The sequence below is a fragment of the Amblyomma maculatum genome, chromosome 3, assembly GCF_055883805.1.
Source record: "Amblyomma maculatum isolate TAMU_Amacu chromosome 3, ASM5588380v1, whole genome shotgun sequence".
NCBI classification, from domain to species: Eukaryota; Metazoa; Arthropoda; class Arachnida; order Ixodida; family Ixodidae; genus Amblyomma; species Amblyomma maculatum.
Genome location: NC_139346.1, coordinates 112232997 through 112305085, shown reverse-complemented (window position 1 = coordinate 112305085; position 72089 = coordinate 112232997). Strand labels below are relative to the sequence as shown.

The 72089-nt window shown below is 44.7% G+C and overlaps 2 protein-coding genes across 3 annotated transcripts; both read right to left on the bottom strand.

Moving 5' to 3' along the window:
- Window positions 1-38192: 38192 nt before the first annotated feature.
- On the bottom strand, window positions 38193-57670 carry LOC146195712 (uncharacterized). Its single transcript, XM_084596839.1, has 4 exons — window positions 57531-57670; window positions 50991-51107; window positions 49128-49285; window positions 38193-38743 (listed from the first exon to the last, which is right to left on the bottom strand). Exons 1-4 carry the CDS (start codon window positions 57668-57670, stop codon window positions 38193-38195), a joined length of 966 nt encoding a protein of 321 aa, XP_084452965.1.
- Window positions 57671-60791: 3121 nt separating this feature from the next.
- On the bottom strand, window positions 60792-63126 carry LOC146195711 (UDP-GalNAc:beta-1,3-N-acetylgalactosaminyltransferase 1-like). Of its 2 annotated transcripts, XM_084596265.1 has the most exons (3): window positions 62790-63126; window positions 61825-62671; window positions 60792-61015 (listed from the first exon to the last, which is right to left on the bottom strand). In XM_084596265.1, the coding sequence occupies exon 2, from the start codon at window positions 62493-62495 to the stop codon at window positions 61914-61916; it is 582 nt and encodes a 193-aa protein (XP_084452391.1). In that variant the 5' UTR covers window positions 62496-62671; window positions 62790-63126; the 3' UTR covers window positions 60792-61015; window positions 61825-61913. The 2 variants fall into 2 exon arrangements, with proteins under 2 accessions (XP_084452391.1, XP_084452390.1); XM_084596264.1 differs by having other exon boundaries at window positions 61825-63126.
- Between the last annotated feature and the right edge of the window lie 8963 nt (window positions 63127-72089).

Genomic DNA, 72089 nt, shown 5'->3' with positions numbered 1-72089 from the left:
ATGCGAGTTTTTAATGCAGCAGTTGATATTGACGCTCCTTCTTCACTGCTCATTTCCCTTTAGTGAGAAAGTTCTGCGCCTTTGCCCACCTCAAATCGTGTCTTTTCTAGTGAATGCTCCTCAACCTCAGCACTGAACGCACAGAGAAATATATTTTGAAAACACTACCTCTCTAAATATCCAGGAGCACTAACTGCCCTACAGTACTAAATGACAAGGTAGTACCAGCAATTTGAAGCCCTTAGCCACGGATGATCATCAGCAAAGTAAACTCATATCGTTGTAGGTATGGCCGGCTCATGCTAAAGGTGGGCTACGTGCAATGACCTTTTACAACAGATTCGGATCCCAGAAGGCCCCCGAAGGCGGGCCTTCTGGGATCCGACGTATTCCTCGACGCAAATCAGATGGCGACACTGAGGTATGCAGCGAGAGAGAGAAATCTCGCGCACTTTCGTAGTTCGAGCATGCAGTGACTATAATTCTTCTCTTAAAACAGCGAAATTCTGATTTCTACAGCATTAGGTAAGTAGCCGCGTATTCCTTGTGAAACGTTATGAGCTATGAAACTTCAGGTGGAGGAAACCATTATAGCTAAACGTTTTTTCAATGTCTGATGCTCTTTTTCTACTTCACTTTACTTACCATACAACCTCGCTCAGTTGCTCACCTTCTATTCAGGGTGTATCCGGTGATTCCCGTCGTCGTCTTCGTTGTTCCAAACTGAGCTGCGACCGTTCATTCGCGTCACCACTGCTATCACGCTCCGCATCTTGAGATTCGCTCCGACTCTGGACGAGAATGCGAATAGCGGCTTACGTTCCATTTAAATCTTGCACCTTGAGCTCATTACTACCAACTAAACAGCAAAATCATAACTGTAAAAGCCCCATGCGGTGACGTCAGATACACACTAAACTTCCATGCAGTCTCTATACTTCACCGAAACTCAGAAACGAAACCAGTAGCCTGGCCGACCTAATTTTATTGTCAAAGGAAGAAACGAGTTTTTCACTGCCCTGTTTCATTACTCCCTACCATGCACAACGTAAGACGAATAATAGCGAATTCCTTTCCCCGTGCCAAATGACACCAAATTCATCCCACTACTGACCCCATGACTTTTTAGCCAAAATATATTGTTGCAGAGATGACGAGGAAAAAATATCTACAAAAATCATATCCCCACATAAAGAATATAATAATTTAACGACCTTGGATTAGGATGTGTTAAAGGGTTTAGAATTTCGATCTTTGTTTACTGTAGATGCCTTGGCACATGCGTAGACATTAGTTGATTTTAGGCTTTAAAAAATGTCTTAACTACCTGCTTGCTCTCATACAGTACCTGTACTTACATTTGTCAGTTATTACAAGCATGTGTTGTTTTTCATTCGAAACAATGATACACACCAAGTCGATAACTTTTAGCAAAACAAATGCCATCTATGTAGCAAAAAATATATCACCCATGCATTGAGCGTGTTGAAGACGGGAGGTCGTAACAAATAATTTCTTTTGACGCTGCAGAAAACTTCAAGCGAGCCATTCTTGCCGATTAGCATAACTGATGTAGACCTAAAAAGCCAGAAACTTACGCCCTGGAGTTGAACACCGATATTTAATACGACACAAAGGTAAAGTACTGCAGCGTTCAAGCATTGCACTCTTTTAAACCTTCGGCATGAGCTGCATGAGCCCCTAACTTCTTGCCTCCACCTCATTGCATGCCTTCTTGTTATCTCAAGTCCTTGACCTTTGGCGACCATCGGTTATCTTCTCTTCGTATTTATGTGCCAATCACGTCCATTTTTTCTCTTTTATCTCTACTATCTTGTCACTAGCTTATCTTCGTTCCCTTGCCCATTCTGCTCTCTTTGTGTGCTTGAGCGTTACCACCTGTAACATTCCTTTCCGTAACTCGCTGTGGTGTTTTCAATTCAAGCTGAACGCTGCTTTTTAGCCTTCACGTTTCTGACCTATAAATGAGTATACTGGCAATTGCTGTCGTTTTCCCTTACCAAATAACATAAAACTGCAATCTCTTTTCTGGGATACCTGCCAAATGCACTCCACCTGATTTTATTTCCTCTACTTGTATTATTTTGACTCTTGTGGTGCGACTCTACGGTGGATACCTGCCCTACGGAGGCATGTTCAGGTATTACTTCTAGCACCTTGATACCTACCCTAAGCTGGTGTTTTGTTCACAGGCTTAACAAGCATTAAACATTGCCTTAGTTTTTCTGCCTAATGCAGTTTAGCCTTACCCCCTGTTTTACCTGTCTAGATCATTATTTCATGCTTAAAAGCTCTTACTCAAATTACTCAGGATGTGAATGTGATTAGCACATATCAGAAAGCCAAATTAAAAGGGAGGAAATATCCTTGATACTGCATTATGGAACATATTACGGAGAATCGTTGATTCATCAGGCTCGAAAGAACAAAGTTGACGTACCGCTCAAACTACCAGGTACTTTACGCTATCCTGAGCGCTCACTACCTTTTTTCAACATATCAAAAGCAGTATTGAATGCTTGGTGCTATAAGTCTAAAACGCTACCTTGGGTGTCATTTTGGTGACTTTCCCGCGTTACTAAATTGTTGGTAGCAGAACATCGGTATAAATTAAGATGATAGTTACGGCACTAAATTCTGCTCCATCATGAAGCTCTGCACAACTGAGGAAATATCACCATGGGAAACGGTGCCTAGTGGCGGCAGCACAGTATGGAGCGGAAATGCCCCTTTATATTTTTTTTCACCTCACCCACAAGGTCGCGATGAGTAATCGTGTGCCATATTGCTCCTCGCATACAAGCGGTTGCTGTATCTTGCTTAACTGCCCCGTTCACTCAAGAACAGAAAGCTCCTTCTGGCCTTACATCTGCATGAAACTGCTCGCAGAGTGGCAATTCATTTGTAACATAACAAGGGACCTAAATCGAGCTTACCAGATTTAGCCTGCACATAGTGCACTAAATTACCGCTATAAAGTCGTCACCTAATTGGTTTAAAACAGTACCACAAAACTCCGACTGATAGAGACACACAGATATTGTGCGGATATACATTATACATATTACGCATGCCAAACAAGCCGCTCTCCTCAATGAATGAGCTACATTTATTTACAGATTCTCTTCTCACTATCATTTATTTACCCCATGCACGGATCAATTTACCAAGTCCGGAGGTTCAGACATTTTTACCACATGAATGTGCGAAGTAGCTCACCACTGAATCTCCAGAGGACCTTGCATCCTCTCCCTCTTCTTCTGCAATGGCACCTGAAACACAGCGTTATATTTACGATTACTCTCAACATAACGTGTACTTATTCAATTATCACTGTATCTACAGCGTCTGCCTATTTATTCTAGAACGCCGAACCAGAGCCGCACAAAGCAGGATCTCTCTCTCTTTCATCAGTTACCTAAATTTTCCGTCTCACAGTTTTACGCTTCCTACAAAACAACCGGTCTTGTGCTGCTAGCAGTGCCGCCTCACACACCTTCACCACCTCTACACAGTGGTTATCCTTCCGTTTGCCGTTTCTTTCGAGTAAGTCATGCATATTAGGTGCGTAATTACCTTTTTCTGGATATTCACCTGTAGATGTGCAACCAAAGCATGGGGATTGCATTCCAACCAACATATTTTCATCTATAGAGAGGACACTCTGGGGGGGTACAACGTGTTTTCTCTGAATTAATCTTCTTACAAAGGATCTGTTTTACAAAACGCGATACGCTGCGCATGAACTTTCAACTTTGTAGGTAGCCATTTTTCACGATGTAAGGAAAGTAGGAAAGGGGTGCCAGCCCGCTGTGCCTGTCTCGTTTATGGCTATCACGCAAATATTGTTTAACCTTGTGCTTTTCTGATAGCGACGTCGTTGCTCTGCTTATTTTCGCGATATCCTTGTCCAAATCGTATTCTTCTTTTAACAGGCAATATTTAATGCCTGTGCTGCAAATTTCTGCGGATCAAAAAACTTCATTGCACAAGAACTATAGTCAGGATAGGCTTCGCCATCATACCACTGGATCCGCATGCGTTTAAGTGTTCAATAAGCGTGTCAACACCCTGATGAAGCCACTCTCTCCATAAGCACACAACAGCACACTGCCAGCAGTTGCAGCGATTGTTGAATCTGGGCCCAGCAAGATAATTCACATCAAAAAGAACTGTTTTGGACGACTCGGTGAGAACAAAGAGAAAAACAAAACGAACGCAACTGGTATGCAGAATGTATCGTCTCGAACCAACACATAGACTAACACAGCGGTCCGGATCGATCATTGCGACAAGCTAAAGTCCTTTATTGTGTACTCATGCCAAAACGCACGCAGACATGCTTATTGCCTTTCGTCCCCATCGAAGGGCGTACCGTGAAAACTGGGGTAGGAAGCGGCAACAAATAAGTGCCTACATGCAGGTAGGCCATGGATAGTCGATGCTTCTAGAGGTATGTGAACTCTACTGCGTGAAAGGCATCATTCCTCAGAAAATGGGGCATGGGCCTTGTAGGTGTTAGCATTCAGGGCAAAGAAACATCGTAGGCTTGACTCTAGCAGGTGGTTGCTGACAGGTTACATGGCAGTGCCCATCTGGCCTTTGGCTACTGCAACTTCATTAAAGGGCCACTGTCCCGAGTATGGAATTTTAAGCAAAGGAGCACAATGCTTCGATCAGGTACCAGAGATGGTCTGTGGAAAATGCTACAGCGACACGCGCGCCGCAAAGCAGCAAAAATATAAATCAAAGCTCTCTCATCCTCTCCTTCAGGAAACCAGCTTGCCCGTTCTCTACGCTGGACCATCGAGCCGCGAGGTTAACGTCAGAATCGCAACGACATCAATTGGTCCGTCTCGCTGACTGACGGGTGAAAGTTGGGCGTACACCACTAATTGTGTCCTCCGCTCACTGCGCGCTTTTTCCTCGCCACGGGCGGACTAAATGCAGCAAATCAGCGAGTTAGATATTAAACCAGTAGAAAAGTGGGTATAAGCCCACAATGATAAACAAGAGAAGCCTCAACCAGGAGCCATTAGAGTTTATTAATCCCTTAACTGGCAAGACTAGATAGAGCGATGCTATAATTTTTTCCTTGGTTTGTATTCGTCTTTATTAGTCTAAATGGGAAAAAATGGGAATGCGTTTGAAGAAGGATTTCAAAAAATACAGAACGTCAACAATTTTGTTGATCTGCGACGATAGGCAGCACAAAGCTAGCAAACTGACATGCGTCAGTCATGTCCTACTTGAAGTGGAATTGAAGGAAATAGTTCTTGCCGCTTTTCAGGCATAAAAAGACGTCACATTTGGTGCACTAATACCTCTGTCACACGAGCAAATTTAATGTCATTCGTATCGAATGATATTAGCATCTAATGTCATTATTCCCCTGCTATACGAGAAACTTTATTGTCATTAGGTTCGAATGAGATTCTTCATCGAATGAGTTTGGAGAACTCATTCGCATTCGACTGCGAACCGAATGTGTACTCTTGACACCAGATACGCAGCAGAAGCAAGCAACGCAACAACACATTCTGCGAAAAGTGAAATTAAAAATTATATTTCTAGAGTTTTGTTTTAAAACCTGTTAATTTAGGTATAAAATTATTCGCACTGCAGGCTCTCGCGGAACGGCATTACTCTCGGTCACAGCAGGGGTCCAGTCATAGCAGCGACTTACGATCATTTTGGGCTCTTTGTTCCTTGGTGGCCGCACCACCCCGTATTTACCTCAGAACTATTTAAAGTTGTGACTGAGCTTCTCACAGTTTGGACGTCAATTACATGCTCTACGTGTCGCCGTGCGTCTCTGCACTGTGTATCCGCGCTCGGCTGTATTCAGCCATATTGTTTGTTTACTGTTATCGAATTTGTGGGTGACTCGATACTTGGCTTGGATTTTTATGGCTAAAGTTCTACAGCCCAGCCAAAAGTAATGTTTTTCGCTCGAATTATCGTAACGAAGTGTTTTTATCAGCTTTAAAATGTTAAACAGTGATTTCAAGCGTCTTTTATGCGCACTGATGTTCCTTAAGTGCAGTATTTTTTTATAAGTGATCGTAATTGCCATCATTTGCGAATGACATTTTATTTTACCGTGTAGCACCGAAAGAAACCGAATGACATTCGATGCATCGAATGACATTCGAATTGAATGACATTAAATTTGCTCGTGTGACAGAGGTATAAGCCTGACACACCATTATGGCAGACAGCACAGCGCCCCCTGACCTGCTGCGTTGACTACGACTTCCATAAAACAGCGTTGTTTCCATGGCTATAAGAAGGTAATTACGTTACTTGTCGGCAAAATAAAACAAAAATATGAACTGATGAAAACCTAACGTTCCGCGGTGCTCATTTCACCTTTATATGAACACAGGTACTCAAATTCCCGCCATAAACCCTTCTTGCAAAACAAAAAAGTGACCTACAGTTCTAAACAGTCCTAAACAGTTTTTCTTGCGTACCTTTGCATATCTTGTATCTCTTTCAAGCCAATTGTGGCTGTAAAAACAAACAGCCGACTGCACATCATTGACAGTAAATTTTTACCTTATTCTGGCAGCTCAACAATTTTGTAGGCTATCTATTTTGTCCTGCACTGCCGCTTCTGTTGCAAAATAGGTTATACTATTCTGCAAGGGCCAAATTTAGAGACGCCTCTACAAAGAAATAAAATTGTCGCCACGCTTAACTTCGAATATCGGCTCCTGCTGAGACCAGAACTCTGCCTACGTGGCGCGCGCGCGAAGACGACGACGACTGCACTTGGGGGTTGAACATGGGGATTACGCACCATGTATTTACAACTCATACAACTTTATTTCAGAGCCTACTTCATAAAAAGGTTAAATTTAGATGAACACGTTCTAAATTTTAGGGAGAGGCGTTTTGTGGCTGCCTATAATGGGTCAACAATATTGTTGATCTGCTGGTTAAAGGGTTAATTATAACACGTCATACCCTTAAAGGCGGAGCAGCCGTGCCACGCCTCCCCAATTTTCGAGCACCTTCAAGTATTTCATCCCGGTTATGACACCAACTTTTTGGTGCTCAGCTGTACCAAGCCATATTCATGGCAAGTCTCAACTTGTCACCGGCGGGTTCGAGCGACTGCTATGAACCACCGACGAATTTGAACAGCAGTACGAAAACGTAACAGAATGAACACAGAAGTCCTAAGTGGTTCCTGAACGTCAACTAATTAGTTTTTGGCAATTTTTCATTGACCCGAGACTTATTCTACCATGTTACCACCTGACCAGACGATGTTCCATCAAACCCTGGATTACAGTAAGAAAACACATTGCGCGTAATAAGACTGGATAGCTTGCACGTTCGCGATCGACGTCAGAATTTCTATAAATATCCCAAGTTCGGCAGGTAACCTGTGTTTAAATGGATAGCGGAGCTAAGTCGAGCTTGGCATATGTCAATAAAGTGCCGCGTTAAAATGACACTGAGACCACACATGAAAGCGCATCTAAGGGGCCGGTTTACAAAAGAAAGAAACAGGCACGACTCCATCACCAGCAATTGTGGAAACTGTGAGGGAAGCCCAACCTCCGCCTCCAAGAGTATGGTGCGGCTGCAGTAATGGCTCCCGTTTACCGGGTAGTTTTGTCAATCCTCATTCACGTACACACCCATTTCTACTCCTTTAATCACTAACCCCTTCGTTTGCAGCTCTAATCTCGCACACACGGTCCCATTAGCCTTCAGTCATATAAGCAACCACATTATACCCAAGACCACCCAATGTAGTTATAGAGCTCCTCTTTTGAACATCCTTGCGTATCCCAGGGTTAGCTCGTTTGTCAGCACCCAAACGTTCCGGAAAGATTGATTCCCATCTCATCTTCCTATATCGAAGGTGGTGCACACGATCGCAGTTTTCTTTTAACTAGGCCTCGCATGTGACCCAGTGATTTAACCAGCCAGCTATCCCCTGCAAGAGGCAACTGATGTTTTTTGGCCACATTACCTACCACGTATTTTCTGAGCAATGACACTTTCAACGCTATCTTGTTCAAATGCATGTGCTGACACCACATTCGGGGAGAAAATATCAAAGGCTGCGATAAAGCAACGTTCTGTTCAGAATGCTGGATAATACTTTCGGTCATGACGTAAAGCGTAAAGTTCAAAGATTTTTAAATCACTTTTTTTTAACTGTTAATTACACCTTTTCTTGCCAGAAAGCCATCAGCATATGTTACAAACGGGCCACAGCAATAATCTTTTCTGAGAAGAACGATTTAACTGAACTGCCCTCAGCGCCCAAAAAGGGTGCACTGGATTCATGCGCTTTCTTTGCGGCGATATGTGGTGGAAAAAACCCACTACTGCAGCGCGTAAATTCTGGCGCACAATTGCAGGTATACGCTTCCGTTAACCGGTGCTTTTTTATTTACACATTGCGTCTCATGTACCCTTAATAGTAAAACAACAGTTATTGTCTTGCTAAACATGAAGCAAAAGTGTGAATGAATTTTCTTCACCTATGGAAAGAGTGTTTTCGAAATGCCTTCTGCAGAATTGTGGGATCAACATGATGTTCTCAGAAACTCTTCGAAAGACTGTTGCGTTCAACACAATGTTTTCAGAAACTCTTAGAAGGACTGTTTTGTTAAGTACCGCCAGGAAGAGGGTAACAGTGATATCGGCTGATATGGGATACAGTGAGCCCTGCTTCTTCTTTCTTTATATTTTACTTTCACAGTTGGCATTCTCTCCTGAATTTCATAAGTCTTTTCCCAGGTTCCCAGCTAGGTGCCTTCCTATTATATTTGCGTATTTTCGTTTTACTTTCCTGTCTTCTTTTTCTTTCCCCTCTTTTTTTTTTTGCATGGGATCGGGGGTCTCTTCTTCGTTGCATGCGTTATAATTCATTTCGCGGGTCACATGCATCAGTTTTTAAAATAACTTTTTCAGTCCGTTAGCCTTTCCACATTCTGAAAAATTTTATCTTGCTTTTTTTTTCTATGTGCGTCTATTGTTTTGCGGGAACAGACCGCAATATGGATGTATGTCTTTTGTAGCTGTCTACGTGTTGGCCTGCGAGATCCCTTTATGCGTCTCGATTTACTTGTTTAGTTTTCCTGCTATATTTACTATTTTTTCTATTCTTTGTTTCTATTTCACCTCATTCTCACGCATATTTCCATCCTTTTTCTGCATAGTTATTATTCACATTCCCACTATCGCTGCAGCGTGGCTGGCAGTACTGATTCTTCATTGCTACCTTTATATTCTCAAAGTTCCCCAAAACTTTTGCTTGTTTTTTGTTCTTTGTGACGTCTACTCCTGCCTTTGATAAATGTTTGTCTCTCAAATTTCTTTCCTGCTTCTATTCCCCTCTCTGTCACTATTTCTTGCCGTCTCCTTATATGTTATGTGGCAGCGCATTCTCGTTGCCTTAATGCTTAGTAGCACGAACGTTTGCTTGTTATGTTTTCCTTGACTACTTGATTGTTTTCATGCGGTATTTTTCTTGTGATTTTGCTGTCGTCTTCTTTGGTTTCTAAATTCAACTTCTACTTGGAACCCTCTGTGCCTTAACTGCTGCTGCTTATCCTTTTACTATGCCCGACGTCCCAATGACGTGGACATTTTATTATTCCTTGACTTGGTATCTTCATCCTTCTTCTGGATTCCAGGTGCTCATTCCATTGATTTGATTTGATGATGAGTGTTAGCTTGGTTTCCTTTATATCGTGTTCGTTTTAAATGCAGCAGAGCATTGATGGCTTGGATCCTCTTTCTCTTTCATTGAGATTTCTCTTTTTTTTTCCCGTGAGCGGACCAATATTATGCTAAAAAATGGGGTGACTCGAATCGCAGAACGGCACCCTCCTGGACGCCCAAGCTTTGCATGAGAGGTATCCTCTGAGGAGAAACAAAATATAATGCCAGCCTCAATTCATAAGATTATTTCCCGCTGCCATCGGAGCAGTTTGTAGTTCAGTCGATTACTAAACGTTTTACCAAAGACGATAAAGACAAAACTCTTAAATTAAATTTAATGTGCAAATCGTTTTTGTTTTTACATTTTCTGCACGGAAGGTTTATGGTTGAAACTGGACACACTGGCAAAACCTTGTCTTCGTTCTCGGCAGTGCTTGAAAAGCTGCGCGCCACACTTCAGCTCATCATCATCATCAGCCTGATTATACCCACTGCAGAGCGAAGGCCTCTCCTATATTTCTCCACTTAACCCGGTTGTGTGCTAGTTGCATCCACTTGACCCCTGAGAAGTTCTTAATCTCATCCGCCCACCTAACTTTCTGCCGCCCCCTGCTACGCTTTCCTTCCCTTGGAATCTAGTTTGTTACCCTCAGCGACCATCGGTTATACTCTCTTCGCACTACATGTCCTTCAGCTTGTAGAGCGGGGGACTACAAACTTCAGCTCAACGAAATCAAATAATGCCTGAGCCACGGCCTGCATCCAAAATATTACCAAGAGATGGCCAATCAATGGTTGCAGCGCTATATACATTTCCGCTGAAATGCAAGCTCTCAGCTTGCGTAAGTCGTGCACACACGTAATAAGAGTTTGAACGTGTCCACCGAGGAAGGCTGAACCTTACTGAAGCAAGTTCGACGCGGGTAACTGTATGTGGCATATGCGATGCTACAAGTCCTTTTTTCAAGGTACATCCGCAGGTGAAAGTAACTAACGCACCATGATTTTAGCTTCAATTCAAGTTTGTGTGGGACATTCTGAGAAATCAAATACACTGATGACAAGCTTTGGCCCCTAAAGTACTGGAGTCGAGTAGAACTTACGCATCGTAAAAACACAATCCCATTGTTCTACCCACGCCCACATCGATTCATTAGAGTTCTTTAATAGCGAGTAGAGCTACCGCAAACCGCCAGAAGCTCATACCCAAATGGCTTCAACTGGCGAGGGGTACGTATACCTAGCCCCTCGGAGTCATCCAATGCCATAGTCATCCAATGCCCAACCTTACCTGCAGAGATCACTAGTGCTTGGTAGCGCTATGCTAAAATTCTCCAAATCTTCGCAATTCTACGAATAAGTGCAATCGAATATTTCCGGCACAGTACTGAATTCAGCGTCTTACCATTTCTTTGACTACAATTTTTATGAGGAAAAGCGGCGGCCCTGTCAAGCTTTTTCCAGGGCATCCAATTCTAGCTAAAACGATGTATAGAGGAAAATAGAACATACCGACGGGCTGCTTCAGCGACAGCAAACCTTGCCTATAGTCCCTCAAGCTGAATTAGTTTTCTTGGAATATGCTACTACTTTATTTAGCTATTATCTTCACCCCTCACAGTGCGCTTTGACATTATATTGTTTGATTTGTTCATAGGCTAAGTATTTTTGCCAGGTTAATCTGCAATCGTTTATGCCTCACTAGAACTGATTCGCGGGGCTAGATTCATGAGAAAATTTAAAGGGGTACAATTTAGTCGGCTTACGTGCTGAAATGCGAAAGCATTGGAATTTCCGCACCTAGTTCCATTATGCTCAATATCGTTGCTTGGTTGCAGTTTCTAATTGTGCAATTCCGACAAAATCAAATATTTAAAGTGAGGAGAACAACTTTAGGGTGTTGCCCACTGAAATTTGGAAGCACCACTGAATTCTTCATACTCGAATTAAATATCAATATTGGTGACATTATGACCAGACCCAATTCAAATTCGGATTTGGTCCCTTCCATTTTAGAGGATGGCACTGAACTAGACATACTCAAATTAGGTTAGGCATTAATTTTAATCCAATTGCAACAAGGTCAGATCTTGAGGCTCCAGGGGCCTGCATTGTGGGCATACACCATCCAAATTGGGAGGTTACTATCGATTTAGCTATATTCTAATTACATTGGGTATCACATTTGTACTTTGCATACAACGGATGATAACACTTCGTGCGGACACTTGCCGACCCGATCTGCCTACGCCACCCATGAGCCAAGAAAGGCTGTCACCTTAAAATGCAGTAATAATTTCAATACCTTGCTTTTTCATCACCCTGAAATGGTACAACCATAAACTTACTCTTTTCCACCATCGCAATAAACAAAATCATAAGAGGGACTAGCGTTCCTAGGCCCATGATGTTTTCTCCTGAAAAAAAAAAAAGATTAAGAAACGAAACCATTATAAAACATTCCTTTTTCTCAATCTCCAGCGTTTTATTATGCATCTCTACTGCTCGCAAATAAAGAAAGAAGGTGGAAGTGGTCGCTTAACGAAATGAGAAGTTTAAATCCATGACCTTAATCGGGACGGGCAGAAAAAGCTTACTATAGCAACGTTCCATTCAAACCCGTAGTGTAAAGTATGTTCCGATTTTGTACAAACGCTTAGCACCTGAGTATCTGGTCTCCAATACAATAATTCAGTATACATCATTGCACTTTTACCTTTCAGCATTTTCCTGAAAAGTGTCAAATCTAGGCTGCACCATGATATTTCAAAGTACAAAGGAAATTACACGCTTATTATTGCGAAATAAACGTATCCAAGAAACAAACTGCAATAAAAGACAATTCACATGATCTTGCTCCAAACCGCTTGCCGCCAAATGTTCCCACTAGCGCAAATCCTATTTCGATAAAAATGTTTCAGACGCGTGCTGATCGAAGTGAACCAAACTGACCCGTGAAAGCATTCTTTATCTGGTAGCGCTCCGCATAGCTTGTACCTTTTAGAGAGTGGTTGACTGACTGCGTAAGATATCTCGAGATTGACTGGAGATATGAAAAAAAAAAAAAACGATCACAACGATAAATTAATATTAGTCCGCCACCAATGAAACAAGAATGTGGCAGCACTTCTTCCGAAATTTGCCGTGTTTGTTTGGGCTACTTGGTACCTGTGTCTTCCATTTAGTACTGCTAGCGAAATGGCATACACGGGCAGGAAATAACAGCATAATCTCTCGTCCCGTCATTCTACGTCTTGTCTACATCTGCTAATTCAAAAAGAATTATGAATTTCACATGCTGCAGTTAAGACGAATACCTAATTGATATGTCACGTACATTATAGCTATGTTTAATGCTGTTGGGGGAGTAACAACAGAAGAAAGGAAAGCTGTCCCGTCAGCGCTTGCGGCAGATGTTGGTTGTCTCTTGCTTGTGTTTCTGAGCCTCAGCTGTGCCCTTGATTGGACGAAATAAGTAAAATAATTTCTCATCTCGCAAATGCTTTTTTTTAGAAACGATTTATTGCGTCAAAAATAATTCTTAGTTAAAGCATTCCCGCCATAAACGATCGTTGGTTAACTATTTTAAGATAATTTTTGAGACCTACTTCCAATGTAAATTTCCCATCGAAAACATCCTAATTGCTTTTTTACAGACTGATATAATTAAAAATACATGCTTTTTTTTGTTTCAGTGCGAATTGTTTTAACTTAGGCTTAAAGCTTACCATGAAACAGCGCGAATAACGCCAGTGTTTATACAGATCAGGAAATTTGAAGGGTTTTTCAGTTGTTAAGGTTCCTTTGGCTCACTTGCAAAAAAATAAAGCTGATTAATTTTGTCCTTGTTCAAATATGCACGTGCGTGGGGTCTCCGCGACGGTAGGCGAGACGGTAGGGCATAAAAGTCCTTTATTACCGGTTGAATGTGTGTCGATTCGCTCTTTACTTTACCCTACCTAAGAAGCGCTCTAACTCCCCTTTCCCCCTTTTTAGGAGCCATGAAGAAGAGGAGAAAATATTGCTACCTTCACCATACTCAGTACAAGACACAAAGTCTGCAATAAATTGAAGAGAGAACTGATTGCGAACATAAGCCTACTTTTACAGATGGCATTAGTGCGATTTCGTAGTCCATTATATTGGATATATTTTTTAAACTGCTGGTTTCAACGATACGGGCGGGCAATGGGCCAGTTCGAACTGGTCGCATATAAAGATAGGCCTGTTATTGTTACCAGAGAAAACAAAATTTCGGTAATACAGAAGTAACGGCGCAAACTAAAAACGTTTTATTCGTAGCTGAGCAAGCTTACTGAACATAGATTGTTTGGGTTACGAACGGTCGCTTAACCTTTTCTTTTTCTTTGTTAGCAAAACGCGATTTCCCGTGTCTCGCACAGCTCCACACTTGCCTGTAGTGAAGGTAAGAAATCTCATGGAAAGTGAGCTTCAGTATTTTTGCAGTTGCTTTCGAAGCGTAACAGAAAGTTCTACTCACCAGCGCCTGCGCGGAGGATTACCTGCGACTGGGGGCTTGATACAAAGGCAGCGCAGCTTTTGAGATGTGCCCTAGACCCTCGCCAATATGTGTCAGCATCAACTCCCTTAAATCTGAGAGCAGCCGCCAAAGTTCCAGAGGAAAACAAGAATATGCACAACGGCCTGCTGCGGCTTCCACTTAACAGAGGCCATCTGAACAAGCGGGAGTCGTGACCACTCGTAATAGCCACATTAATAAGCTGGAAAACGTGCCCGTTACCGCCCCTAGTATGTAGCAGCGTTAGCAGGCAGCCCCTACTTCCTACCTTCATCGTTCCTGGAACGCTTCCTCACGCTTGCTCTTATTTCCAGCAACCGCTGAACGAGCTGCATGTTCTTATGCCTAGTTGATATTGTATTCTTGTTTCTCGTACATTTGTAGCAGGCGGCTGGAGCTCAATCAATTCATCAAAGATTTCCACAGCAGATGGTCCAGTAGCAGAAGAATCCGTGTTACATCCAGTGATTTTCGCAACCTACGGCAAGGTGCACACCCTTCTTCCTAATTTTGAGGCACCCTGTGTTTTTTATTCTTTCCTTTCCAATCATGAGTGCCAATTTTCCTCGGCGCCTAACTAAAACAAGTTTAAATAGTTGCTTTTATGTTGTTAATTTCCTCAGCTTAGTCACTTTAGCCACCCTTGTTTTCCCAATGCATGCAAATGAAATAGCTACGATTGCAATGCACAATACGGGTGTAGTCGTGTCAGTGAAGCCGGTTAAATAATTAATTCGGCACCCCCACTCCCCCCATGTGTTCGGCTTATGTGCCGTATGTTATAAGTCATTTGAACAGTCTGTTCGCTATTTATTTGCAGTAAATGCTGCCGCAGCAGTTCTGATCACGTTGAAGTGAAGGTTCTTGTTACATGTTAGGCGTGTCTGTAAACCATAATGAACGCCAGTGAACACCTGCTAATTATAGCAACCACTATTTTTACAATAAAATGTATGCTAATGTGCATTCGAATTTGAGTACCTTATGGAAACTGATTGGTGCGAAACACTTGTTTTTTTTAATACAAGTGGGCAAAGCTAGCGGCATTGCGGTCCTCCTAACATGAAGGAAAGTGTAAATAAGCTTTTTTTTTTTTTTACGGTTACAAGTATCGGGCTGATATTTGAATGCGGTCGTACAACCAGTAGTATATATGAGAAAAAAACGTCTTACTAGTTTTGGTGCTGATTTATATATGTTACTTTGCCATGTGTCCAAGCAGTCAATGAAACTGAATGGCGCTTACCACGTCTGGCAATCCAATAAAAATATTATTTGTCACGTCTCGATAGAGCACCAGGAGGGCCTAAAGATAATACAGTTTTGATAGTCGACTAGAACGAGCCTTGCGCTCAAGCTTCCTTCTTTTCCAGTTTCGCGCTTGTGGTCACAGTCGTCATCTTTTTCGTCGTCATCTATGCGGCATTTGCCCTCCTCTTCAGGAAGCATCGTCTCGATGAAAACAAAAACATAGAATGTAAAGATCACTCCGAGTGGTACGGCTTCATTCGTACAACGGGGACGACGTCGGCTTGGTGCTGGCGTCGCTTTGATGTCGACACCCCGTCTGGTACCACTTCATAAGTGACGTCGGTTAAACGTCGCTGAACATAGGGCCCGAAGTATCGCCGCAATAGTTTTTCGGAGAGTCCACGGCGGCGAATAGGCATCCAGACCCACACTTTGTCGCCAGGTTCGTACATTACATGTCGTTGTCTATGATTGTAGCGTCGTGTATCATGCTCCTGCTGATTTTTGATCCGCACATGCGCTAGTTGGCGCGCTTCCTCTGCACGCTGAGCGAATTCCTCGGCGACCTCATCGCGATAATCGGTGTCGGCATTCGCGAGCAACATTGCATCTAGCATGGTTGTTACTAGTGAAAGAGGCTGAATGGTGTCATGCGAGTGGTGTCTTGGCGTGCAGTATTGTAGGCGAACGTGACGTAGGGAAGTACTTCTTCCTAATTCTTGTGGTTCACGTCGACGTACATACAAAGCATGTCCGCGATGGTCTTATTGGGGCGTTCCGTCAACCCATTGGTTTGAGGATGATAAGCTGTAGTTTTACGGTGACTGGTACCACTGAGGCGAAGAACGTTCTCTAAACGTTCGGCCGTAAATGCAGTTCCTCGGTCGGTTATAATGAGTGCCGGAGCGCGATGTCTCAGTACAATGTTCTTAACGAAGAACCTAGGTGCTTCCGCGGCGGTACCCCTTGGCAGAGCCTCGGTCTCCGCGTGGCGGGTCAGATAATCAGTGGCGACTATTATCCATTTATTCCCAGCTGTAGACGTTAGAATGGTACCCAAGAGATCCATGCCAATTTGATAAAAGGTGTCGTTGGAACTTGAAGAAGGCGTAGTAGGCCGACTGCCTTTACAGGGGTGATTTACGGCGCTGGCAGTCTATGCATGTGCCTACATAATGTTTCATTGTCGCAGGCAGTTTTGGCCAGTAGTATCCGTGCGATACCCTAGCCAACGTGCGGGTGTAGCCTAGGTGGCCGACGGTTGGCTCGTTGTGGCACGCTTGCAAACCTTCAGTAAGAAAAGCCGATGGGACGACAAGTAGATGACTGGTTCCCCCAGGACGGAAGTTATTGTAAAGTGCGTTGTTGCAAATAAAGAATGAAGAGATTATTCGGGCGAAATCTTAGGCACAGTCTTAGTTCTCTTCTCCCAGAAATCAATAACAGGGAGCAATTCCTGGTCCTCTCGCTGCTGTTGGGAAAGCGTTTCATCATCTATGACACCTAAAAACGCCGTGTCTTCATCGGTCAGAGTGTACGGTTGGACCGGCGCTCGCGAAAAGCAATCTGCATCCGTGTGCTTCTTTCCAGATTTGTAAATAACTGCCATGTCGAACTATTGTAATCGAAGACTCCAACGCGCGAGTCTCCCTGAAGGGTCCTTTAAGTTCGTCAGCCAACTGACAGAGTGATGGTCTCTAACAACTTGAAAGAGGCGAGCGTACAAATAAGGACGGAACTTCATTAACCTCCATACCACTGCAAGACATTCTTTTTGGATTGCCGAGTAGCTCGCTTTTCTTTAGATAGGGGCCTGCTGACGTAAGCAATTACTTTTTCCACGCCATCCTGGCGCTGCACCAACACAGCACCTAAGCCCACGTTGCTGGCATCCATATGAAGCAGTGTAGGGGCGTCGTCATCAAAGTGCGCCAGGACAGGTGGTGTCTGTAGGCGCCTCCGCAGCTCATTGAAAGCTTGTTGGTGTTCTTCACCCCAGCGAAAGACAGCGTTGTCACGCGTCAGTAAAGTTAGTGGCCAGGCAATTCGTGTGAAGCCAGCAATAAACCGATGGTATTAGGCGCAAAGACCCAGGAAGCGCCGCAATGGCTTTTTGTCCGTAGGTGTTGGGAACTTGGAGAATGCGGGGAGCTTTTCAGGATCAGGCCGGACACCTTCTTGGCTAACAACGTGACCTAAGATCTGCAGCTCCTCGTAACCGAAGTGGCACTTCTCTGGTTTTAGTGTGAGACCCGCAGATCGCATTGCCAGAAACACAGCTAGCAAACGGCGTAGATGCTCTTCAAAATGTGACCAAAAACAATCACGTCGTCAAGATACCCCAGGCATATTTGCTACTTAAGTTCCGAAAGCACAGTGTCCATTGTCCTTTCAAATATTGCTGATGCCGAGCATAAACCGAACGGAAGGACCTTAAACTCATACAATCCGTCGGGAGTGACGAATGCTGTCTTCTTCCGATCCCTCTCATCTACTTCGATTTGCCAATATCCACTTTTTAAGTCCGCTGATGAGAAGTAACGTGCATTTCGTAGGCGATCAAGGGAATGGTCGATGCGAAAGAGAGGGTACACGTCTTTTTTGGTCACTTGGTTGAGCTTGCAATAGTCTATGCAAAATCGTAAGCTGCCGTCCTTCTTTTTAATAAGTACCGTGGGGGAAGCCCAGGGACTCTGCGACGTCATCCCGAAGCATTTCGACCACCTGGCGCTGAATGGCTTCACGTTCTTTCGGAGCAACACGGTAAGGATTTTGTCGAATCGGGCGAATCGAGTCATCCGTGATAATTCGATGTTTTGTCAAAGGCGTTTGGCCGATCTGCGATTCTGAAGCAAACCAGTCTTGAAATCGATCTATCAGATCCAAAAGGTGGTCCCGTTCTGAAGAAGACAAAATTGGGCTCACATTGACGATGGTTACGGGCGTCTTGCGCTCTGACTCTTCCTGTTGCAGTAAGCAGTAGTGCTGCGCATCTGGGAGGCTGTCGAAAAAGACCACAGTTGTTCATTTATGAATTTGCTGACTCTCGTCGCTGAAGTCTGTCAGCAGCACTTCGGTATGCCCATTGGTCACGTTGACCAGCCCTCGAGCTATAGAAACACCTCGGCTGAGTACCAGGGTAACTACCCGTTCGGCGACGCTATCGCCTGTATACGAAACGTCGCATTTCACTTCAACAAGAGAGCATGATCTCGGAGGTAATGTCACCGTCTCATTGGCGACGCGTAAGCACATCAGTGGTACTTCCGCATAACTAAGGTCTTCATCGTTAATGGTGAAGGCAACAACGCTGTCACAAATGCTGATTACAGCCCCATGAAGACGCAGAAAGTTCATGCCCAAGAAGAGGTCTTTGCAGCAGTCAGGGAGAATAACGAAGCTGCCAACAAACACCGCGTTTCTTATTCCTATCCGGGGCAGTGCACTTCCCGGTCGGTATCAGTAGCTGACGCCCAGCACTTCTTATTACTGGCAAAGTAAAAACCATTTGGTTTTTACTTTGGGCAATGTGTCGGCCCGTTTCTGGCTAATAATTGAAAAATCCGCACCGGTATCCACCAAAGCATGTACCTGTAGCCCATCAATGGAAACGGCGAGGTCAGCGCTAACAACTTTATCTAGATTGCTTGTCTCTTTCGGCATTTGCGGCGGAAGTGCGGTAAGGTCGGCGCTCTCTGTTTCATCGTCATGGCTGATCATCTGGTGTGGCATTTTCGACGGTAATGTAAGCGGCATTTTTGGCGGTAGTGCGGCAATGACAAAGTTAACGGCGGCGTCAGAAGCACGGGTTGTCGGCAATTGCGGCGGTGGGGAGGGTTTTGACACTTTTCGACTGGTTGCAACCTCCCCTCGCGAGGTTGCGGTTGTTAGTTTCCCCGACGAGGGCTAGGGTACCGCCGTCCGCTAACGTCAGCAGTGCTGCGACGCATCGGCGAAGAATAACACTGTGGCGATGGAGAGGAGCGGTGGAAGCCTGGGGATTCGGTTTCCCTACTGATCGGAGGGTCGTCCTCGATCTGGGCAGAGTCAGTGTCGAAGCGGCGGCGAGCAGAAGCAGGCGGAAAGGCCTGCCCCTCTTCGCGGTAGCGACAGCACCGATACACGTGGCCAGGTTGTCCGCAGTTGAAACAGAGTGGTCGGCTCTCATAACGGCGCCATCTGTCAGTTCGGCGTGGTTGAGAGAGCCTGGAAGGCGCCCACTGAGGCTTTTGAAAGAACCGCGTCTCCTGACGGCTCGGTGAGCTCGGTGGGTGTAGTCTGGAGGCGGGCGACGAAAGACCGCGTCATAGCTCTCGGATTGCGGCTCGTGGTAAGGTGCAGGAATGTCTGCCGTGTAGCTAACCGGTTGAGGAGCGTGGTATGGTTCGGAAATGGCTGCTGCGTTGTCGACTGTATGAGACTCGTTGCATGGTGCAGACGATGATAGGGCGTACCGAATTTCATTCCACACAGCTTCCATGAGGACCTCTAATTACTAAGCCTTCGTAGCAGTAATTCGCTGCAGCTCCTCAAAGACAATTTCTCTAATGATGTCTCGAAGAGTAGCCTTATTTGTTGCAGGCAGCTCCACCGCAGCCGTCGGGACACAGTTGACAGATCGGTTGTACTGGCTGCACCGGTATTGGAGGGCTCGCTCTCTAGCCGCAGCATCCTTACCGAACTCACTCACGGTTTTAGGTGGGTTGCGTACCAAGCCGGCAAATACCTGCTCTTTGACACCATGCATGAGATGCCGTAGCTTTCTTAGCTCACTCATATCAGGGTCGGTGCGGCGAAAAAGGCAAGCCATGTCTTCCACAAACATAACCACGCTCTCATTCGGATTCTGTACGCGCACTTCAAACAGACGCAACGCATTGTCTCGTCGATCAGTTCTTGAAAAAGTGTTTACCAGCTGGCGGCGGAAATCATTCCATGTGGATAAGCTGGCCTCGTGGTTTTCAAACCACTTTCTAGCATTATTCTGAAGGGCAAAATAAACATTGGAAAGCTTCTGGTCTGCACTCCATTGATTGATCTTGGCCACTCGCTCAAACTGGTCGAGCCAGTCCTCCACATCTTCAAACGCTTCTCCGCGAAAGCACCCTGGCACCTTGGTGTTCTGAAGAGTCACCGGCGTAGGGTTGTAATGCGCCATGGCTTGGGAGACCTGACGAACTTGGGCGTTTGAAGAGTCGTTCGGCAGATGGCTGTACTCCGGGGCTAGGCCTAGAAGGCGGCAGCTAGCGCGATGGACAGGCGTGTCGATGTCTGGGATCTGATTCGCTGTGGACTGCCGGAAGGAGTCTCATGACAACCCGAGCGCGCTCCACCAGTGTCTCATTTCGATAGAACGCCAAGGAGGGCCTAAAGATAAGAGGTTTTAATAGTCGACTAGAACGAGTTCTGCGCTCAAGCTTCCTTCTCTTCCAGCCTCGCGCATGTGGCCAGAGTCATCTTTTGCGCCGCCTTCTACGCGGCAATAGTAAATCAATAGAATAGTAGAGAACGCCATAAAATAGATTTCATATATTTTGGTTTTTGAACGCATGCAATTCCATTTTAGTAATTAAACGTCAGACAAAGCACGTATGTACAAATTTCTACAGTGGTGTAATTAAAGACGAAATGGCTGTCTTATATTAGAAAATAAAGCATGAAACAGCAGCGAAGCAAATTTTTCAAATTATTGCGATAATGTCAGAGATCCTTAGCATGTTTGGTACGATGGAGGTGCAGTTGCTGTATGCCCCTAACCGATATTGCTTAAGTCGCTACAGAGTGTTACAGACCCTCGTTTATGTGCCCACGCCATGCCAATCAGTGTGGTAATAAGCGGCACTAGTCGGGGCTATAAAATCATCGGCTCAACAGGAGCGAGTATGGCGGTGTTTTGCCAATATCTGGATGAGAACGTTCTAACAGCGCCGCATTAAGCGCCACCAAGTAGCTATCATGTGTTATTTTATCCTCCTCGGGCTTTCACTTTAACGAATAAAAAAAGAACAATCTCGGGCTACTGTGTTGTAGGCACTTGAGGTAGACATTTGCGTTGCACTCGACGAGATTGCTATTTTCACCTGAGCTTTGAAACCATATTTATCATGTTCACTAATAATTATTGGCTGATTGCGGGGAAAGTAGAGAAATTCCAGCCCGTATTTTAGACGTACTTTAGACGGTCGCAAACATTCACTTGATTGCAATTCAGAAAAACGCGTGGGTTTTGTTCGAATATTTATCGACTTGGCTGCAGGACATCTTGTACGCCAGGTCAAAATTGACAAGAACAGAGGAATAGAGGAAGCTCTCTATCGGTGATCATAATGATATTATTTTTACAGATGTTATATTGTCGCTTGTTCGTATATACTCGACCACCTGAACACAAATTCAATATTATTGAATGTCGCCTCAGTTCAAATTTATACTTTCGGAGAAGTCAAATTACAGCATGAAAAAATAAACCGATAATCGCCCCAAAAAATAACAGCCAAAAGGCCTTTAATTTTTCGCTTTCTTCCTTGAGATCGTGGAACATGCAGTTCTTTCGTCAATCATCTTTGCAGCTGAAAAGTCTGCAATATCTACGGCAGAAAACTTCGTGCCATTGCTTTGCGGGCACAGAGATATCGTGGTCTGTTCAAAGTTATAAAAACAAGGCCATAAACTAACCTGTGTGAAAACATTGACAAGGAACTTTTTTTACATATATAAGCAGCACTATCCTCAGCCCCACAATGATCACAGACTTATGTCCGCTTTCAGATATTTACCATCGCCAGCATCAAATATGAAACAAACACAATATTCGAGGACACCGTTTAATTGTGGTTCAACTCTCGGATATTGTAACATGCTTTTCCGAACATATGGATACATAAACAGCCTACGTTCTCGATGTGTTTCCCAATCTGGCTTCAGAAATTTGTCCTCCAGCCACAACCAGCATTTAAGATTGCCATTGAAAACTAGCTGGACGCATTTACGAAATTATAGATCAAAACACTGCATTCAAGAATGCTTTGAAGAACTCTTTTTTTTTTGTTTTTGAACAAAATAAAATTTACCCAAAATCTCTGGGAATATAGTATCTTTTTATGCTGACAGAAACATAACAATAGCATCTCAAGCATGTGTCGTACCACCTTTCGACACTTATAAGTCACCAAAAACACCCAAAGCAACATTTCCATGTGGCCTTGATGGCATTTGTTGCAAGAGAGGCATTTCGAATCCGAAGAAATGTGGCGCCGCTTTTTCCACGTCGCTGCCCGCGTGTGTTTCAATCGGGAGCTCCCCTGGAAAATAATGAAAGGCTATGGACAGATTCACTTGGTGCTGTTGATATTTTTTTCTGACAGGAATGGTTTCTCACTGCACTGACCTTTTCCATTGACTGAGAGAAAACTTAGAAATTCGGATTATGTTTACCGACCATCATATAATGGTTTATATTGGGCAATGAAGCGTCGCACGAATTGTTACCAAACGTAGGTGATTAAATAATAAGAATTAGATTTATTCCAAAAATTTATACAGAAAGATACTTAGAACAAATCACATGCTGAGCAATTAAAGGAGCTTGAATTTGTCTGTGGCCCTTCAAGTCTGCCGCATTTTTAATATCGGGCTTTTTTTATCTTAAGGCCAAACTCAAGCATTCATACGACATTTTCATGAAGTTGAACCTCAGTTGCACACACGTCCAACAAATGCAACTTACAAACGAAGTGCGAGTCAGTAGCGCAATACATTAAAAGAAATATTGTAGAGCAGACCACTTGAGAGAAAAAACAACACAGCGATAGCTGCTGTCAAAAAGGGGGGGGGGGGAGGGCGGGGGGGACTTGCGGTCTTGTTGAATGCTGCTGAGGTTTAGAATGTTTGTCTGGCATAAAGCGTTACCCGAAATAATCATTTAAAATTCATAGAAAAGTTCATCTCCTGCCGTAATAATTACCAACTCAAAAGTGGACCGCTTTCAAATTATAAAAATACCCCCACTAAAAAATGCCGTATCAACCGTAATTTTATAGGCGACACATTTAACCCTTTTTGTTGACTCACTCTTAACTGACGCCTGGCCCCTCAGCCTGTTACTGTGTTTTCACGGTGTTGGTGAGTGGGCTAGCTGAATAGAGTTGGTACAGCTGGTAATCCGCGGTCACAGTTTAAAACACGTCCTACGAGGGCGGGGCCGATCTACTTCTGCAACACAGTGACAATATTTTTATGCGAAATTTTAAGACTTTTTCAATAATGACTTTTTAAATCACCGAGCTTATAAACCCTGCGTCTCGTGCTTGTTAGTTCACGCGATATAAACGGCTCAAATATCAGGAATAAATTGCAAGGCAGGATACTACGTCTTGGTGTTATTATTAATAAAGCTCTTCAATCCTTTTGCAGGAACTTTATTGATCAAGAATATCAATAGAAAGTAATCAATGGCCATCTAACAAATGGCTACCTCTCCCACCCATTCCGCAAGTTTAGCTTGTGCGTTCTAATCTCCATTTCAATGTTGCTACAAACAAAACGAGATGTCGCCACTAGCGTCACTGCCGACCGCCACATACGATACGAATATCCTACTTCTGATCAAATGAACCAAGTACTCAAAGCAAACTTGTTATAATAAAATACTACCGACTAAATGCAATTTCTTGCGCAAGATTTGAACTCTGAGGATCAATGGCATGGCTGGGATATATTTGTACGACACGCGTATAATGGCGCAACGCCCTGCGTTGGCGAGTAAAATTCATTGAAATGTCATCGTTTAACGAATATTTAAAGACATATGTGGATACTACTTCTCATGGCGTGAATTACGTAACGCACCAACAAATCTCGAATACATTGTTTTAGATTGAAATACGAAGTTGGCAGCGGCTTAACATTTTTAAACCTAGTCTCGTGAGCGGAAGCTATATTGAGCATGGCACACTTGGTTTGCCTTTGTAAATAACATAACCACTGTAAATAGCATAATCACTGAACCATTTGGGTCCTCGGTGTCGGTGAGCAGAGGTAAGACCATTTTTGTTTGTTTCAAAAGTCGATACAGCGTTGCCTTGTCGAAAGCCTTCACCTCAGTATTGGCCATTATCGATGAAGCGAGTTAATTAAAATTCTAAGCGAGTTTCTGTAAGGCAGCTTTTCAATATGAAAGGTTTTACACCATATTACTTCCTCCGAGGCTGGAAATTTTCTCCCTAAAGAACTTTTCTTTCTCTTTCAAATTCTCCGCATTTAGGAATTGCTGCAAATGTTCGCTAAAAAATTGCGTACATTGCAAGTTACTTGGCCTGCCTGCGTTCACTGTTAGCAATCACCATGTAGACAAGAGGGCGGCCACGCGGTTAATAATATTCTATATGAGTGTGATATGGTTTGCTTGCCGCTACTGAAATTACAGCAACAAAAAAACAATCGCTCTAGAAACCCACCCTAAACAGTGTGAGATATATCTCTATACATGTCAGAATTACTTTCAGGCTATTCTGAAATGTTATGCCGACATGATGTTATTTAACATTCGCCAATCGTGTCACCGCTATATGAAACTGAAGCATTTTTAAAGCAGTGCCCCGCCATACAATTGACGAATCCTTCAAACTCTCGTTTCAACCGTACAGACGGAAAATTATAAATCATTGATGATGGCCCATTTCCACGAGCGCCTCATCCTTAAAGTCATAATGCAGGTCTGTTGCTGAGCGACTTTTTTATTATTTTGTGGCTTTCGGGAAATAATGCATGCAGTCGTTTAATGAGGCTTCCGCGCGAAATATTATTCCATCAATGCGACACGAATATCAAAGAGCATTCACTGCCCTTAGGACTAACAAGCTGGAGAATGCAAACAAGAGTCCATATTCAGCCTTGTTGCTATGACGTGAACGCACTCGGCTGAGTAATTTTCTCTACGTCGTCGCCTCTTTTCGCGATGTCCTGTGATGTTTTATATGAATATTGTATTTGGTTTTCAGTTTCTTCAAAGATAGCGCTGTCAACTAAGCCTAAAGAAAAGAGTATTACAGGCTAATCTCTCTTGCAGTCACGGGGTGTGATAGGGACCATTTCAATCGTAAGCTTGGAGCTTCCAAACCCTAAAGTTTTCAAACCAGAGCAACGAAAGTATTTGGATGTACAGTCCATTTTCGCGCCTCTTCTCTATCAAGTGTCTAGGAACCATTATTACGCACGCGACAGCCACCTATCGAAACTGAGCTGCTGTCCTGTGGGCCGACAACTTCTGCCCATAAATCTAGAGGGCGCTTCTTCGGTCATACAAGATATGCAGGGCAATGTGTTTCCGATTTGTCCGTGAAACTGTTCAGGGCTCCGCAGTCATAATGAAAAAGTAAAAGCCGTACAAAATAAAATCCGAGGTACTCGTAACGGAACGTGAACTTGAGGTTGTGACGCAATAGCGTCAGGGAGTCCCTTCAGCCCCCTGAGATCAGCTTTGCGTGTCACTTCTAAGATACGAACATTGTTTATGTTTTTAGTTTAGTTTATTTTCGTCTATTTCATTTACATTTATATGCTACTAGCTGTGCGTTATTTCATAGTTGCATACAACGGCCTTTAACAGCCGCATTGAAAAAATGTTCTTCACTGATCTCAATCTAATCACAAAGCCATTGCACCTAAAATCACTACTACAAACTGTAGGTGAATGTCTTCTGGAGACGACTGTAGCTCGTGGTTCTGGGGATTGTGGTTTCACGTCAAACTTGTGGAGCATTGTTAACGATATCCACATTGCTGCAAGCATCCTCGAGTGCCATGGGGCTGATTATCGACTAGTGGCGCCACATAGCAAAAAGTTAAGCGAAAAATTATTTGATAATAAGTCCTATGCTGTTTTTTTCTTGATTGCTGAATCAAAACAGTCCAATATTGCAAAAGACAATCAGCATTGTTTAGAGCGTTAGAGCACAATGTTACTAATTAACTGAGACCTAACTGAAACTATCCCAGCCTACTCGTCAGTAGGATAAGGCCGCCGCTGCTGGCCTTGGTAACGTTTTATTTGGCATCGTTCCGTGCGAAATCAAACCCGAGCGATGGCAAGTACGGTATAAGTCTACAGTACTTAGCAATCAAAACTTTGGTATATGCTGATCACTTGGATATGGTTCACGTCGATGTGTAGAACGTTGGCGATTCAGTGAGATTGAAGCAAAGATTTTGTAACGTGGTAATTATAGCCGTAATCATGATACGTCTATTGCGATATGGCCCGGCTAAAGGGGGGTGATCCTTGAAGTTTACGAGAATAACAAGTTTTCACAGACTCCTTATTTTAGGATTCCCTTGGTTTGGATTGGTTTATGGGGTTTCCCGTCCCCAAGTGGCTCAGGTTATGATAGAAGCCATCGGGTAGCGGCTCGGGAAATTTAAACCACCTGGAATGCTTTACAGTGCGCTGACATCGCACAGCACCAGGGTGCCTTACTTTCCGCCTTCATCGAAAAGAGGCCACCACAGCCGGGGTTCGACCGCGCATCCTTGAACAGAGCAGTCCAGAACCTTAATCACTGCACCACCGCGCCGGGCCTAGATTCCCTTCGGTGAGTACCATATTAGCTTGCCATACTGGAATCCATGTGCCAGGAAAATACCAGAACAATCGAATAAATGAGAAGGTGTCGATTTGTTGACACCAATAACGCAGGCGGCATTTGTAGAGTGTTTTTATTTGTCAAGTTCTGCTACGCGCTGCAGGTTTTGTTTTGCCATTGTGGTAATGCGAGCAAGGTAAACAGAAACTTTGAAATGTTTTTGTGGCAATCTACTTATGAGTAAACAACCGACGACAACCTGTTCCGGCTTTAAAATGGTGGAGGCCTAGCATATATCTAACCATTTTTATTCGCTAGACCACCCGGTTCCTACCTTCGCACATTTCTGCCCCTTCACCCCGCTTCTGCTCTTCTGAACACTGCTGTTTTGTCTAAAGACTTAGATGCACTGTTAGCGGATGTTTTCGAAAAATCATTTCCGGTCGCATATTTACGTCTGCGTTCTTTTATTTTTTTAGTGGATTACCACATGAAAGTCAGATCCAAAAAAAAAAATGTGAGAATAGTAGACGTGATGTTTATAGAAGCAATCCACAGGTTCCTGTAGATTGAAGAGCAGAGAGTACCCACTGAAGAGAGAAATTTATGGTCCAAGCCAGAGTTAAAGCACTGTTCATGGACCTTCATTCCAGCATTATGAAAGTAACAATTGGCTACAAGGAGCAGAGGGTGATTTTCTGTGATTAGGTACTAACTCTGCTGCGTAGTAAGCCAGAGTATGTCGAACATGTATTGCTAGATTTCTCAGAATATGTAGTTTTCTAAGACTTCCTGCCGCATATATTTTAGAAAGGCCTCCCGCTTACAAAACGAATTCGTTTTTGCCCTCGAAGTTGATTAATATAAGGTTTTTCCTGGTTGCTCTGCATGTGATTTGGTGAGGTGACGTCATTACGAAACAGTGATACTGACGGCTGCCCCGGGCGCGATATTTTGCTGAAAACGTTGCAAGCTGCATAACACATTCAAGGACAAAAGAGGCTTTTATGAACTCATAGTACTCAAGGATATCATTGAAGAAGTCAGTTCCATAACTTTGTATGTTGTAGTAATCTATTTGGCGAGAGTTCCCTCTTCTTACCGGAAGAGGCAACAAGAAAAAAAAAGAGTAGGGAAAGAATTAAGCTCCGGCTTTCACGTACGACACGACTGCGTCCATCGCTCCTGCTCGCGGGTTCTCTTGCAGATGCTCGTTCGCGTACATAACATGCACTTTGCTACTCTATTAATCACTTATCTTTGAGTTTTTGCTTTTATTCTTTCATATACATTCAACATATACGCTACCTAATTATGGTAGAGATAAAACATCAATGTCCGTAAAACCTCGCTTTTCTCAGCCCAATATGAACGCGTCTGCGTGGCCTATGATCATTACTACTCTTCTCACAAGGCGCTGGAAGGTTTGATTGTCATTTCATCGTCTCATCCCGAAGAAGAAACCCGAAGTGCATCGGATGCCATACCATGTGGTCTTTTGACACCACACAACCCGCCGACCAACTAGTGCCCGGTGATGGCACCTGCCATCCCCCTAGATTTTCATTCCCAATGCCATCAGTGGTGATATTACCGTATTTTCTACACGAGCCTTTAATACCAACTCGTTAAAAATTCATCACTGATGCAGAGGTAGTGCGCCTCGCAAAGATTCGAATTGCATTAGAGGAATTGCTTTGCTTTGCTTTCTTGACAGGCACTAGTTAATGGCGACAAAATAACATTGCGACCTAGGCCGAAGCGGAATTGTGCAGCGACGTCACTGCAGTAGTACTGTGAACGTTGTGAGGTGTTTTAGTCACACGCACAAATTGTTATTATCGCGTCACGACCCTCTTAACAAGCCCTATTTTAATGCTCAAGCATTAAAGACTACGGTTGCCCAGAAAATCGAGCGTCGTCATCGTTATGCACAAAAAATTAAGAGTATGCGCCTAGCAGGTCATAGTTGATAGGTGACAAGGCCGGGCACTGATTTTTCGGCGTATAGCGTGACGTCACGACACAAAAGCCACAAGGACATGGCCGCGTCAGCAGAAGCTACCTCCTCTGATAGATCATTTGAGATGGGATGAATAAGTGAGAATCTAACCCATCGGTACACTTGAATTCCGAGTCAGGCACCTATGCCCAAGGCCACGAAAGCGCGTTTGAAAGGCTTGGTCAATGCATGCGATCATAACAAGTATGCCGGCTGTGTCTTAGGCGTAATGATGTAGCTGGCGACTGTATGCTGCTGAAAGCGTGTGAAATAGTCGACTCAGAAAAAACAGTGCACTAAAGAAACTGCACGGGAGAAATTCAAAAGCCAGGGCACGGCTGCTGCTGTTTCGGCACACGTGTTTTTCACGTGAGTTCATGGCGTCAACACTTTTGCAAGTGACTATATCGTGTAGCATGGCGTCATCAATGTTTACATGTCATCCTGATCATAACACGACGATGTCATCACCTTTTAGCAAGTCAGTCTGATCATGCGGTCTTCATGTAACTTCTCTTAGAATGAGATAAGCAGCTCTATTTCATTACTGCTTCCGATAACGGCAAGAGACGGTTCACGTCTGGAAAAAGTCACGCGTGTCGCTGAAAGGACTCGGCTAAAATCAGTTTCAGCATATAACTCTTTTCGCTCCCACTTTCGGCGCGCCGCTGGGGAAGCCACGGAGGCAAGCATAAAGGGAGTCTCGTGGTTCACTTCCGCTGGAGCAGCCCATGCGTCAAAGAGTGACTTCTTCACTCCGCGTTGTCTTTTGGAGCAAACCGAAATGGTGCAGAAATATCTAACTTCTCTGCGGGAACCTGACCGCCCTCGTGCCTACATTCCGCGCTCCCACTGGAGAAGCGCTCACGTCAACGATTATCTTCCTTCACTCCGCGCTGGTTTCCAATCAAAAGACATATTTACAGCGAAAACCTTTCGCGGTGAGCGTCTCAAGTACGGCATGGGAGAAATATGCCGAAGTAGTAATCAGACGATCTTGAGTGTGGTGCGGCTTTCCTACTACTTACTCCATGCTTATATCTACCCAGGCTGACAAGATCGACTATAATTTTTATACGAAGGTCGTTTGGTGGAAAATGCGTTGCAATAGCCGTAATCCCCAAACGAGAAAACATGTGTCGGAAAATACACGGACATGAGTTTGCGTCAAAACTGTGACATCACCGTTCTTTGTGCAACTTTGTGTTTTTTGAATATTTCGTTTCTCATTCAGCAATCATCTGCTGGACAAGGTTCAGGCTAATTTGCGACAAGGATACGAACCGGTGATGCACGTACTTCTAATTGCATGCCGTCTTCGCTATGTGTAGGTGTCCAGCGAAATTGAGACAGATACTGCTCTTTCTTTTCCCTAAGATTCAAACCATTTAGAGATGCCTAACTGTTAACCAAACTCGGTGCCAATTTCTCAATGCCGAAAATTCACGGAAACAAAAAGGCGGTGTTGAAGGCGATAATGCGAAGCTTGGGCGTCTCCTCTTACCTTTTTTGTCTTCTCAGCAGCAATTTTAGCGAGGGAAGCTGGCAACATTATGCTAGTAGGTAACTATATTTCCCCCTTCATGGATCACTGCATTGTCGTGGCGGAGGGGCTTGCGAAACTCGATGAAGTCGTGAGCTCTGCTGTGTAGGGCCACCCAAGATAGACAGGTCACGGCAGAGCGTTCTGACAAAATGTGATTCACTGAAGAAGGAAATAGCAACCCACTCGAGTATTTCCTGCCAAGAAAACCCTATGGCCAGTCACAATACCATTAATGATATGGCGCCGGAAGATGAGCCCTTCAGGTTGGAAGGCGTCCCACATGTTACTGGGGGTGAACAAAGGGCGATTCCTAGTAGCTCCAGGACGAATGACGCGGCTGGGCTGAAGCCAAAAGGACGCTCAGTTGTGGATGTGTCGGGAAGCGACCGGAAAGTCCGATGTTGCAAGGAGATATATCACATAGCAACATGGAATGTAAGATCTATGACGCAAGGTAAACTGGATGTAGTCAAGCGAGAAATGAACAGATTGAACATTGATATCTTGGGTATCAGCGAGCTTAAGTGGACCGGAATGGGAGAATTTAACTCTGGCGACCATTATGTCTTTTATTGTGGGCACGAATCCAAGAGAAGGAATGGGGTCGCTCTCATAGTAAACAGAAGAATGGGCAAAGCAGTGCTAGGGTACAACCCCATAAACGACCGAATGATTTCACTTCGGATCCAAGGTCACCCTTTCAACATAACAGTTATCCAAGTCTATGCACCGACCACTACTGCCGAAGAAGCTGACGTTGAGAGATTTTATGCGGACCTACAATGCATTTTAGACCGCACCCCATCATCAGACGTCGTTTTTCTCATAGGAGACTGGAATGCTAAGGTCGGGAGTGAAGAAATATCCGGAATTACAGGCAAGCTTGGTCTTGGTGAGCAAAATGAAGCTGGGCGGAGGCTAGTAGAGTTTTGTCAAGAAAACAACCTGACCATAGCGAATACTCATTTTCAACAGCACAAGAGGCGCCTGCACACATGAACTTCACCAGACGGTCTGTACATGAGTCAGATCGATTATATTCTTTGCTGGCAGAGATGGAGAAGCGCTATACAAGCAGTAAAAACAAGGCCTGGGGCTGATTGTGGCACTGATCATCAGCTTCTTGTTGCCAAAATTAAGCTTCGATTGAGGAAAACACAGAAAACTAGAAGGCCTTTCAGGTATGATCTGGATCAAATTCTATTAGAATATGCTGTGGAAGTGAGGAATTGATTTCAAGAATTAGATCTAGAAGACAAAGAGCCCGAAGAGATGTGGACTGATGTTTGTGATATAATACAAAAAGTTGCTACTAAGGCAGTCCCAAAGCAAAAGAAATGCAAGAAAGCAAACTGGTTATCTGAAGAGGCTTTGCAAATAGCTGAGGAAAGGAGGATGACAAAAGTTGTGGGGGAAAGAGAAAGATACAAGGTTCTCAATGCGGATTTTCAGAAAATAGCAAAGAGAGATAAGAATGCCTTCCTGAACATATAGTGCCAAGCAGTTGAGGACAACCGCCAATTAAGGAACACAAGAGCTCTGTATAAGACAATCAAAGATATCAAAGGAAGCTTCTGTGCTAAGCTGGGCGTGATAAAGGACAAACGAGGCAAGGACCTCTATGAAGCCTCAGAGATAAAGAAGAGGTGGCAGGAATACACAGAAGAACTGTACAAGAAGGACCCGAATGTGCAAACCCAACTTAAGACGGTTGTGATTACTGACCTCGAGCCGGGCATCCTGAAGAGTGAAGTTGAATGGGCCTTAGCCAGCCTTGCTAAGAACAAAGCTAGCGGAATTGATGGCATTCCAGCTGAGTTGCTTCAAAACCTCAACCATGACGCTGTTAACATTCTGCATACATTATGTCAGAAGATTTGGACAACCCTGCAGTGGCCACAGGATTGGAGGAGGTCAGTTTACATCCCCATTCCAAAGAAAGGCAGTGCCAAAGACCAGGCCGCTCCTGATCCTCGGCGACTTTAACGCCCCTCACACAACATGGGGCTATAAGTTCCAGTCAAAAAGAGGAAAAGCATTGGCCAAAGCAATGGAGGATCACGAGATTGCCCTCCTGAACGAGCCTGACGTAACTACCAGAAGAGGCAACAGTGCCGCGAGGGACACTACGCCAGACCTTTCGTGGTTATCGGGAACGCTAGACGTCTCCTGGAGAAGCGAAGAAGTGGACCTGGGTTCTGACCACAGCGTGATCGGCATCACGATCCGAGGTTCCCGATATCGGGCTGTGTTGGGGACAGCGCGGATCACGGATTGGGACAAGATGAGAAAGTTCACCCAGGAACAAGAAGAGGCGTCTGAGGAAGAATCCGGACGAGCTGAAACACAACAGACCTACACCGAATGGTCGAGGGACCAGAAGAAGACCCTCCAAAAATTTACCCAAGAAATCGCAACGACTTCGCAGACACCGTACGTGGACGCCAGACTGACCCACATGTGGGCGGCCCGGCACTCGTTAACACGGCGATGGAAACGTCAGCGGCACAACAGAAAGCTGGCCAAGCGCATAGCAGCCTTGAACAAGCAGATCGCCGAGCACGCGGCCAAGCTATGCAGGGAGAATTGGCTGAAGACCTGCGACGGCCTGCAGGGCAAGCTCTCGACGTGGAAGACGTGGTGCCTCTTGAGGCATCTGATCGACCCGCTGAGTAGCAAAACTGCGACCAATCGCAACCTTACCACAGTATTGAACATGTACAAGGGAGACGGCCGCAGGCTCCTGGAAGACCTGAAGGCGAAGTACCTAAAGACAGAGAAGGGACAGTACCCGGAGCCAGAGAGGTACGAAGGACCCGACAACGAAGACTTGGACCGGCCGTTTTCCATGACGGAATTGTGGACAGCGATAGATCAAAGTAACAAGAAAAGTGCACCCGGCAGGGATGCCATAACATACAAACTACTCAGTAACATGAGCAGTAAAGCGGCCCGCGGCCTCCTAGGGCACATCAACGAAGCCTGGGAGAGCTCGCGGTTGCCGAAGGAATGGAAGGACGCCGAGGTCTGCTTCATTTCAAAGCCCGGCAAGGCCCTCACGATAGACAACATGCGGCCCATCTCCCTCACGTCCTGCGCGGGGAAGGTGATGGAGCGTATGGTCCTTCGCCGGCTGCAGAAGTACCTCGAAGAAACAGATCAGATGCCGGAGACGATGTACGGCTTCAGGCAACATCTCAGCACCCAAGACGTGATGATCCAACTTCACGAACTGGTCGTCAAGCCGGCAACGAGGCACACGCCGCGCGGGATACTCGCCCTCGACCTGAAGGGAGCGTTTGATAACGTGTCCCACGCGAGCGTGTTGCGGAATCTGAATATGACCAGGTGTGGCCGAAAGACATTCTACTACATCAAAAAATTTCTGTCAAACCGAACAGTGACCATCAGAATAGGGGAGGAGAAGTCAGACCCTGTCGAGCTGGGTGATAGGGGCACCCCACAGGGATCGGTCTTGTCGCCCCTGCTCTTCAATCTGGCCCTCCTGCCCCTGCCCGGTCTACTCAAGCAAATCGAAGGCGTGGACCATGCGTTCTACGCCGACGATATTACGGTGTGGACAGCTCGAGCCGGTTCTGATGCCTGGATGGAGGAAGCCTTGCAGAAGGCGGCAACAACCGTGCACGAGTACGCAAAGTCATGCGGACTGAGCTGCGCTCCCCAGAAATCAGAGTTGCTTATTATCCAACCGGGAAAATCCAAGAAAGAGCTGCCGCCGAACGTGATCGTCACCATCGACGGAACGGCTATCAAGCCAGCACAGCAGATTAGGATCCTCGGCCTACTACTTCAGGCCGACGGGAAGGCACATGCCGCCGTCACAAAGATCAAAACTACAGCCGAACAGATACTCAGTATGATCAGAAGGGTATCTAATAGAAACCGAGGCCTCAAAGAGGACGATGTCATGCGCCTGATACGCGCATTCGTCGTGTCACGGGTTACCTACTCCGCCCCCTATCTCCAGCTGACGAAGGCGAATAGGGACACCCTAAACACGATGCTTCGTAAGGCAACGAAGCAAGCACTGGGCATTCCCATATACTCGTCCACACAAAGACTGCTGGACATGGGCGCCCACAACACGGTGGAGGAGCTCATTGAAGCCCACCTCTCTAATCAGAGAATCCGGCTCAGTCATACGAAACACGGACGAGCCGTCTTACGCAAGATAGGATGGCAGATTGAGCCAGTACCCCTCAAGGAAGCCCTTCCGGAAGACTGGAAGACGGCCATTCAGACCAAACCCCTTCCCCGGAACATAACGCCGGGCAAGGACGACGAGAGGCGCACCGCGCGGGCCAAAGCCATAGCCCGGAAGCTGGAAGAGAACCCCAGGGTCCTCTACGCGGACGCCTCGCTCCGAAAACACACTGACCGTGCAGCAGTGGTGGTTACGTCAAAAGACAGGCTGATCGTCAGCGCGTCCATAAAGACAACAGACGCCGCAGTTGCAGAAGAAGCGGCCATGGCCCTCGCACTCGCACAACCGAGCGTGGACACCGTGGTCACTGACTCAAAGACAGCCTACAGAAGCTTCCGCAGAGGGGTAATATCTTCCGCGGCCCGAGCCATTCTATCCAAGTGCAAGCCTCCGGGAAGAGCTATAGAGCTCGTGTGGGTCCCGGCTCACTCGCAGGTAGCAGGCAACATCATCGCAGACTACCATGCCCGAGAAATGTCAATCCGGGGCGAGAACGAGCCGGAAGAGCTACCGCATCCGGTTACCAGCTTTCGGGAAATTACAAGTATGTACCGAGAGGAAAGGTGCAGACTGCCAGAACCGCACCCCAAGCTCACCAGGCAACAACAGACGATCCTGCGCCGAGCGCAGGCGGGATCGCTTGCGCATCCCGTATTGATGAGCCGCATGTACCCTGCGGAACACGACATGCTCTGTCCTTTTTGTAAAAAAGAAAAGGGCACCCTGCCGCACGTTTTGGCAGAATGCAAACAACTCAAAACCCCCCCTCCTCCCCTTCCCGCCAACACCCCCAATCCCCAACCCCTTGAGCGATGGGAGACCTTGTTGTCCAGCCCCGCCCTATCTATCCAGCTCGCACTGACAGACAGGGGCCAGGAGCTGCTGGAAACATATGGGTCCCGCAACTAGGGAACCACCCCGTCTGGTGCAAGCATGCACCACCGAATTATTTCGGGCTTAATAAATGTTGATTCCTCCTCCTCCTCCAGCTGAGTTGCTTTAAAACCTCAACCATGACGCTGTTAACATTCTGCATACATTTTGTCAGAAGATTTGGACAACCCTGCAGTGGCCACAGGATTGGAGGAGGTCAGTTTACATCCCCATTCCAAAGAAAGGCAGTGCCAAACATTGTTCCAACTACCGCACGATCGCCCTTATTTCGCAGGCTAGCAAGGTGATGTTGAAAATCCTCCAAAGTAGGCTGCAGCAGTATGTGTATCGGGAGCTTCCGGACGTGCAACCTGGGTTTCGCAAGGGCCGAGGAACTAGAGACCAAATTGCCAACCTTCGCTGGATCATTAAAAAGGCAAGAGAGTTCCAGAAACCCATCTACTTCTGCTTTATTGATTATGCGGAAGCGTTTGACTGTGTAGATCACAGCAGATTGTGGCAAGCTCTCCAAGAGATGGGAGTTCCAAGTCACCTTATCTGTCTCCTCAGTAACGTGTATGAAGGGCAAGAGGCCACAGTTAGAACTGGGCATGGTCTTACTGGTTGGTTTCCGATTGATAAAGGAGTGAGACAAGGCTGCATACTGTCGCATTGCCTATTTAACCTATATGCAGAGTGCATCATGAGGAAGGCCGGTCTGGACGAGCCTTCAGCTAGAGTGAAGATTGCTGGAAAACGTATCATCAACCTTAGATATGCGGATGATACCACTTTAATGGCAGAAAGTGAAGTGGAACCCAAGAGACTTCTGATGCGCGTACAAGAAGAGAGTGAGAAGTTTGGGCTTAAACAACATTAAAAAGACAAAGATCATGGCGTCTTGCACTATCAAGTCCTGGAGCATCAAGGGACAAGAAGTGGAAGCTGTGACAGATTTTCTCTTCTTGGGCTCCAAGATAACCCCGGAAAGAGACTGCAGCCATGAAATTAGGAGACGCCTGCTTGTAGGAAAGAGAGCAATGGTTAGCTTTGACCACCTAGTAAAGAGCAGAGACATTAGTCTGCCAACCAAGATCCGTATACCTCGTACTATGGTCTTTTCAGTTGTGACGTGTGGATGCGAGAGTTGGACTGTGAAAAAGGCTGACCGCCGAAGAATTGACGCATTTTAATTGTGGTGCTGGCGAAGACTCTTGAGAGTTCCTTGGACTGCCAGAAGATCAAATCAGTCGATATTGTCGAGTATAAACCCTGACTGCTCATTGGAGGGTCAAATTCTAAAGTCAAAGCTCAGCTACTTTGGACATCTGATGAGAATAGAGGAGTCGCTGGTGAAAGATTTGATGTTGGGAAAGGTTGAGCGTCTCCGGAGAAGGGGTAGGCAGCGAACGCGGTGGTTAGATGGCATCCTCGAGGCACTGCAGATGAAGTTATGTGATGTTAGGAAGATAGTGAGAGACCGGAAAGCGTGGCGTGACATGATCCATAGGGTGATGAAGAGTCGGACACGACTGAACGACTGAACTGAACTGAACTATATTTCACAATAAACTCTCTTAACATATAGCCATTCTCGTTTGCAACGAAGTACAGTTATGAATATTATGCCTCAATCTCAAGCATTCGGCCCTCGGTACACGGTCATATCCATATATCCGATAAATATTGCTGTTAATGTCCTCTAGTATTATAAAACGTCCTGTTGATGACTAGCATACAAATATTTGAATTGTATGTCTACCAGTGCAAGATACAAATATGGCTATAAACACATGCTTTGTGAAAACCAAAAGCAAACCTTTGAACATACCAAAAGGAACACTATTTGGTGACCAAATAAATATTTATTGTATTCTATGCCAGAATGCACGTAATGTTACCTCAAGGAGCAATGGTTTCTATGAGTCTTCTTGCTAATCCCTACACCACGGCTACTTTTTATCCAGGCCTTTTGAGTTGATGTGGGGAGGTGTGTACGAAGGGAACATTGTAGTGACGGATCAGTGCCCCACATGAGTACTAGTGTTGTGGTCAGCATTCCAGTCATGTAGCGAAGGCAATGTCTTACGTTGGCGTGCTCGCACCCACCACCTGTGGTTAGAGTTCAGTGATCTATTGGTCCGCAAAACGCTTTGCCTCAGCAAGTCGACTTTCTGCTCAATGTTGTTTGGCGAGCCTGTGTTAACGAATAGTGCGTACTTCTCCACAGTCTTTATGTTCCTCTGAACATTTAAGGTGAAGTATCGCCTAATGTCCACCATGTCTATCCGCGCTAAAGATGCCAGGAATCCCGTGCCGTAAGCATCCTCGACCCAGAAGATTGGAACATGGATAGCTGCTAAGAGGAGCGCGGTCAATACCGCCGGCCGCATCATGTAGGCAGCGCCATCACAGTAAGCCGGATACCTCTCTGGTGCGTACAGTTCATTGTTCACATATCATTTTGAATCTTTGTTTCTCTCCGGCTTGGGTTGGTAGTACAAAAGACAGTGAATTCCATTGAAGTCCATTGCACTGCTAGAAACGTACGACGATAAAGCGAACACATTTACCAACACGTCTTCGTCCATCTTAACGATGGTTGTGTTGGCGATAAGGTTGCTGTTCTTGGAGGCCCACCTTCCAGCGTACAAAAACTTAAGCGTCAGGTTCCAATAGACGTCTCTGAAGTTGAACACAACGATGTCCCCCTCCCGAATGGATTCTTCCTCAACGACTTCCCGTTCCTCAAAGGTCTGCGCCACACCGACAAAAAACAGAAGAGCAGAGTTGACGAAGACCTCAATATTAGGGTCACCGAGAGAGCGACGCAAACATGCGCGTTTGCCAGCGTTTCCTTTAGCTGTGTGCACAAAGTACAGCACCCTAAGGCCCTCCCGGCGGCAGCAAAGAATGCTGTACGATGTGCTGGCTTTCTGAAAAATTTCATTCAAGTTGCTGGCAGAGTCTTGGCATCTGGGAGAAGATGCTAAGAAGGAGTACTCGATGACTGCGGTCGAGAACCCTTCATTGCCGTATGCCCTAAAAGAATTACGGCAATGCGAACAGCTGTTCGCTTTATAAATTGTGAGCAAATCTAGCTGAGATATCCGATGCTGTCACTTTTACAAGACAAACTACAGGCGTTTAACTGCTTGCACCGCTGCAATAAAATGGTTTAGAAAGAACAAATTCGAGGGTGTCAAAGCAGTGGTGGAGCTCTCGGACGATACAAAAAAAATATTGCATTGCCATGCACGCTCTCTGCAGGCTTAATAGCAGCTGCAATTCTTTCTTAGCGTCACCTCGCTTTTGCGCATGCTAATAAAAAACAACCCAGCCAACGCCTATGACATCTGTGAGCGACGACGTCTGCTCATATTTCGTGAAAAGGTTGAGCAATTCGTCCAATGCAACTCCATCTAAAGCTCTGATACACCACATAAAAATATTCTAGGGGATCGGTGTTTCTGTCACGCACTTCAGTTTCTCAAAGATGACGAAAGATTTGGAGTATAAAATTCATTTAAATTCGTTGCACAGAAGAGTATTGCTGATGTTGTTTTCCACTTATCCTGCAGATTCTGTACCATAGAAATTATGCAAAAAAACAGTGCCTATCACACCAGAATATATACTTACTTCAATATTAACGTAGCAAAATGGCCGAGAGTATTCACCCAATCCGGAGCACTTATCCTGCAGATTCTGTACCATAGAAATTATAAAAAAAACAGTGCCTATCACACCAGAATATATACTTACTTCAATATTAACGTAGCAAAATGGCCGAGATCAGACAAGGTAAAATAATTATGAGCAGCGCTTACACCACCAAAGATATCAAGAAATCATTATCAGTAGTTCACGATTTCATTTCACTGTGATAATAACTATTCTTACGCCTGTAAATTTAGATATGGATTAGCACGCTTTATTGACAATTTGAGAGCCTCTACGGGGAGGTATGCAAACGCAATATGACTGCCCGAAACACGACTCAGCAGCCAGCTAGAGGTTGCATTAAAACTTACGAAGGGCACGTAAGGTCACTTACGTGCTGCGAAGGCGAAAGCATTGACTACTTTTCAACCCATCCAAATTCACTTAAATTCAATCTACTCTTATTCAATGCAATCCACCCTAATTCATCATAATTCCTGGCTAAGCCACACTTAATCACCTTGCACCCTATTCAAACTTAATCTACAGTGATTCGCACTACTTTTGCATATTGTAATGCAACCCAGTTTTATTCTATCGCAATCAACCAGAATGCACGATAATCATATCACAAGTCGCCGAAATCCCACGCAGCGGAACTTTTTAGTCAAATAAGGCGCACCTTAAATCCAAGAGGCCCTTTCGAATTAGCCGTCGTTTGCTCACTGGTTCCCGGGGTTACTACGCGCATCCGTGCTTAACCAATCTGAGGTTTTCATACCCTCATGCATTCTAGTAGAATTTCGTGTAAAATAACACATAACTTTCCAACTCACTTCGGTAATACTATTAATCTTGATGTTTTTATCATCGGGGGTATCTGAACATTAGACATCCTCATTCATTTCGACGTGAAACAAAAAGGTCCGAAGATATTTTTAGAGCCGTGTTACGAATCCTAGAATGACTTTTCATATGCACAAAAACATTTACATTTAGGTATTTGAGTTGGGTAAACGGGATACTGAGAAAATTGAAGCAGGACGTGCAAAAATGCGACTGAACATGAATGGACAATTTTGCTTACAAAATAAAATATACTAATGAACAAATATTCAGCATCGGTGCAATCGGCACCACGTTGATACCCAAGTATACCTGTAATAACTATATTTTTTCATTGTACACTGCCTTCAAAAAAAAAAAGGGGGGGGGGAGATTGACTCCAATCGGCGTGGCGTAGAAAATTGTGTTGTGCCGTCCATCTTGTTTACTTGTTCGTGACAAGAAAAGTGCACTTTGGACATACAGCAATACCAGTTTGTCAAGCGAAAATTTTGATTGCTGCTAGCTTAAATTACAGCGCAAAAGATTGTTAAGTAGACTCGCAAAAATACGATGTGAAAATTCACGTGCCCAAATGAATGTAGACTCTGTGCCACAAAAGGTACGTGCCACTCCGAAAGAGCAAGAAGTGGCATGTTAATGACTTCATGTCACTCTGGCTCTCAGCGCTGCTGCTTTTGGAGTAGTTTACGCTTTCGAACAAGTCGTTAAGTTTACTGTCTCGACAGAATACACGACTAGCACGCCAACCTTTTTGGTTACTCGTTTTAGCCTGAGGCATATGGCTTTACATATTAGGTACTACCACAGGACACTCTCTGTATCCCGTTGTCTCCTGTTTCCTTGTATCCCTTTATGGCTGCCTTAGGTAGTGCAGCAGGCTGATGGTATCTTAGGCAGTCACTAAGAGATAAAAAAGAACATGAATGAAATAGATGTCATTCTATTTGATATTTCACTGCAGTCGGTATCGGGCAACCAGTCCGTCGAAGAAACGCTTGAGTGAAATTCTTTAACGTGAGAATGATAAAGGTATCGGTCTATCTGCTGTTCTCATTGGCGTTGCGAACAGAAATTCACGAGCATAACCATGACAGGTGCTGGTTGGTAGATGACACGGCCAGGCACTGATAAGTGGGTAGGTGGAGCGACATCACGACACCAAATGACGATGTCTACATGGCAAGAGTTGACAAAGTAAAAGATCAGTCCTAAAAAGACTAAAAATCAGATCTAATCATAAATGTCAAACCTAATAAAATCGAACGAAACAGCCTTGATTAAATAAAAAGAAATATAAATTAACGGCTTTGAGAATAATGCCTTGTCCGTGCCATTTATTGCGATTTTCCAAAGACATCTTACTTGCTTGACCATAACTTGCTGTTGCAAAAACTGGAACACTACGGAATATGAGGAGCCACTTTTTCTCTGCTTGAGTCATAATAACGGTACCAAATTGTTGCTCACATTAACAGTTCATAAAGCCTAGAGCCGTTTCACTCTGGTGTGCGCCAGGGCAGCATAATAAGGCCCTTTGTATTCCTAATATACATTATGACATCTTTTCTGCTCCTGCTTTTTACATTGCGGGCTTTGCTGATAATATTACAGCACGGTTCTCAGATAGCACAGAAAGCTAAATATTTTCGTACGCCAATATTTCCTAGTGGTCAAGCAATAACTATCTGAAAGCGAATTCTAAAAGACAGCGATCTTTTATTCCGAGCGAAAGAAAAACGATTAACACGTACTTCACCCTATCACTAAATCGAAACACAAATTGCAATCTCGCAAAGCATAAAATGCTTAGGCGTAACCTTCTAAGAATGTCTCATTTTAAACGATATAAAAAAGAAGAACCGAACAAGGGTAAACAGGGTACGCCTCAGGTCGCAGATGAGCCAACGTTTCGACAAGTGGACTTGTCTTCGTCTGGGCATGTCAAACGAGCATGTCAACGTGCAAGTACGTAAAAAACAAAATCGCATCAATGGCATCTGTCAGCACGAGCACACACTTCCAACCAGAGTAAAGGTCCTCATTAATAAAGCATTCTTTCTTCAATTACTCACACTTTGCATCACACTTTCAATTGCATCACACTTTGGGCACTGACAACCCAACGTCATATCCAAACTATTAATAGCACAAAAACGGGAAGTTTGACTAATAGCAAACGTATCATAGAATACCCAAACATACTCATGCTTCATTAAATTTGGATTTCTAAATATAATTTCATCCCTTCCTTTCAAAACATTATCAATATACCAAAGGGCGGGTATTACTAACAACGTAACTACTCTAACTTGTAAAATAATCTCGCAATTCATCCCTCTATGAAACCCTCTCCCATATCTTTTGATCTCTACCCCTTTTTCGCACCAAATACGATATGCAATCATTGTCTTTTATTCTTACAAAATACATGAACGCTATTGAAAATAACAACATATCACTAAAAGACAAAGAAGAGCTTGAAAATCATCCTGTACATTTCAGAAGACGCTTAGATGAAGCTTGTTCTCAACTGTGCCTAAAACCGTAATGCGAGTAGCTTCTTCTTATGTGAAAAATTGGATCACCTGGATGATCTGATGCTTTTTTATTTATTTCCGTTTTTTTTGCTGTGATCACTGAGCGTTGAAATGCTAATTTTGTTTTTGTCACTGCCTCACCTGCAGCTGTCTTGTGAGTAGATTAAGCAATACGTTGCATCAGCAAGTGGGCGTAGGGTGCATCTCAAGCTGCATTCACGCAGATGTATTCTCCTGCCTCCTCTCTATCTCTCCTTGTGATACCTTGTACGAATAAGAGAAAGAAATAAAAACCGGTTCAACCGACGAAGAACAAAAGTGTGGAGTCGAAGTTATCAGTTTTAGGGCCACCGACGGTGTGGCATAGAAAGATGCACCTTGGCTGCGTTTTCCGGTGCCGTATACGCAAAGTACAGCCCATTAAGATCTGCCCTGCGGCAGGATAGCACTCCGTTTGTCTGGTTCGCTTCTACTGCGTGTAATTTGCTGGCTTCCTGAAAAGTTTCATTTCTCTCGCTGGCAGAGTTGTAGTAGCGGGAGAAGATTCACGGAAGGGGTAGCCGATGACTGCGACCGTAAGCGCCCCAACTGGCATACGGCGGTAATGGCAAGGCGAACGACCTTTCGCTTCATAAAAATCGTCAGTTCTGCGAAAAGCTGGCTGAGATGTGTGACTTTTACTTCCAACGAATGAAATCCCGGCGTTGTTTTGATAATGCCGCAAAAATAGGAATTTTTAAAAAGGACGAGAAATCCGGCCTTAAAGCAATGATGGATCTCTGCGGGAAACACAATTACCGGCTTGTATCAGGCATCTCAGCATGTTCTTATATTGCCTCTGCACGCTCTCTGCAGGCTTAAAAGCAGCTGCGCTTCATAATCCGCAACGCGTCGTCTGAAGCTACGTCTAGTATAAATGCTCTAGGGGTTGTTGTTTTTAAATATTGAGTCCATTTCTCAGAAAGCACGAGACGTTTTGGAAATTCCACTGATTTGTTTTTTTTTTTTCACAATGTCCCAGAAAGTTTTGAAAAAAGGACAGAATGCGCAGATCGCCACAACGTGTGTACTGCAATGCCATCCTAGCAAACTGGCCGACAGAAATCACCCAAACAGCAGGACGATAAAAGCTATAGCTTGCAGTGTTTAAGATAATGGTAACATACATATGAACAACGCTTACACCAACGAAAGTACTTCACCATTTCTTTCAATAGAAAATGTACTCATTTTGTTACGCTCCTACCTATTTTTTCGAGGCTAAATTGAATGTGGCTTCACAGTGCTTTGTTTAAAACTTGGCAGCTTATACGGTGGAGGCACTACTAAGCCAAACCTACGATTCGGCGGCTGGCTGCTTGATGTTCCTTTGAAAACGTATATGATACTTTTCATTTGCGCAAACATGCCCATCGACATACGGAACAAACTTGCCTGCTCATTGCCTTGCTTGCAGTGGATGCGATCCTTTGCTTAAAAAGATTAAGATTCTAGGAAGAAGTAAAAATAAAACAGCGCGGGAGCTTTTGGAGGCCTATCACATAAAAGAAAACGGTGATAAATGTGTAAGCGACACTTCTGTCAAACTGTATAACAAGGAAAACCATTTTCTGCGCACCTGTTGTTGACCAGGAGTTGATTGGCTGTACCCCCCTCTCTCATTCTCCTTGTTCTCTTGCTGTGATTCTGACTATATAAGGCACTTTCACACAAATAAACTCAGTTGATAGTTTGCGCTCTGTCTGTCTCCTTGGCTTTTTCCTGTGGCTGTCTTTTTATAGCGCATTTTGGTTCCTTTAAAGCAATGCACCAACTCGCCCAACAAGAAGTTCTTCTAAAGCTTGTTTTGCCTGCTACATTATTCACCTATCACGACCTATCAGTGTAAGGTGCTACATTATTGGGGACACTTAAGCTCCTCCTTTAGGCGTATAACGCGATTGCCTAAGCTGCCAACCAACATATAAATGAGAAGGGTTCGAAGCCGCAGAACCGAATGTGGAGCGAAAGCATTAGATGCGGCGACCGAGTTTTCTTCGTCTTTTTTATCTGCTTCGTCTACTTCGTCTTCTTAGATTTCGTCGTCTTCGTCTTAGTTTTCTTTGACATAGTCATCTTCATCTTCATCGTCTTCGTCTTCTTCGCGGCTGTTCAAGGTCAAACGTGGCCCTTCCTGGGATTACGCGACGAGCCAGAACCTGGCGTAGTATTGCTATCGCAACCATAAATTACTGGCCGCCACTGATGCAAACTGGCTGGACGTCTTTCCAGATGCAAGACAGCTGGCTTTGACGTCGGGGTCCTTTTGAACATCTGCCGATTTCCGTGGACAGTAAGGTGCGCCATATTGATTGAGTATTACATGTTGAATTTAGAGATGCGCACCAGTCCTGCCATCGCTGACGATACAGGCGCTTCCCATGTCGGTGTGCAGCGGCTGTTAGCTTCTCGACATTCACAAGAGAGTATTCTCTAATGAGCGCCGGTTCCGCCCTGCAGTAAGCCGCCGTTAACCGAAGAAGGTGCAGATTCGAAGCCGGTCGGTTTTAAGGCGAAAACATTTATTGGCCCATGGCTCGCCAGCGTGTCCGCGCGTTAGCGGCGAGCGTCCATGAGAAGTATTCTATTTATTCACGAGATTCCGCAGGATACCGCGGCATTCCCCTTCTTAATCACCCTAATGACATCACCAGAAAATTAAAAATCCTGTAAAATCCTGTCTCCGCCGAGAATCAAGGCTCCATTTCTCGGATCCCCAGGAGAGAGCTTTATTCTAGGGCGCCATGCTCGGCATCGTGAAACGCAAATCATAATGCTGCTTATCTAAGACATTCCCAAAAGAGTAGTTCTCTAATGTGGGCCGGTTTCGCCCTGCGGTAAGCAGCCCTTACCCGAAGAAGGTGCAAATCCCAAACCGGTCGCTTTTAAGGCGAAGCCTTTAAGGGCTCATGACTCGCCAGCGTGTCCGCGTGCTAGCAGCGAGCGTCCGCGAGAAGAGTCCCATTTCTTTGCGATTCGTTGTAAAAATCAGCTACTTTTCCGCGGTGTAACTCAGCAGTGAAAATGCTTGTACAGTGAGTTAGCCTTACCGTTTTCTCTTTATTTTTTATGTACTGCAGCACTTCGGACACGATGCACTGAGTTTGCATCATCTGAATAAAATGAGTTTTTTTATTTGTTTCTCTCAGCATTGTGTTTATATGGCGCATACATTGGGTAGCGTCAGCACCAAATAACGGTTGATCTGTTTTGCGGTCAAGAATAGACAATAGACCAATTGCATCTAATTAAGGTCTTTTTTTTTTAATGATAAAACAAGTGGCTTTCTTCCTCAGCGTTTTATGTCAAACATGGAGATCTTGTAACCATTATTCAAAGGTGACGTTTCTGGAGCAACAAATGTTTGGAATATACGAGCGTGTGTGTGAGCATGGTTATTCTGCCGATAAACCCCCTTGCCAGGACATCAGCTTTCACTGATCCAAAATCTGCAAACGATAGCAGCTAAAATTATGTTTTTGAAGTAAGAAATACGGCACTCACTACGTCATTACCTTTATTATTGTTTTTCTGTGTCAAGGTTACTACGTCTTGGGTCCACATATGGTGGATTTCGACATCAAGGCCGTTTATGGGTAGCGTCCTCCATTCCCAGTAGGAAGGTGCAAATAAAAATTACCAGATCAAGCAGTTTCAGATATGCCAACCGTGTTGCCTTGCTGAAACATACACTATGCAACAATAATTTAAAACATTCTAGAGGGCACTTTGAACCACTAACGTGCGATGAGGCTAAAGCCCTTATAGCGCGCTGGATCACAGCCTTCCACTAAGGCACCTCTATCTTCCTGTCTTCATTCACTCCCACCTTCCTCCATCCATGCATAATGAAGCTGACCCCGCCTGGCGTCCGACCCAGGCGTCCGTGCGGCGCCTTCCATTTGCCGCTTCCTCGAACGCCGCCCCACACACTAAACAGGAGCAGACCCAGATGTCTAGGAGGCTTTAGTGCAACAGTCGTCAGCGGCGTTCGAAATTAATTTACAGGATCGAAAAGGCGCAGTATCTGCCACAATTCTCCGCGAACACATGTACCACACCGTAAAGGAAGGGAGGAAGGTGGTTGGTTGGTTGGTTTGTGGGGTTTAACGTCCCAAAGCAACTCAGGCTATGAGAGACGCCGTAGTGGAGGACTCCGGAAATTTAGACCACCTGGGGTTCTTTAACGTGCACTGACATCGCACAGCACATGGGCGCCTTGCTTTTCGCCTCCATCGAAAAGCTGCCGCCGAGGCCAGGATTCGATCCCAAGGACGCGGGATCGAATCCCGGCCTCGGCGGCAGCTTTTCGATGGAGGCGAAAAGCAAGGCGCCCGTGTGCTGTGCGATGTCAGTGCACGTTAAAGAACCCCAGGTGGTCTAAATTTCCGGAGTCCTCCACTACGGCGTCTCTCATAGCCTGAGTTGCTTTGGGACGTTAAACCCCACAAACCAACCAACCAACCACCTTCCTCCCTTCCTTTACGGTGTGGTACATGTGTTCGCGGAGAATTGTGGCAGATACTGCGCCTTTTCGATCCTGTAAATTAATTTCGAACGCCGCTGACGACTGTTGCACTAAAGCCTCCTAGACATCTGGGTCTGCTCCTGTTTAGTGTGTGGGGCGGCGTTCGAGGAAGCGGCAAATGGAAGGCGCCGCACGGACGCCTGGGTCGGACGCCAGGCGGGGTCAGCTTCATTATGCATGGATGGATGGATGACAACTTTTATTGTCTACCTTGAATGGAGGCCCCCTACTCCCCACCTCCGGCACGCAGGCCTAGGGTATGGGGGCTGGAGCCTCCGCTACTAATGAATCGCCTGGTGACGTCATGACCTGTCGAGGCGGCACATCGCGCGATCCTTGTCGAACACAGCTAGCATTTCATTGAAAGCACCAGAGTTCACCGGCGTTTTATAACTCGTTTACAGGAAAGGAAATGCGCAGTATCCGTCATTCTCGGAACCCCGCTATCATCCTCACGGTAGACAAGGGGAATTATGAAGAGTGGTTCACACGCTCCAGAATGGCAGGCTATCACTGTGACAAGATTGGCTGACCTGCTCGAATTTATTCTCGAGAGCATGGAGTGGTTTACTGCCATTCAACAACTGGCTGCAGAACCTCCCGAGTGGCACTTGGTTGTCGCTGCGAGAGTTTTGAAGCGACGAAGCCTGTCTAAGGCTGGCTGATCATGACATTTATTCATGTACATTGCCTTGTGTGCCTTTTTTACGTTTTTATCGGCGTTTCCTTTCGTATTATGTCGTGTGCCAAAGCCAAGCAATAACGAAAAAACATCCTGATCGTCGCGCAGTTGGTAAAGCGCTGGGCTGGAGGTCCAAGGGATGGAGGTTCGATTGTCAGTGGGGACAAGGTTTATTAATTTATTTTTAACTCTTGCTCTCGAAAGCGTGACACCTCTGCTGGCAACCTTCTGCTGGCAAAGTTCTCTCGACAACGATGGGGCATTAAAGGCTTTCGCCTTAAAACCCTGCCCCAGATCAAATATGTGTTAAAACGTCATGTCCTATTGTGCTCCAAGCGTTTTCTCAAGCCTTGTGGGCATGCTCCGACTAATTGTACTGAGCCTATTTATCTGAGGCCGGAATGTGGCGTGCAGATAGTCTGACAGTCGTCACTTTGCATTCATAAACTTTATGAGCGTGAACACGGCAGAGCGTGCCGCGCTGTACGCGCTGGCAGGTGGTTCCCGTGCTAGATACGCGCTGTTAAGGCTTTTAAATAGGCGGATGCACTCGTTGCCATCAATAAAGTCTGTGGCCTCGCCTAAGCGTGCAGTAAAAGTAGGTTTTCCGAGACATTTCGAGGAACGCTGGGAACGCCTCGTGCCTGGGCAATCCCGCAGAACCTTATTGACCACTCTAAATCAGAATCCGCATTTACACGGACCCTGAAGCGTATTGCACACCTTTTTTCGGCAACAACATCACGCTGCTTCAGGCTCTAAATGACAAATACATCGGAATCAGCACCACTCCACCGTGCTCCTTGACCTACCAGGACGAGGAAACTCCGGCACTGGATGATCCCATCTCTGAAGCCGAGGTGTACGCTGTAGTTCGATCATGCACCCGCAACACGGCGGCGGGAGCGGACAAGATCAGCAACGCCCTAATCCGCAACTTCAGCAAGGCACAGATCAGCGACCGCACTAGGTACCTGAACGACTCGCCATGGAAGAAGAATGAAATTCTCTGAGATTGGAAATGCTCGGAGATAATCTTAATTCTAAAACCGGGCCAGAAGCCGACGGTTGAAACGCTACGACTCATATCACTCACCTCGTGCCTGGGCCAACCACACGTGCAGGTCATCCGGACGCGACTTCAACACTACATAGAAGATAGCGGCCTCTACCAACCCTCCATGATCGGCTTTAGGTCGGTCCTGTCCACTCCAGACGTTTTCCTTCTCAAGGAGGAGGTATTTTCCAACATTCCTAGAGAAGGCGAACACCTCATCTCAAAGGCGCGTTTGATAACTTGTCTCACGAGGCAATCCACTCCGAGCTTAATATTCTAAACTGCGGCGAACGCACCTTCCGATACGCCAAGACATTTTTGTCCAACCGAACAGCAACAATAGGAATGGGCGACATGAGATCGGATCTTCAAGACATGCCCACTCCTCTTCAACATCGCCATAATTAGAATCGCAAGGGCTCTGCAACAGGTCCCGAGCATCAGATACACCTTTGAAAGGTTATGTATACCTCTCAAAGATGAACCAACTCGCACAAACAAGAGTATTACTTAGATACACCTTGTATGCTGATGACATTACGATTTGAATAACCACCGGCTCTCGAGGTCAGAAGGAATAAACACTTAAAACAGCAGCAACATGCGTGTAAACAGAGGCCTTTCAATGCGGGCTCCGATGCTCCCCCGATAAATCCGAAATCATCCGAATACATGGATACCACACTACACATCACCAGGCAATCTTAGCATCCTCCTGCATGGTGTCCCAATCCGGGAAGTACCACTTATCCGGACCCAGGGTCTCTGGCTCCAGAACGATAGGAAAGTAGACTACGTGCTCCATCTTCTCAAGCGTACTACACAGCAGATCTCTAAACTGATCCGCCGGGTCGCCAGAAACAGAAACGGCATGCGGGAAGAATACACGATTCATCTGGTGCAGGCACTTGTCATCATTCGCCTCTCCTATGGACTACCCTACCGCACCCTGCTCCGAAGAGATCTCAACAACGTCATTGCAATGATACGTGCAGCTTACAGGAATGCGATGGGCCTCTCATCATACACCTCTAAAGTCGAATTGGGAGCTCTTGGACTGCACAACACATTTTAATAGATTCAAGAAGCTGTCCTTCTGTCCCCGAGGGAACGCCATCTATCAACTGAGGCACGTCGGCTCATTCTCAAGCGGTTGGCTATCCGGCGGACCTAAAAGCCATTCAGTCAACTACTAATATTCCTGTTTCTCACCGGGCAAGAGTATATGTGGCCCGCTTCCAAACATGTTTCCAGTCCACAACGAACGCAGAAGAAACGCCCGATTGAATTACCTTAAGCGCGCAGTGGAACGCAGTCCGAAAACTGTCTGTGTGGATGCCGCTTTATACGAGCATACATCGACCGCAGCAGCAGCCATGGTGATACATGTGTACTACCACAGAAGCGGAAGTGGCGGCGATCGTATTGGCCATTACCTACGGAGACGCGACCAAGCGAGAGCTTCACGTAATCACTGACTCACAAGCGGCGTGTCGGCTCCTTCTTGCAGGCAGAATACCTACAGCATTAGCTCACTTCACAACTAATCTATTGGCTACAAATTCACTGCTCAAACATCAGACCATCGGGGTCCCTGGGCACTCCGAGTTGGAAGCTAATGAGGTCGCGGACAGGCTAGCTCGAGTAACACAAACCGAGCGGCCACCATCCCCGATCTCACAACTAGCATTCCTGTCCCCGAGGCTTACGGCGTGCAACTTAAGCACCTACGCGAACAACGTCGGATTTACCCCCTCCACACAAGGGGCTAAATGCACAGGAAAATCAGGAATGGAGACAGCTCCAAACCAACACTTTCCCCAAATTACATGAAACAGCATCATTTTCCCAGAACACTACACAGACATATGCCCTTGGTGCAACGACCAGCCTCCCGCCTACCACATCACATGGGGGTGCACGGGCCCCAAACCTGCAGACAAACACACACCATTCGGAGGCGCAGTGGGAGGGCACTCGGCGATGATCTGACCTAAAGACCCAGCGTAGGCTAGTAACCTAGGCAAGAACAGAAGCCCAAGGCCACTGAGGTCTTGAAATGAAGACTCCACACTCTGCAACCCCCCCCCCTTCTTTTTCTTTTCCTTTTTTGTTTTTCTTTTTGAAATGACGTTTTCTCTCTCCCTCTCTCCCTCTCTGCGTAGGTTAACCTACAACACATGGCGATAACAGTTCATGAAAGACGCACGCGTATATAATTTACATTGAAGAAGAGAGAGATATATATATTTTAATGACAACAGGAGATGTCTGCCTGGTGGTAAGCCTAGCATGCTACTCCTGCATTGAAGAAGGATAGACAATTGGGCGAGTTGGTATCGATTCATGTTGGAAGGGCACAGTGCAAAACGACACGGAACGAAAGGAAGAAGACGTACACACAGCGCTCGTGTGCACGTCTTCTTCCTTTCGTCCCGTGTCTTTTTGCGCTGTGCACTTCCAATATGATTAATTTACATGCTGAGTGCGCAACGATAAGAACTGTGATGTCCAGCTGTTGAGCTGTCATGTTTACATTTATTGTTTATTGCGTCAGATTATCGATACATCCATGCGCGAGAACGCTACCAGGTCGTCTATTTTCCGCGCCGTTGTTAGTTCTGTGCATTTCAGACAGCAAGCAGAAGCTGGCAGGGCCTGCATCCGCTCATGTAAAGGCCTTAAGTGCGCGCGTACATCGTATGCGAAATCACTGCGAGCGCACGCTGAGAAGCGCTGATTGTAATGCGCGGCACGCTTTGCTGTGTTCCCGCTCATAAATTTTATGACTGTACAATGAATTAATAATAAAAGTTAAACTCATTTTCAAAATGAAATTCGTTTTTACAGCATGGTACTACGCTCAAATTCCACTCTGGAGAGGTTTGATTACATTTTAATTTACTTAGTAGTTTCGGCACTCAACTGCTGATCCCAAAGAATCTCGTTCGATCCCAGCGGCAGCACCCGCTTTGTATGAAAAAGCGCCCGTGTATGGTGCGGTGCCAGTACCGCTGCGAACAAAAGCAAACAGAGAATGCAATTTCCTTCTAAAAGTTTTCATGCGTTGCATAATTAAAACTAGCAGTCGTAGTGTGTCCGAACAGGCCTTAGTCGCCCTTTCATCAGACAAATATTGTTTTATATTCTCCAGCGCGGAAGGCGCGATTTTAACTTGAACGGAGAAACATGTTCCGTTTGCTTATATTCATGAACCCAAGTGGCCGAAATCACCGGTGCCCTTCAGAATGGTATCCCTTAAATCGTCATTAGCTTTAAGACTTCAAACCTCATAAATCAAACTATATGTGCTTTTTTATGTTAACTAAAAGCGATCGAGTACGATGCGTAACATGAGGGATAGGCACCGTAGCTAAAGACGACCTCAGCCATCCCCTGAACTAGATTAAGTTTATAATATTTGGAACACCTGGCGGTAAATGGAACTTGAAAGGTGCGAGATGGCTTCACAAAAAATGTAGAGAGATGTATAGAATTCTTTCCAGGCGAGAGTACACAGATGTAATAGAGAGGTGATAATATGGCTGTGAAGACGCTGCGCTCGTGGTATAATTAATTCGCGTAATGACAAATCATAAAACTTTCCGGAAAGGCACAATCCAGACATTTGCCGCCACATTACAAGGTCAACAAGGAAGCTCTGGATCCTAAAGAAGAGGCAGTAATATATTGTCAGTAATTGGAGTAAATGAAGCGGATAGCACGATTTTGTGAATTATTTCCGATTAGAAAAACTGACGAAGGTCTCATTGCGTTGAAGCAACTTCCAATTATGCTAAGGTAACCTTTCAAATCCAAATAATTTAACAGAAGAGGCAGCAAACGAAGCTTTCGACGTGACGTGCGCTTAGCGTCATTACCAATGTTCACGATATCTGAAGGTCGTGTTACGGTACGTTTAACATAAAGCCCAGAATATTGCAGGGCGAATCAAATACACTTTAATGAAAAAAGCACTCATTTAGTTGGAATTTATGATTTCTTGCGGCAAAAAGAGATCAAAATTAAAAAGGATGCCTAAGCTTCGCGATAAGAGTAGACACAAGAGTGCCTTTAGCACCGCATTATTGTAGTGCTATTCTTTTACCTATGTATGTTTAAAAAATTCAACATTTCAACATTATTATCCCTGTAAATGCAGCATACATGGGATGTGCATGCGTTAGTAACTCATACGCACGAGTTCAATAGATGCATCCCCCCTTCCTAACAACTGCCATTCGTGGCCTATTTTTATAATCTATAGTTTCCAAGCTAATGAGACTTGTTTTGATATTAGAGATCTCCGGGTGTACTTTTCTGAAATTCTGTCTCACCGATAACGGAGGTTTTTAAAACCAAGTCATGCATGCCTGAGCTTGTCAGTGTATTGAAGAAACTGACAAATTTTCATTTATTTATTTATTTATTTATTTATTTATTTATTTATTTATTTATTTATTTATTTATTTATTTATTTATTTATTTATTTATTTATTTATTTATTTATTTACAATACTGCCACTTTTCTTCCAAGACCGTATATACATATGGAAGTTCAGTCGTTCAGTCGTGTCCGACTCTTCGTGACCCTATGGACCATGTCACGCCACGCTTTCCGGTCTCTCACTATCTTCCTAACAAAACATAACTTCATCTGCAGTGCCTCGAGGATGCCATCTAACCATCGCGTTCGCTGTCTACCCCTTCTCCGGCGACCCTCAACCTTTCCCAACATCAAATCTTTCTCCGGCGACTCCTCTCTTCTCACCAGATGACCAAAGTAGCTGAGCTTTAACTTTAGAATTTCACCCTCCAATGGGCAGTCGGGGTTTATGGTCGACAATATCGACTGATTTGATCTTCTGGCAGTCCAAGGAACTCTCAAGAGTCTTCGCCAGCACCACAATTCAAACGCGTCAATTCTTCGGCGGTCAGCCTTTTTCACAGTCCAACTCTCGCATCCATACATCACAACTGGAAAGACCATAGCACAAGTTATACGGATCTTGGTTGGCAGACTAATGTCTCTGCTTTTACTAGGCGGTCAAGGCTAACCATTGCTCTCTTTCCCAGAAGCAGGCGTCTCCTAATTTCATGGCTGCAGTCTCCTTCCGAGGTAATCTTGGAGCCCAAGAAGAGAAACTCTGTCACAGCTTCCACTTCTTGTCTATTGATGCTCCAGGACTTGATAGGGCAAGACGCCATGATTTTTTTTAATGGTCAGTTTAAGCCCAAACTTCCACTCTCTTCTTGTATGCGCATCAGAAGTCTCTTGAGTTCCACTTCACTTTCTGCCATTAAAGTGGTATCATCCGCATACCTAAGGTTGTTGATACGTTTTCCAGCAATCTTTACTCCAGTTGAAGACTCGTCCAGACCGGCCTCCCTCATGATGCACTCTGAATATAAGTTAAATAGGCAGGGCGACAGTATGCAGCCTCGCCTCACTCCTTTCTCAATCGGAAACCAATCAGTAAGAACATGCCCAGTTCTGACTGTGGCCTCTTGTCCTTCATACAGGTTCCTGAGGAGACAGATGAGGTGAATTGGAACTCCCATCTCTTGGAGAGCTTGCCACAATGTGCTGTGATCTACGCTGTCAAACGCTTTCGCATAATCAATAAAGCAGAAGTAGATGGGTTTCTGGAACTCTCTTGCTTCTTCCATGATCCAGTGAAGGTTGGCAATTTGATCAATAGTTCCTCTGCCCTTGCGAAACCCAGCTTGCACGTCCGGAAGCTCCCAATCCACATACTGCTGCAGCCTGTCTTGGAGGATTTTCAACATCACCTTGCCAGCATGCGAAATAAGCGCGATCGTGCGGTAGTTGGCACAATCTTTGGCACTGCCTTTCTTTGGAATGAGGATGTAAACTGACCTCCTCCGATCCTGTGGCTACTCAGTGTTGTCCAAATCTTCTGACATAATGTATGCAGAATGTTAACAGCGTCATGGTTGAGGTTTTGAAGCAACTCAGCTGGAATGCCATCAATTTCACTAGCTTTGTTCTTACCAAGGCTGGCTAAGGCACATTCAACTTCACTCTTCAGGATGCCCGGCTCGATATCAGTAATCACAACCGTCTTTTGTTGGGTTTGCACATTCGGGTCCTTCTTGTACAGTTCTTCTGTGTATTCCTGCCACCTCTTCATTATCTCTGAGGCTTCAGGGAGGTCCTTGCCTCGTTTGTCCTTTATTACGCCCAGCTTAGCACAGAAGCTTCTTTTGACATCTTTGATTGTCTTATACAGAGCTCTTGTGTTCCTTAATTGGCTGTTGTCCTCAACTGCTTGGCACTGTATGTTCAGGAAGGCATTCTTATCTCTCCTTGCTATTTTCTGAAAATCCGCATTAAGCACCTTGTATCTTTCTCTTTCCCCCATAACTTTTGCCATCCTCCTTTCCTCAGTTATTTGCAAAGCCTCTTCAGATAACCAGTTTGCTTTCTTGTACTTTTTTTGCTTTGGAACTACCTTAGTAGCAACTTTTTGTATTATATCACGAACATCAGTCCACATCTCTTCGGGCTCTTTGTCTTCTAGATCTAATTCTTGAAATCGATTCCTCACTTCCATAGCATATTCTAATGGAATTTGATCCAGATTATACCTGAAAGGCCTTCTAGTTTTCTGCGTTTTCCTCAATCGAAGCTTAATCTTGGCAACAAGAAGCTGATTATCGGTGCCACAATCGGCCCCAGGCCTTGTTTTTACTGCTTGTATAGCGCTTCTCCATCTCTGCCGGTAAATAATATAATCGATCTGATTTCTGTACAGACCTTCCGGTGAAGTCCATGTGTACAGGCGCCTCTTGTGCTGTTGAAAATGAGTATTCGCTATGGTCAGGTTGTTTTCTTGACAAAACTCTACTAGCCTCTGCCCAGCTTCATTTGGCTCACCAAGACCAAACTTGCCTGTAATTCCGGATATTTCTTGACTCCCTACCTTAGCATTCAAGTCTCCTATGAGAAAAACGACGTCTGATGATGGGGTGCGGTCTAAAAGGCATTGTAGGTCCGCATAAAATCTCTCAACGTCAGCTTCTTCAGCAGTAGTGGTCGGTGCATAGACTTGGATAACTGTTATGTTGAAAGGGTGACCTTGGATCCGAAGTGAAATCATTTGGTCGTTTTTGGGGTTGTACCCTAGCACTGCTTTGCCCATTCCTCTGTTTACTATGAGAGCGACCCCATTCCTTCTCTTGGATTCGTGCCCACAATAAAAGACATAATGGTCGCCGGAGTTAAATTCTCCCATTCCGGTCCACTTGAGCTCGCTGATACCCAAGATATCAATGTTCAATCTGTCCATTTCTCGCTTGACGATATCCAGTTTACCTTGCGTCATAGATCTTACATTCCATGTTGCTATGTGATACATCTCCTTGCAACATCGGATTTTCCGGTCGCTTCCCGACACATCCACAACTGAGCGTCCTTTTGGCTTTAGCCCAGCCACTTCATTCGTCCTGGAGCTACTAGGAATCGCCCTTTGTTCATCCCCAGTAACATGTGGGACGCCTTCCAAACTGGGAAGCTCATCTTCCGGCGCCATATCATTAATGGTATTGTGACTGGCCATATGGTTTTCTTAGTAGGAAATACTGGAGTGGGTTCCCATTACCTTCTCCAGTGAATCACATTTTGTCAGAACTCTCCGTCGTGACCTGTCTATCTTGGGTGGCCCTACACAGCAAAGCTCACGACTTCATCGAGTTTCGCAAGCCCCTCCGCCACGACAAAGCAGTGATCCATTTAGGGGGTATATATGTATACTGGTATATACATATACGTGTATACATATTCTACCTCAAAGCAAGACAGGTCTTGCATAAAAGTACACATTTGAGAAAACAGAAAAACAATTGCTGTGTTAAATATAAAAATAAAACGCATAATCAGCAATGGCATGTACAACTTCACAATGTAGTCAACACCCTGGAAATAACAAAGCTTTAGAGGTGAAGATTTTTCCTTCAGTACATGGCAGGTAGGCTCTTGCAGCGCTAACATGCATACATTAACTGCTTCATTTCTTCTTCAAATCAAGACTTGAAATGTGCGCTACTAATGTGATAATCTTAGAAATTCACTGATGACGAGAGGAGCGAAAGAATGCTTGAACGTGGCATTGTGACAGATGTACTCGGTTAGCGTGTACGAGTGTTTGTGCCTACATAGTCGCGATTTTGTGCAACCAATTCATTGGCTTAAGAACAAAGTTCGGGAGTGGCTTCCTTTATAGCCTACAATGTTTCAAAGGGACTCAGAGTATGAAGGAAGCCGTCGTAAAGGACTCCACATAATTTCGATCACCAGGAGGCCGGAGGTCTTGAACGCGTACTGACATCGCACAGTAGATGAGTGTCTTACTTTTCGCATGCATTGAAATTCGCCTTGGTGGTGGAAAACATTTGTCGACGGATACGAATACGTTATACATTATGCATGAGCTGGCCCTCAGGGGCCAGCCCTCACAAACACAGGGTGGGGCGTCTGCCGTCACCCGGGATTGTCCGACTAAGACGGCCGCCGCGATGGCCTCGGAATCAGGACTTGGGAGCCCTGACCACTGAGCCATCACGGCGAGCAATTTAGGGTTCGGGCGCACCAGGCTTAGTACAATTCCTTTCTGCCATGCTTTATCAAGCTATTTCTTTTCTTGGAAATCAAGGAAAAAGTGCGTTAATCTGTCCGTTTGAAGCAAAGTTAGAACTAAGACGAATATAACGGGTGCAAATATAACTGCTGAGGAAAGGGATCGTCCTCAGTAATGTGCTACAGCAAGGAGCGACGAAGCTGCAACTGTATGAAGCATTTATTTATTGTTAATAATTTTATAGCACTACAGTCATGTTTGCCCAGGCGTGAGGAACATGATACGCAAGCAGAACACATGATAATTATGACAAAACATTCCACGTCATTCGAAAAAACTAAACGGTACGACACAACAAAAAGTAAAAAGGAGTTCGGCCATACTGCGGCGGCCATTCTATTAAATGTATGTTCCCGTGAGATCGGTTATGAAGACGGGAGCTCGTACACGCAAACGTTCGTACCTTGCACCGTTATAACTATAGCTGGCTGAGAAAGTTGGTGCCTTATTGTCTCCCGATTTTCTTGAGAGATAGAGCAGAATGCGACAAGAGGACGTTGAATTTTAGGATTGTATAGAAGCAAAGTAGAGTGAAGCTACGCAGTATGCAGTTTAAGACCGCGGTATCTCTGCATTAGAGTTCGAGTTTAGCAAGCCGCTGTAGAACGCCCGGTAGGCGTTTTGAAATGAAAATTGAAGTAACTACTTTTATTGTGGGGTTGGATATACATACACATGGCAGCGGATTTTTAGACAAACAAAGAGCAGACCAATATGTGAAAAATCCCTTTCAGAAAGCACGAACGGGCACACATTGTATGCTGATAGATGAGGAGCTTCATGGCAGTCGATGTACGCAGCTCGTCTTCTCCAGAATTGTCACCAAGATTGGCTTACTCTGAAGCAAGACGTGGCATATGGGGACACTTAGGAAAATGAAGTTAACAAAATCCACCTTTTTTTTTTTTTCGGTAAACGAGAGAGAAAGCTGTCGGTGGAACATTTCCTTTTCTTTCATTTCATTTCATTTCATTTCCTTTTTTTTAATTTTCTTGTTTTCCTAGCTTGCAATATTTTACACTTTGCTTGAGCCAAACGCATTTCATTTCATGAAAGCTACGTCGCGCTTCTCCATCATACTTTTCCGAGAAAATGTTGTTGCTCTCTTTTCTGTTCTTTTTTTTTAAGTTTCATTCCTTTCAAAACATTACCGCTCCATTCATTTTGTTTATTTTTAGTTAATTCAAAATGAGCGCTTCTAGCCTCTCTAACATCTATATATTTATGTCTTGTTATGTGTAACCTTATGGTTGACTATTCAATATGTAAATTTTATCTCCGTGACTAATATTTGCTTTCCACCGCCTCTTCGGAAAAGAAATAGCGACGAGTTTCACATTATTTTGAATTACATCCGCACTGAAATCGCAAATTAGGTTTCTGGAGATGGGGCCATCTGGCTGGCGTTTGCGCAACTATTATTAAAGGTAGCACAGACTAGAACACCCGCCTTGAGTGCAAGAGGGCCGTGGCTCGAATCCCGGTGCCAGTTATCGACGTAAATTTAACGGAGACGAGAACAATGAGTATGGTTGCTTGTCAATAAGCGACAGCTGGTATAACATAAATAAATCCAGTAGTATTAATGAAAGGGTGGCAGGCATCGTAATTAAACTTAGTAAGTGGTATAAACTGAATGTTATGCAGGCCTAGACGATGCTTACAGGTAGTCATGATAACCAGGCAGTCGAAGACTCAATGAAGATGTAGTCGGAGTGAGGAAGGTAAAGACGCTGTGTGCTCTACTAATGCTACGGTAGAAAAAAAGCAGGCAGGAGACCAGGCAATGTATGACTCGGGCATTGGGTGGGAGTTATTAGTTTAGTGTTCAAAGCGCAATCTTCAGCAAACGAAGCAACCAGAAGCGGACATGAAAAAGCACTAACGAAGAGACTAAAAATGAAATTGACTTCATACTGTTCTCTAACTCTGGCATTGCGCAGGATGTAGAGGCAATCGGAAAGGTACGATGAAGTGAAGACAGGATGATAAGGTTCCGAATCAGTCTATATTTGAATATAGAACGAAAAATATTAATAGGAGAGAAGCACATCAACAAAATAACTCTAAGAGGAAAGGTAGGAGAATAATAAAAGTCAGATTTACCTGAGGAAGACAATCTTAGTGCAGAAGTAAAGAACGGCACCTTCAGAGATATCATTACTGAGAGAGCGGTAGACGTGGGTGGTGGGATAGATAAACAATATACCGGTAAATTATCTATGCAGGCTAAAATATTGATTACGGAACTCGAAAGCACGAAAACCACTATTTCTTATCCTTTTTCGTTTGTGTTATAACTTCCGAAGGAAAATATTTTATACATAGGCACAAAATGGGTTATCAATTCGTTATATGCGTCATCCGCTTTCCTATGCTTCAGTACAGAAAACCAGCTTTCGCTCATTTTTCATTCTTAAACAATATTACCGTTCTTCTGTTATGCGTTATACAAAAAATGTTTCCCCTTTTACGTTTTGTCCAGTAAATTAATGTGATATGTTAAAGAGATGGCAAAAGAGTCACTTACGTCAGGGGCCACTATCCCTGCACTGTGCACTTAAGAATTAACCTCAGTAACAATATGGTCTAGCATGGACAATGTAGAACATGCAATTCGAATGGGTGTATTAATTACTATCATGAAACCAGAAGGAAATTGTGTTGCGTTAAAGCCACGAACACAGTTATTTCGCTCTAACATTTTAGGCTAAGATCACCACAATTAATAAGCCTGCGCTTATTTCCAGCAGCAAATCTTAAGAGTTCTTTGTAGAATTCAATAAATTATTAATAAGCACAGTTTGCCGTTAGTACACGAGAGAAATTATTTATTTCGTATTCTGCGTTAAACTTTCATATTCTGCTGTGATTTTAATAAATTCCCGTAAGATTTCACATTAGTTGTATCTTGCGACTAGAACTCTAATGCCACCGTGCCGACTATTTTTTCCTATTTTTCCTACTTTTTCCAGCTATTTCGTTCCAACATTTTGCTGCTCCCTTTATAGGTTTCCGACCGCATTTGGAGAGTAAGCTGAGAGCAAAATTGTTGCACTAAAGGAGAAGGTCATCTCCTTTATTGTTGATTGAAGGCGCATTGATATACTAGACTGATTCGCATGATGAGTAATTAAACCTCACATCACACCACAGAAAAAGCTCCAGATAAGTCATCTTTTAATATTTTTAAACAAGGTGCACACAGCCAGACAAGCACGGCACTGGATTCACGCGTTATCGGCATCAGGAGCTGTGGTCGATTTCCTGCGTATAAAAAACATTTTCTATGTCATGCGCAATCGTCAACCTGCATGATTGGCATGGCATCGGCCTGCTTAGCAAAACTCTTACCGTTGTACCACCGTGTGCTCACATAAAGCGGTGCACGTATTGTCTTTCTTTTTTTGTGTGTGTTTTTCTATACCATTACCAGAAGTGTCTCTAGTGCTGGACAGAGGTGTTTATTCAAGTATATTTAATCAGAGATGTATAGGCCAATTTCCTTGCTTCTCAGGAGTTTTTTTTTTTTTTCGCTTTTGTTGGAAGAGTGTTTCGCATTGCAAACCATATCATAATTTAGCGTGACATCGATGGCAAGAACGACAACGAAGTTTTCTCTCTCTTGCAGCGTTTTACTAGTGGAAGCTGGCCACATTGAGCTAAAAGGTAAAAAAAGAACATTTTGTCATCCAATCTCCCGAACATAATGCCATTTCCTTTGCAAAGGATGCAATTATGAACGTTATGCAACACAGTCATGCCTTAATCCCCTAAAGTGTACACGGGAATGACATTAAAAGCATAAAGGTTCTTTTAACAGAACAACCAAAAACGACATTCTTCCTCGCCCCCCCCCCCCTCCTCTCCCCGCGTTATCCAAGTTTTCAAGAAACATACTTTTTTTTTTATGTCTACCAGCACAAGAACCAAAGAGGTTCTCACCATATACTTTCTAAAACTCAAGCGTAACACTTTAAACATACCATTAGGAACTATATGGCACGTGGGAAAGCCTGTGTTTTGTTCAATGAAAGAGGGGACCTAATATCACCACAAGGACGAATAGTATTTACATGTATCGTCTTGCTAATCACTACGCTTAGAGCACACTTCATCCAGTCCACTTTAGGCAAAGTGAAGAGTTGCGAGCAACGTATAAATTTTAGCGGCTCAACTGTGCACGAGACTGAGCACTAGTGTTCCGCCTAGCAATCCACTCAAATAGCCAAGGCAGCGTCTTGCGGTGGCATGCTCGCACATGCCACCTGTAATTCGACTTTAACGATCCATTGGTCCGCAACACGCTTTGCCACAGCAGGTCGACTTTCCGCTCAATGTAGTTAGGCCAGCCTGTGTTAACGAAGAGTGCCGACTTCTCCACTTTCTCTATGTTCTTCGGAACATTTAAGCTGAAGTATCGCCCAATGTCCACCATGTCTATCCGCGCGAACGATGCCCGGATTCCCGTGACGTAAACATCGTCGACCCAGTAGACCGGAACGTGAGTCGCTGCTTCGTAGAGCGAAGTCAACACCACCGGCCGCATTATGTATGCAGCACCAGCACAGAATGCGGGATACTTCTCTGGTGCGTACTGTTCTCTGCTCACATACCATTTAGAATCCTTGTTTCTATGCGGCTTTTCGTTGTAGCACAACCGGCAGTGAATGCCGTTGAGGTTCATGGCACTGCTAGAAATGTACGACCTCAAAGCGAACACATTCACCAACACGTCGTCGTCCATCTTAACAATGGTTGCGTTGACAGTAAGGTTGCAATTGTCGGAGACCCACCTTGCAGCGTGCAGGAACTTCAGCGTAAGGTTCCTATAGGTATCCGTGAAGTTGAGCACTACGATATCACCCTCCCTATCGGCTTCTTCTTCAACGGCTCGCTTTTCCTCACTGTTTTGCGTCACACCTACGAAAAACAGAAGGACGGAGTTGACAAATTTCTCAATTTCACTTTCAGCGAGAGTTCGGCGCAAAAAGGCGCGTTTGACAGCATTTCCAGGAGCCGTGTGCACAAAATACAACACCCTAAGATCCTTCCGGCGGCAGGACAACACTCCATTCAATGGGCTCTCTTCAACTCCTTCTAATGCGCTGGCTTCCTCAAAACTTTCATTCCTCCTGCTTGCAGAGTCGTGCCGTCGAGAAAAAGATTCACGGCGATGGTACTCGATGACTGCGACTGTTAACAAGAGCCCCAGCAGGCATATGGCACAGATGGCAATGAGAACTACCTTTCGCTTTATATACATTGCGAGTTCTGAGCAAAAGTAGCTGCGATGTGTGATTCTGTTACTTTTAAATGTGAAATCCAGGCAATGTCTTGACAATTCCGCCACAATAAGAATGTTTAAAAAGGCCATGCGACGCGGCGTCAAAGCAATGATCGAGTTCTGCGGGAAACACGATGACATTTTATCACGCACTGGCACATGTCTTTATTGAATCAGCGCGCTCTCTGTACGCACATAACAGCTGTACTTCTTTTTAACTGTTTTCTCGCTATTGCGCGTACATGCTAAAACAACGCTTAAAACACCCATGACATCCTTGAGTGTTAGAGCCTACCGTTCGTAAAATGGTTGATTAATTCGTAATTCACAACGTGTCATCTAAAGCTCCGATACGTCGAATACAAGTACCGTATGGCATTGGCGTTTTCAAAACTGGTGTCAGTTAATCAAAAGGAGAAAAATATATTGAGCTTGAAATTCCTGTATATGCATCGCACGGGAAGCACCACAGATCTGGTTTCTCACGTAACGTGCAGCTGATGTCCCAGGCATTTTCCAAAAAAAGAAAGAACGGAATGCATAGCACGCCACAATGCACATACTCCAATGCCATAGCAAACTGGCCGAAAGATTTCACCCAACAAGCCGGGTGACAAAAGCTGTAGCCTAGTGTTTCAGAAATAAGTAAAATAAACATGACGAGCACAAACATCCTCGAAGTCATCACCACATTATTCCGAATAGAATATGTTCCCACCTCGCTACGCTCCTACCCCCTCGTACGAGTCTGAATTTAATGTGTGTTCACAACACTTTGCTTAAACCTGACCGCTTGTGCGGTGGAGGCACTACAAAGCTGTCCAAACCACGATTTGGCGGCTGGCTTCTTGATGTTGCTTTAAAAATTTACTAAGGGCAGCAAAATTCATTTAAATCAAATCCAACCTTAGCCAACTGTAATTCAACCTAAATCATCATAATGTTACATATTCACACATAAGTCACGCTGAATTTACAGCAACTCTCTATACAAACTTGATCCACTGTGATTATTCCTACTTTTACATCATGCAATGTATTTAAGTCTTAATCTATCGCAATCAACCAGAATCGACCCTAATCTTACTTAATCCTATTTTACCTATCAAAAAGCAATCGCCGTAGCGCAACCTAATCCAACTAGATGCTCCTTCAGTCCATGAGGCACTTTCTAAATTGACGTCGGTTGCTGACTGGTTCCCAGGTGAAGGCTGTGCCCGTGAGGGGACGTCACAGCCATGCTTGACAACTCTGACGTTACGATACCCTCCTCTGCACTCAACGCCAGCTTCAGTTTCAGAATTTTCACTTAAAACGCCCATGCGAATGTGCGCCGAGCCCGAATGAGTACTGGGGCGCGATGTATACGCTCAGTATAGATTCTCATTCTAGGAGAGCCCTAGTTGGTACCTCCAGCCAAACGTAACGTCAGGCAATCCTACCTTCATTCAATCCGCGGCCATGTCACCTTCGAGCTATTGGCTGTTAACGCGATGCTTGGGATTTTTTGCGTTAATAACTTCAGTCATCCATTGTAAGCGTGAACCACTTTTACACAGACGCAGAGACCGCGTGTAACTCAGCAATGAAAATGCTTGTACATATAGTTACCCTTACTGTTTTCTGTTGTTTAATTTGCACTTGCGGCGCTTTTATGTATTAGGAATACTGTAGCCTTCACTTCAGTGGCATTACAATAGAGGAATGCACAATCAAACAATGTTAACAATGCATAAATACATAACGAATATTGAAAAGAAAAAGACAGGACCAGCATTGTGAAGTACACTTGAGGCACTAAGAACAGCATGATCTATTGTCAATTGGCGCAAAATCAGGACGTAATGTGCTGATTTTGCGTCACCTGCATAAAATTCCGTGTTTCTTGTATTTATTTTTAGTGCTAACTGTTTGCGTATGTGTGCCTGTGGAGTTATTAATTTTTATCTCAGAATTGTGTTCATATGTCGCATACAGATAGCAGCGCCATGTTTCCGGTCAATATTTTACAATAAACCAATTACATCTACGTTAGGCCTTTCTTTTTTTTTTGTGATGAATGAAAGGAATGGTTTTCTTGCTCGGAGTTTTAAATGAAACGATATTTTACGCGGACATCTTGTAACTATATACCAAAAGTGATATTTCGGCAGCGAACGGATGTTTGGAATGCATGAGGTGTATACGAGCACATTTATTCAGCCTATAATATCCATATCCTTGCTCGGTCACCGGCTTTCAATGCTCCACGATGTGCAGAATATTGCAGATAAAATTATGCTTTTTTAACTAAGAGGGCGGTACTGCGTAAGGCATTATTTTTATCTTTTTTTCTTCGTTAAAGTTTTCTCTCTGTGTCTAGGGTCCACATAAAATGGTTCATTGACATCAAAACCGTTTATGGGCAGCGTCCTGTATTCTCAGTAGAAACGCGGAAATCTAAATTACGTACTGGATCAAGTCGTTTCAGATATGCAAACCTGCAACAATATTCTCAAAGCGTGCCCCAGAGCGAAAGTATGTAAAAACGGAATATTCTATTGTACTCACAGCATTATATTTTCTTTTTTACTCCTGGTCATGTTCCGAAAAGATGAACGCTTTAATCCTGTTTATCTGAGACCCGAATATGACGTGCAGGTGTTCTCAATAATACCTATGTGCAATGAACAAATAATGTATTATAAAATCCTTTTAAAATAGAATTCATTTTTGCAAGAATGTATTACGCTCAAATTGCATCCTGCAGGTTATTTCATTGCATTTCTATTTACCCGTTATGCTAGCTCAGTAGTTACGGCACTCGGCTGCTGATTCCAAGGAACCTCCTTCTGTATCGGTGGAAAACAAAGCGCCTGGGTATTGAGCGGTACCAGTACCGGTGTGGACAAACGTAAACGGAGCGCGCAATTTTCTTTTAAACATTTCATGCTTTCCATAATTAAAGCTGGCAGTCGTGGTATGTGCGAACCGGCAGTAGACGCCAGTACATTTTCACTGGACAAATATCGTTCTCTTTTATCTCCAGTGCGGAAGGCGTGATATTACTTTGAACGTAAAAGCGTGCTCCGTTTAGTAAACTTATGTGGCCAAATGAACGAAATGTCCGGTGCCCCTCGGAACGGCGTCCCTCATATCGTCATCAGCTTTGGGACATTAAACCTCATAAATCAAGCTATACGCACTTTTCTATTTCAACTAAACGGCATCGAGTATGATGCGCAACATGGGGGATAGGCAGCTAAGGATGATCTCTCTCATCCCTAGGCCCCCGGCGATAAAAGGAACTTCAAAGTAGCGAGATGATTTCACAAACATAAGGCGAGATGACTAGTATCTCTTTCAGGGCGCGAGTAGATATAGAGAGGCGACCAATTTGGTTGGAAAGACGATGCGGTGGGGATATGTATAATTCCGGCTCGTAAAGAAAAACTGTTAAACTTTGGGAGAAGGCACAATCGATTAATTTGTAAGCGCGTCAAGGTTAGCAAGCAGGCTGCGAATTTTAAAGCCAACGTTGGTTGGGTGGTTGGTTCACAGGAAGACAAAGGCGCAGTATCTGTCACACTTGCTCTGTGGACATCTGAACCGCGCCGTAAGGGAAGAGATGAAGGTGGGAGTGAAAGCGGATAGAGAGAAAGGGGAGCCGTAGTGGAGGGCTACGGAGTAATTTCGACCACCTGGGGATCTTTAACGTGCGCTGACATCGCACAGCACACGGGCGCCACTTCGTTTCGCAACTATCGAAACGCAGCCACCGTGGTCGGGTTCGAACCCGGAAACTCCGGACAGTAGTCAGGCGTCTTACCAGGTAATAATCATAAACCACGAATGGACGTTGGCTTATGCCCCGCCGGGGTGGTGCAGTGGTAAACCGCGCTGTAAGGGAAGAAAGGCAGGTGAGAGTTAAAGTGAAAAGAGAGAAAGAGGAGCCGTAGTGGAGGGCTACGGAGTAATTTCGACCACCTGGGGATCTTTAACGTGCGCTGACATCGCACAGCACACGGACGCGACTTATATAGTTTCGCTTCCATTGAAACGCAGCCGTCGTGGTCGGGTTCGAACCCAGAAACTATAACATTGCAAGGTGCCTATTCTTCATGGGCAGCCACACAGGGCATAAAAGCACATGTATGCGAAAGTAGAAAAAATTGCGGTGTTAAAAAAGCAACCACGCATAATCAGCAATGGCATGTCCAACTTTAATATCCAGTAAACATCACGGAAATGATGAAGTTTTAAAGGTCACAATATTTCTTCCAGCAAACAGTGGGTGCAGCTTTTGCAAGGTTAGCATACATCCATTAAATGGTTTACTTCTTATTCGAATAAAGATAGGGATTGTGCGCTATTAATGTGATAATCTAAATGACTAGCTGACAGCAGGAGGAATGAAAAAGTGCTTGAACGTGTCATTGTGACAGTGGACACGGTTAGATTGTACAAGTGTTTGTGCCTAGACGGTCGTGATTTTGCAAAGGTTATGCATTTTCCCAAATTTATTTTGTGTTGACAATGTAATAACTGGAACAAAATCTTCAGGTGCACTTGTTTTGCCCTCGATGATAAGGTAATAAGGCCGCATGAAGCTGCAAGAAAAGTTGGAGAATCGGTCCGCTTGTAAATGTGATAGATTACTTGTATTGCTTTGCACTGAATATGTTCTAGATTTTTTATGCCTGGTACTGAATGGGAAACCAGGCTGTATTCGCGTATTTTAGGACTGGCCTTGCGAACGTAATGTACGTGAGCAGCTTAGGAGATACTGGTGTGGCTCAGCAGTTTTAAAAAGTTTAGCAAAGCAGCAGATGGGATGTTAGTGATGTGAGGGTGTCACCTCAGGTCAGATGACAGTGCGACACCTGGATATTTGTGGCATTTAACTTTTGTTATTTGGTGGGCTGTTTATTGTGTACAAAACCATGATGAGTACTTCTTTCTCTTTATGGTCATGTAGACAGATTTTCATGCATTATTGTGTTTTGCCATGTTTTGCGCCATTTGACTATTTTCTTCTTGACGGAACTATTTAAGGGCAGGTAAACATCATGGGTACTAATACTTAATGGGTATATAATAATGGGTATATATTACAATCATCTGCATAGAGCTAATTCCTACAGTTAATGCCGTTAGTGACGTTAACAGAGAAGAAATAACAGAGGCCCAAGGACTTTATCTTGAAGCCGTGGACATAACAGGTACTGCTTTGGTAGAACATGCTCGAAAACTACCAGTTGAAAACGATGTGACAAAAAGTCTGTTAGCCAAAGCCAGTAATTCCCCGTCTCCAATAAAAGTTTTGTTTTCCTAACAACTTAATGTACTATGCAATGTCGTAAGCTTGCCTTGTCAGATGGAAGGAAGGATGCACTAGGTGCGATCCTCCTGTGAGGGTACAGACCTCAACCTGCGACCATCATCATCCTACGGCTCACCAGGCAAGGACTCCCGCACCATAAGGTTTGGGGGTTTTCTTGTTTCAGGGAGCGGGCTTTTCCCAGCCAAGGGCCTCATGCAATCCGGCCTGTTCCCACCGGGGTGGGGTCGCAGTGCATATGCACCACGTCAGCACCACCCCGGTGGGTCGAAGCCTGACGCGAGCAAGTCTTCTAATATCTCACTTCGAGTTTTCCGTTTTCTTCTTTGAAGATCACCATGGGGTGTCCCCATTCTTCAAAAAACTTCTTTCTCCCTAAGTGGCGTCTCTCTCTCTCTAGGTGGAACCACAGTTCTTTTCTGATTTTGGCCTTCACTTCATGGAGGCTCGGAGTCTTGTTCGAGTAGGCCGCTTTGCAGCGGGCCAACCACACCTGATAGTTGACCTCTGCCAGTGTCAAGACGAACTGTTTGCGCCCTTTCTTTGGAAGCGGGTTGAAGTAGCGCACGGTGGGGTATGGGATCCCGGGGAGGCCGAATATATCTCTCAGACACTCTAGGAGTGCTGCGGGAATTAGGCAGTCAAGAAAGATGTGCTCCGCTGTCTCTCGGGCCAAGCAGAAGGGACACAGGTCAATCATTCCTGACGTCGCAGGGACGAAGGCACGCCTTCTGATAGGTAAGATGCCTCTTGCGAACCTCCACATCAGGGAGGCTCGGCGTGCATCGAGGAAGTGGGCGGTTATGTACTGCCAACTGGGTCTTTCTGCACATAGCATGTAGCTTGATAGGCGGGCAGGGAGCGGAGGGGTGATCATATTGATAATATCTTTCAGGTGCATGGTTCGTGGGTCAACGTCAGACGAGGTTTCTTTCAGGTACTCTAAGTCTGTGGCTGCGGTTCGGTAAAATGACAGGGGCGACCCTGCAAGCGGGGTGTTGTGGTGTAGGGCCTTCTCAGTGAATGTTCGCAGCCGTGTCGACAGATAGTACGAAGCCATCGTTTTTGTTAGCGGCATGTCGCATTCGACGGCTCTGAATGTCCACTTGATGTGCAGAGCCCTTGCGAGAATATCCAGATCGGGCAGCCCCAGGCCACCTTTGAATCTGGGCAGGCAGACAATGGCTCGTTTTACCTTATCGGGGGCTCCCTGCCACAAAAAGCGGTATATGTGTTTCTGGAGCTGTTTTTTCTTGTCTGGGGGGATGTCAAGAATGCTGGCCGCAAAGCTGAGGGTAGAAATCAGCATTGTCTTGATGATGGTGGCCTGCGCAGTCAGGGGACATTTTAGAGCACCAAGGTTGTGGGTTTTGATGCTTAGTTGCTCTTCAGCCCTATTCCAATTTCTAGGCGCTGGCCCAGCCGAATCGAAGAAATATCCGGTGATTCGTGTCTCGCGAGTAACAGAGATCGATTGGATAGTGGTAGGGGAGGGAGTCGCGTTCAAGGCCATAACAGTGGATTTCTTGTGATTGAGGCGAGCCCCACTCGCTTGGCAGTACTCCGTAGTTAATTCAAGTAGTCTCTCCAGTGATGTTGTGTATGGCACCACCACAGAAACGTCATCCGCGTAGGCGAACACTGCAGTGCAGGGAGGGCCTGCTATTTCGAAAAGCCCAGCATCAATGATTATTACAGTTCCTAATGATAAACGCGGCATCGTGTACAATACAGTTCCTGGTAATAAACGCGGCATCGTGTACAACTTAGTTGACTACCGGTTGCCAGCCCACGCCGTAATCCATGCATATGAGGTATCAGTACCCTATTGCTTTCGAGAAAAATGTTTATATTCTTCAAAATTATATGTTCCAAAATTTGACATGATGCACTTGTAAGGGATATTGGCCTATAGTTTGATGTTGAAGCTGTCTCTCCTGATTTGTGCATAGGTATTATTTTTGCTTGCTTTCACTCTTTTGGTAATGTTGATGACGAAATAGATTTGCCATATATAACACTAACGTTACTGCTACAGCACTCCAAGTGCAGTCTTAAAAACGCAATCAGAATATTTTTCGGAGCACTTCCTCGATAGCTTTAACAAAGCGGGAATTAGTCTAAATAAGCCAGATACAGAAAAGTTTAATGACTAAGATTCCCGCGTTCATCCTTTAGCTCTTTTTGACCTTTAGGCATTGTTTGTTTTCGTTATTCCGCTTTTAATGACCTTTTTGGCTTCTTAATCGCTTTTAATTTTCATTCTCCTTTTAACTGCCTTTTCGGCTTTTTATTGCATTTTGTTTTCACGTTGTCATCGCATATAGTTATTCTTGCCCCGCCGGGGTGGTGCAGTGGTAAGACGCCCGACTACTGTCCGGAGTTCCAGGGTTTGAATCCGACCTCGGAGGCTGCGTTTCGATGAAGGCGAAACGAAGTGGCGTCCGTGTGCTGTGCGATGTCAGCGCACATTAAAGATCCCCAGGTGGTCGAAATTACTCCGTAGCCCTTCACTACGGCTCCCTTTTCTCTCTTTCCACTTCCACTCACCACCTTCACCCCTTCCCTTACGGCGCGGTTCAGGTGTCCACAGAGTAAGTGTGACAGATACTGCGCCTTCCCTTCCTGTGAGCCAATTATTATCATTACCCTTTACTGCCTATTGGTGCCATCCTTCTAACCACCCTTTCATTCTTTTTTTTTGTTTCCAGGTACAGCATTGTTATCTCGTGTCTTTCTCACTTTTGTTACGTTTCTCTAATAATAATAATTGGTTCACAGGAAGGGAAAGGCGCAGTATCGGTCACACTTGCTCTGTAGACACCTGAACCGCGCCGTAAGAGAAGGGAGGAATGTGGGAGTGAAAGTGGAAAGAGAGAAAGGGGAGCCCTAGTAGAGAGCTTCGGAGTAATTTCGACCACCTGGGGATCTTCAACGTGCGCTGACATTGCACAGCACACGGACGCCACATATATATATATATATATATATATATATATATGTGTGTGTGTGTGTGTGTGTGTGAAGGAAAGAAGCCAAAAGTCGGCGAGGCCAAGGAAAGCATTGGGGATTGTATTTTGTCTTTTTTTTATTTTTACTTTGATAATTACATAAATTAGTAATGTAATCTGTTTAGGGGGAACAGAATTAAACACAAAGTAGAAGAAAACACAACGTGCCGATGGTGGGAACCGAACCCACGGTCTCCGAATATCGCGTCCGGTGCTCTACCAATATATATATATATATATATATATATATATATATATATATATATATATATATATATATATATATATATATATATATATATATATATATATATTAAGCAGAATTTTTAAGGGGAAATGAAGGGCTGGTTATGATACCATTAAAGGAACCAAGTCTATGAGCGTCCAAGGTAAACGTATGGGGATAGTAATATTTTTATAGTGTTTTGTGGTTGCTTTTGACCAGAATTAGTCCTGTGATGATTTTAGGAGAAAGAATATAAATGCACAGCAGGAGAAAAATCAACCTTCGACTCCCATAGACTGTTGGCTCCTTTAATTATATCTACTATATGTATGCGTGTGTGTGTGTGTGTGTGTGTGTGTGTGTGTGTGTGTGTGTGTGTGTGTGTGTGTGTGTGTGTGTGTGTGTGTGTGTGTGTGTGTGTGTGTGTGTGTGTGTGTGTGTGTGTGTGTGTGTGTGTGTGTGTGTGTGTGTGTGTGTGTGTGTGTGTGTGTGTGTGT

Coding starts and splice junctions, on each gene's coding strand:
- LOC146195712 (XM_084596839.1), bottom strand. CDS start 57,670: ATGGCTCAGTGGTCAGGGCTCCCAAGTCCTGATTCCGAGGCCATCGCG. Junction 49,286..50,990: donor GTGCACCCCCATGTGATGTG/GTAGGCGGGAGG, acceptor CGCCTTCTCTAG/GAATGTTGGAAAATACCTCC. Junction 38,744..49,127: donor GTGGTTGGCCCAGGCACGAG/GTGAGTGATATG, acceptor TCTCGACCGCAG/TCATCGAGTACTCCTTCTTA.
- LOC146195711 (XM_084596264.1), bottom strand. CDS start 63,125: ATGGCCTTTTTAAACATTCTTATTGTGGCGGAATTGTCAAGACATTGC.